Source organism: Nomascus leucogenys, chromosome 3 (genome assembly GCF_006542625.1).
Source record: "Nomascus leucogenys isolate Asia chromosome 3, Asia_NLE_v1, whole genome shotgun sequence".
In the NCBI taxonomy this organism is placed as follows: Eukaryota; Metazoa; Chordata; class Mammalia; order Primates; family Hylobatidae; genus Nomascus; species Nomascus leucogenys.
In genome coordinates, this window is record NC_044383.1 from 69,707,995 (window position 1) to 69,780,083 (window position 72,089).

At 39.2% G+C, this 72,089-nt stretch overlaps 1 protein-coding gene across 2 annotated transcripts; it reads right to left on the bottom strand.

Moving 5' to 3' along the window:
- Positions 1-4,648: 4,648 nt before the first annotated feature.
- LOC100584580 (zinc finger protein 626) lies at positions 4,649-35,533 on the bottom strand. Of its 2 annotated transcripts, XM_030809419.1 has the most exons (5): positions 35,377-35,530; positions 20,575-20,701; positions 19,980-20,075; positions 5,655-6,425; positions 4,649-5,200 (listed from the first exon to the last, which is right to left on the bottom strand). In XM_030809419.1, the coding sequence occupies exons 1-5, from the start codon at positions 35,377-35,379 to the stop codon at positions 5,079-5,081; spliced, it is 1,119 nt and encodes a 372-aa protein (XP_030665279.1). In that variant the 5' UTR covers positions 35,380-35,530; the 3' UTR covers positions 4,649-5,078. The 2 variants fall into 2 exon arrangements, with proteins under 2 accessions (XP_030665279.1, XP_003280035.1); XM_003279987.4 differs by lacking the exons at positions 4,649-5,200; positions 5,655-6,425 and adding an exon at positions 19,372-19,748 and having other exon boundaries at positions 35,377-35,533.
- Positions 35,534-72,089: the final 36,556 nt, after the last annotated feature.

Genomic DNA, 72,089 nt, shown 5'->3' on the forward strand with positions numbered 1-72,089 from the left:
TGCTTTATCATGTTAATCTAAAAGAAACTGTCTACATAACTAATTATGCGTTCAAGAAGTATTCATAGTGTTTACAGTTTAATCCTTTAAATTACAGTATACAGTAAAATCATTTACAATAGAATTATGAATTCATTGTTTTTAAAGTTTTTCAAATATGAAAACAATTGGGTATGATTTGAAGTAAGTTCAATTCTAGGACATTACCCACTGGCCTTCATGGTATTTCTGTAATGAATAGTATAAAACTGGGTCACCAGAATGGTGCAGACATGCTGATTGAAATAGAATGAGTTCAGCATTGTTGGTAGACTGTCAGTATCCCAGAGGCTGATCATTCACTACAGCTTACTAAATGTAGTTCCGTGATGCCAGAGAGCACTTTTACCCAGGTTACCTTTTTCCTTCCATTAATGTGGTCCTGTTGTGGTCTCCTGATTTTCTTAAGCTATCCCAGGTGAGAGGTGATTATTTCTTGCATGAATGAGATTCCCTTTTTTTCCCTCTACCATAGGATCCTCTTATTCGCCCTACTGGAAGCAACATGCAGAAGGTAGAAATGATGACAATATACAAATACGTTTCCTGCCATGTGGCCACCATAAGCAGCTTACAACATGGCCCACCTAGAAGTTACTTACTTTCAGGCCAGCAGGGGTGTTATTCTATGATGTGTCTCTTTCTCTTAAAAGCACCTCTGTTTAAGTTTAGCACAATCAGGATAATCTCCATTTTGGTAAACACAAAGTTAACAGATGAGTAACCTAATTTTATGAGTGATTTCCCACCACAGTCACACATTTTTTTACACTCGAGAGTATTACACAGCAGGTGTGCAACAGACTGGGAATCCAGGGTATTATCTTAGAATGTTGCCTACCCACCTGAATAAACTTTTAAAATAGTCTTTCTACTGCTTTTGTTATCTACACAAACAAAAATGTCATCTGCAAATAATAACTACTTTCCAGTTTTATTCATTACAAATATTAATGTCTTTTTTCTGGCTTAAATTATTCCTTTATGTGTCATTTTATACATTCACACACATATAGAACAATAAAAATATATCCAATGATTCAATTTTGGTTAAATTTTTATTAAAATAAGCGTTAAAAATAATTTTTTGTGTGTGTTTGAAGAGGGCTTTTATTGTTGCACTCAAGAGTGTTGTTTCTGGAGACAAAGTTGCCTGTGCTTTAATACACAGATTCTGGGGAGAATCCGAACCATAAGCCATAAAATTTTATATTAATAAATTCAATACAAAGCAGAAAGTATACATTTGCTTTAAGCATATTCAAGGTGTTTAGTTTTCCATTAGTCACCTAATTAAAAACTTATTTTGTTCCAATAATTGTGCTTTTCTTCTGAAAATATGTACAAATGCATACTCACCAAACACACTCACTTCATAATTTTCTTACACCTAAGGTTTATCTTCAGAGGAATATGTGTATATTTCACTCTATGAAAATTAAGTCTTTACGTTTGCAGGCAGAGAGACCACATGTTCAAAGAAAACTATGTAACAAATATTTATTAATAATTTTTCTTTTGAGGAGTCTCATCACTCTGTCACCCAGGCTGGAATGCAGCAGCACAATCTCAGCTCACTGCAATCTCCACCTCCCAGGTTCAAGTGATTCTCCTACCTCAGCCTCCAGGTGTGTGCCACCATGCCTGGCTAATTTTTCTGTTTTTAGTAGAGAGAGTTTCACCACGTTGGCGAGGCTGGTCTTGAACTCCTGAGCTCAGGCAACCCACCTGCCTCAGCCTCCGAAATTGCTGGGATAACAGGCATGAGACATTGCACATGGCCGTATTTTTTTTGTATGTGTGACGGAGTCTTGCTCTGTTGCCCAGGCTGGAGTGCAGTGGCATGATCCCGGCTCACTGCAACCTCTGCCTCCCGGGTTCACACCATTCTCCCGCCTCAGTCTCTGGAGTAGCTGGGACTACAGGTGTGCACCACCATGCCCAGCTAATTTTTTATATTTTTAGTAGAGACAGGGTTTCAACGTGTTAGCCAGGATGGTCTTGATCTCCTGACCTCATGATCCACCCGCCTGGGCCTCCCAAAGTGCTGGGATTACAGGTGTGAGCCACCGTCCCTGGCTTTTTTCTTTCTTTTTGAGATGGAGTGTCCGTCTGTCACCCAGGCTGGAGTGCAGTGGTGCTATCTCAGCTCAATGAAACCTCCACCTCCCAGGTTCAAGCCATTCTCCTGCCTCAGCCTGTCGAGTAGCTAGGAATACGGGTGCACCACCATGCCCAACTAATTTTTGTAGTTTTAGTAGAGAGAGAGTTTCACAATGTTGGTCAGGCTGGTCTTGAACTCCTGACCTCATGATCTGCCCGACTTGGCCTACCAAAGTGCTGGGATTACAGGCATGAGCCACTGCGTCCAGCCCATATTCTATTTATATTTCTGTATAATTTTTATTATGACCATAAAAATCACCCTGTAGTCAATTACAATTTAATTGGACATTTAAAAATAACAAAGTGCATAATTACACTGTTTGGAATAGAAAGGATAAATGCTAGAGGTGATGGATACCTTATTTACCCTAATGTAATTACTACATATTGTATGCCAGAATCAAAATATTCTCTATAAGACATATATACACATACTATATACTCACAAATAGTAATAATAAATTAAGAAAAAAGATTAAAGATGTAACTAATGGGAACAATATTCTTCATTTGCAGTTTAAAGCTACTGGCAAAGTGATTACTAGTGATGATATTCCACTATATACCAAATAGTATACTTCTTCCATCTTTTACTTACAACCATTGAGTAAGGCCGGATAGGTTAAAGTTAGTGGCATAATAATGCTTCATTAAATGCACAATAGTTTTAAGATGGTAAAAAATAAAATAAAATTAGGCCGGACATATTGGCTCACACCTATAATCCCAACACTTTGAGAGCCCGAGGTGGGTGGATTGCTTGAGCTCAGGAGTTCGAGAGTAGCCTGACCAATATGGGGAAACCCCGTGTCTATTAAAAATATAAAAATTAGCCAGGTGTGGTGTCACGCACCTGTAGTCCCCACTACTCGGGAAGCTGAGGCAGGAGAATTTCTTGAACTTGGGAGGCGGAGGTTGCAGTCATTGTGCTGAGATTGCACTGCTGCCCTCCAGCCTGGCTGACAGAGCAAGACTCCATCTCAAAAGAAAAGTTAAATAAGTAAATAAAATATAAATTAATTAAGTTCACACATAATCTAACAATTTTTAAATATATTGCATTTTATTACATAACAGTAAAATTAGTAAAATACAATAATTGATATACTTTATAATTTCTCTCAGTATAATGTAGAAAAGTATTACTCTGAACACCTACCTTAAACATTACTTAATACAGGTTAACTACAATGAGCCTCTCCACTTATATTTTCGTCATGCATCTTACATTTTAATGTCCTTACTCTTTTATAGAAAAGGTCATAAAGAATGCCCAACTAATAAAGAATCTCTAATATCTCTGATGCAGCAACAATTGGTCACATACTTTCACATGTGAATATAATAGAAATAAAGTAACAGCATAAAGTAATTTGAAAGCTGTATTACATCATTATTCACTTTTCAAAAAAATTGTTTTCAAGGAAACAAATATACTTTCAATGTAATTATAAAGCTTCAAAAAATCTTTTAAAGTTATATACAAATTTATATAATTTATCTAACAACTTTAGTTGTGAATTCATTTATATACTCAACACTTATTTAATGTAATGTCTGAAGTGTCAGTGCCTTATTCTGTAAATTCTGATATTTACATACAATTAATTTTGAATTAAATATTTTTTCATGTTTACTGCATCTGCAAAAATATATTTCAGTATAAACTCTGGTGTTTTCTAAGCTGTAGTTTTTTTTTTTTTTTAATGTTTCCAAATTCATTACATTTGCAGGATTCTTCTCCAATATAAGTTCCCTGATGTTGAGCAAAGCTTGAGCAACTGCTTCAGGATTTTCCTGTAGTACAAAATGTATGCAATAAACCTCCCGTATATTTGTAATGGTTGTCTTCAGAATAAATACTCTTCTTCACTTTAAAGGGTTATATTTTCTGAAAGATTTTTTGACAGTAATTGCACTTTTAATGCTTTTATTAACTATGAACCTTCTTACATTGAGTAAGATGTGAGTAGGCATTAATGGGTTTTCCATATTCTTTATATTTGTACAATTTTTCTCAAGGATAATAGTTTTCCTGTGAAATAAGATGTACGCATTGATTAAAAGTTTTGCCACATTCTTCATGCTTGTAGGAATTTTGCCAGTATGAATTATCTTACTATCAAATATGGCAACAATATAAAGGCTGTTTCACATTTTATATATTTCTAGGGTTTCACACTAGTATAAATTTTTTATGTATAGAAAAGTTGGAGGTGTTGCTAAAAGCACTGTCACATCTTTCAGGTTTGTAGAGCTCCTCTTCAGCATGAATTATCACCATGTCTCTTAAGAATTAAGAACTTGTGGCCAGGCATGGCAGCTCATGCCTGTAATTGCGACACTTTAGGAGACTGAGGTGGGTGGATCATGTGAGGTCAGGAGTTGGATACCAGCCTGACAAACATGGTGTAACCTTGTCTCTACTAAAAATACAAAAGTTAGTTGCGCATGGGGGTGGGCACCTGTAATCCCCCTTACTTGGGAGGTTGAGGCAGGAGAATGGATTGAACCCAGAAGGTGGAGGTTGCAGGGAGCCGAGATTGTACTATTGCACACCAGCCTCGGTGACAAGAGTTGAAACTCCATCTAAAAAAAAAAAAAGACAGAACTTGTTATATGCTTTGTCACATTCTTCACACTTCTAGGGTTTCTTTCCAGTATGAATTATGTGTAATAAAGGTTGAGAAGTTCCTTAAAAAATTTGTCACATTCTTTATATTTGTAGGGTTTATATTCCATATCAATTCTTAGTTAGAAATTGAGGGCTGGTTAAAAGATTTTCCATATTCATCACATTCACATGGTTTCTCTTCAGTATGAATTATCTTATGTGTAGTAAGGTGTGAGGATAGGTGAAAAGCTTTGCCACATTATTCACATCTGTAGGGTTTCTCTCCAGTATGAAATCTCTTATGTGTAGTAAGTTTAGAGGAGTGCTTAAAGGCTTTGCCACATTCTTCACATCTGTAGGGTTTTTTTCCAGTATGAATTTTTTTAGTGTTAGAAATGCTTATTTCGCATTTTACATTGTAGATTTTCCAGTTATTTATGTGTAAGGCATGAGGACCGCCTGAAGGCTTTGCCACATTCTTCACATTTGTAGAATTTCTCTGCAGTATGAATTATCTTATGTGTAGTAAGGATTGAGGACTGGTTGAAGGCTTTGCCACATTCTCCACATTTGTAGGGTTTCTCTCCAGTGTGAATTTTCTTATGTTGTAAGTTAGAGGTACTTAAAGCTTTGCCATTCTTCACATTTGTAGGTTTCTTCCAGTATGATTTCTTATGTGTGTAAGTCTGAGACCGCTTGAAGGCTTTGCCACATTCTTCACATTTCTAGGGTTTCTCTCCAGTATGAATTCTCTTATGTGTAGTAAGGGTAGAGGAGTACTTAAAGGCTTTGCCACATTCTTCACATTTGTATGGTTTCTCTTCAGTATGAATTCTCTTATGTGTAGTAAGGTTAGAGGAGTACTTAAAAGCTTTGCCACATTCTTCACATTTGTAGGGTTTCTCTCCAGTATGAATTATCTTATGTGTAGTAAGGGTTGAGGACCGGTTGAAGGCTTTGCCACATTCTTCACATTTGTAGGGTTTCTTTTCTGTATGAATTATCTCATGTTTACTAAGAGTTGAGGATGACATAAAGGCTTTGCCACATTTATCACACTTGTATGGTTTCTCTCCAGTATGATTCCTCTTATGTGTAGTAAGAGTGGAGGAGTGCTTAAAGGCTTTGCCACATTCTTCACATTTGTAGGGTTTCTCTCCAGTATGAATTTTCTTATGTCTAGTAAGGCTACAAGAGTGGTTAAAGGCTTTGCCACATTCTTCACATTTGTAGAGTTTCCCTCCAGTATGAATTTTCTTATGTGTAGTAAGAGTTGAGAACTGCTTAACAGCTTTGCCACATTCTATATATTTGACAGGTTTTTTCCCAGTATATCCTCTCTTTTGTCGGTTTGAATTTGAAAATTGATGTAAGACTTTCACATATTTATCACATTGACATATTTTTCTCAGGGTAGTTTTCAAACATTGGTTAAGTTCATTATAACCTTCTTTGTGCACCTTACACTCATCCACACTTTCACATCCTTTTTTTAACTGTAAATTGCCATGTTCACATTTTTCATATCTTCTCAGTACCACTTTTTGGAAAGAATCTTTTATGCTCTGCTCTGGCCAAAGGTCTTGGGCAAAATGAGAACACATTACTGAAAGAAACAATAAAAACACATTACTTCAATTGCTAGACTCAGATAAATATAAATAAATATATGTAGTTTGTATAGTTTTATACAAACTACATAATAAAGATGACACAGGAAAATACCACAAGCTGTAATTTCTTCCTGGACATATGAATTTAACAAAAACATACTGACCAAAATATGTTTGTAAAAAATTTATAAATAAGTTGTGAAGGGCCCCAGGTGAGCACAATGAAAATGGCCAAATAGAATAGAAAAGTCTGTTACACTTATACACAACACAGCTGGTTTTGCTCTCCAGTATAACATCGTGCCTTTAAAAGTAAATTGTCGACCAGTTGGGGTGACTCATGCCTGTAGTCCCAGCACGTTGGGAGGCTGACGTGGGTGGATCAGAAGGTCAACAGTTCAAGACCAGCTTGGCAAAGATGATGAAATTCAATCTGTACTAAAATTACAAAAAATTAGCTGGGTGTGGTGATGGGGCACCTGTAATCCCAACTACTCAGGAGGCTGAGGCAGAGAATTGCTTGAACCTGGGAGGTGGAGGTTACAGTGAGCTGAGATTCCCAGAATCTCTAGTTAAGACAATTGATTTCAGACTATGCCAGGACACAGCTATATTATAATGATTGTAACAGGTAGCATTTTGTTAATGTAAAAATCTCAAAGATTATAATAAATAGAAAATATTAGAGAAACATGACCCCATCAAAAAGTTATAAAATTTTCAAAAGCAACCATAAAATGTATATAAAGTAATTTAAAAAATTCCCAATAAGTTGTACAGGTCAAGCTTGGTGGCTCATTCCTGGAATCCCAACACACTAGGAGGCCAAGGTGGGAAAACAACATTAGGTCAGAGTTTGAGACCAGCCTGGCCAACATGGTGAAACCCTGTATCTACTAAAAATACAAAAACTAGCTGGGCACGGTGGCATGTGCCTGTAATCCCAGCTACTTGGGAGGCTGACACACAACACAAGAATTGCTTGAAACTGGGAGGGGATGGTTGCAGTGAGTGAATATTGTACCACTGCACTCCAGACTGGGTGACAGAGCAGGACTGTCTCAAAAATAAAATAAGCTGGGCACAATGGCTCATGCCTGTAATCCCAGCAACTTAGGAGGCCAAGGTGGCCTTCTAATTTGTGGTCAGGAGTCCAAAATTAGCCTGGCTGACATGGTAAAAACCTGTCTCTGCTAAAAATACAAAAAATTAGCCGGGAATGCTGGCAGCCACCTGTAACCCCAGCTACTTGGGAGACAGAGGCAGGAGAATTGCTTGAACTCAGGAGACAGAGGTAGCTATGAGCTGAGATGATGCCACTGCACTCCAGAGCCTGGGTGACAGAAAAAGACTCCATCTCAGAAAAACTAAATAAATAAATTAATTAATTAATTTGAATAACATTAGGTAAGTGAAACAGACAGGTACTGAAGATAAAAATGAGGATAATAGGCCGGGCGTGGTGGCTCACGCCTGTAATCCCAGCACTTTGGGAGGCCGAGGCGGGTGGATCACGAGGTCAGGAGATCGAGATGGTCCTGGCTAACATGGTGAAACCCCGTCTCTACTAAAAATACAAAAAATTAGCCGGGCGTGGTTGCAGGCACCTGTAGTCCCAGCTACTTGGGAGGCTGAGGCAGGAGAATGGCCTGAACCCAGCAAGCGGAGCTTGCAGTGAGCCGAGATCGCGCCACTGCACTGCAGCTTGGGCGACAGAGCGAGACTCCATCTCAAAAAAAAAAAAAGAAAAAAATGAGGATAATAATAAGAAATATTGAAATAGCAAAAAACAAAAATTGTGGATATAAAAAATTCAAAAAATAACTGAAAAATTTCTTAAAAGGAAAAATGATGTAAACATGAAAAAGCTGAAGAAACAAACTAGGATACATACAAAGATATTTATAACAAACACACATACAAGCAAAACTTCAAAAATCATAGATGAGAATTTTAGGAGCTGTAATGTAGGCAGATGTAATGATGAAGAATTTTTGTATTCAACTGAAGTTTATTTTTTACCACAATCAAATATATTGTTGGATCTTTTAGAGGTTTTATGTAATCCCCCAAGGTACCGCTAAGGAAATATTTGTATGGATACACAAAAGAAAATTTAAAAAATCCTGAAGGCATACCAATACAAAAATCAAAAAAACACAAAAACCACAGAAAGAGAAAAGGAGAGACAAAGATATAAGAATCAAATAAAATAATTAATAAAATAACAGTAAGTTTTTCTCTTTCAGAAAACCATTTAAATATATATATATATAATTATCTTTCCAATCAAGAGGTATACTTTCAATAAACAGGTTTATTAAAAAATTTTAAAAATCAAGAGTCAACTTGCCTTTCTACAGGAGTCAGTTGAGATCTAATGACAAAAAGACTGAAAGTGGCAAGACAGAAGTAGAAATTTCATGTAAATATTAACAAAACGAGAGGAGAAGGGGTCAAAATAATATTACACAAGCTACAAGTTAAGTTAAAAACTGTCATACTTTATAAAATGTATTTAAGTCAAAACTTCAAAAAGACAAAGAAGAACATTAGATTCATTCACTGGGAACTTATTACAAATTTGTATATACATGTGTGTATTTGTGTGTGTGTGTCTCATATTGGGGTTTCAGCTATATAAAGCAAATACTAACAAAACTGAATAAACACAAAGAGAGCAATATAATTATAGTAGGATATTTCAATACTCCACTTTCTGTAATAAAATAAGAGAGAATATTAGTAAGGAAACAGAAGACTAGAAGGCAGTAAAAAACGATTATTTCTAATGAAGGTATAGAGAACACTCCTCAACAACATCAGGATACACAGCCTTCTCAATAGCTCATACAGCATTCTCCTATATAGACCACAAGTTAGGCCAAAAACGAAGCCTTAACACATTTTTTAAAACTGAAATTTTATAGATCACTTTCTATGATAAAAATGGAATTAGAGTATAAAACAATAATATAAATAATTGATAAATTTAAAAATATTTAGAAATGATACAACACAGTATTAAGCATGCACTTGTTGAAATAACTGGGCTGAGTGCGGTGGCTCAGGCCTGTAATCCCAGCACTTTGGGAGGCCGAGGTGGGTGAATTTAACTCCATCTCAAAAACAAACAATCGAAAAAGGAGTAATATTGTGAAGATGTCTATACTGTTCAATTTAATCTATAGAATTAATGCACTATTTTTCAAATTTCTCATTGCACTTTTGAATAAAAACAGCAAATCCAAAAGTATATGGAATCTAAAGAGATAATAAAGTACTCAATAATCTTCAAGGAATAATGTTGGAGGCATTACAATTTCTGATTTCTAAACACATCAAAAAGCTACAGAATTAAAACAATTTGGTATGAGTATAAAAGTGAAAAAGCAGAACAATAAAACAGAATGCAGCACATACGTTAGCTTTCACATAATTATTGCAGCATTGTTACTGAAAGCCAATAGGTTAAAGCAATACAAATTTCTGTCACCAAATCATTCAGTAGATAGAAAAATACTGGAATCTCATTCAGTTTTCAAATAGCAGAAAATAGTCTAACTATTAAGATAAATATTGATGACATTATGCAAAATAAAATGAGCCAGCCAGAAAAAGACAGAGATTATATGCGATATGTAAAGCAGTTACACTCGTAGAAAGAGAAAACAGAGTGGTGTCTGAAAAGTGCCACGAAATTGGACGAATCGGTAGTTGTTTAATGTGAAGTGAGATTTAGTTTTGCAAGATAAAAACATTCTAGTGATGTTGCACAACAATGTCAATATAATTAATATGACCAAACTGAATATTTAGAAATATATACTTGTCACTCTAACTCTCAGGCAAAACTGCAGTGGCATTATCTCAGCTCACTGCAACCTCCACCTCCTGGGTTTAAGTGATTCTCCTGCCTCAGCCTTCTCAGTAGCTGGAATTACAGGTGAGCGCCACCACACCTGGCTAATTTTTTGTATTTTAGTAGAGACAGGGTTTCACCATGTTGGCCAGGATGGTCTCAATCTTCTGACACCATGATCCACCCACCTCGGCCTTTGAAAGTGATGGGATTACAGGCATAAGCCACCGTGCCCAGCCTAGAAAATTTTATTGTTAATTTTGTTATGTGTTTTTGACACATAACACATATGTAAAAATAAATAATACCTAAAAGAGATAGAGAGTAATTATTGTTTTTAAATTATCTTCAAATCCAAAAGTGTTTCTCTGACACAAAATTAATATAGATTCACAAATAAATAGATGTTGAAATTGGGAAAGATTTTATGACTACTCACCTAGACAGGATTAAAAAACTGTTACAGGCCAGGCGAAGTGGCTCATGCCTGTAATCCCAGCACTTCGGGAGGCCGAGGCAGGCAGACACCTGAGGTCAGGAGTTTGAGACCAACCTGACCAAAATGGTAAAACCCTGTCTCTACTAAAAGTACAAAATTAGCCAGGTGTGGTGGCACATGTCTGTAATCCCAGCTACTCAGGAGGCTGAGGTAGGAGAATGGCATGAACCCAGAAGTTGGAGGTTTCAGTGAGCTGAGATCCCACCATTGTACTGCAGCCTGCATAACAACAGTGAAATTCCCTATCAAAAAAACCAAAACCAAAAACAAAAACCTGTTACACCAAACCTACACAACAAACATACAAGTGACACAAAGCTACAGGGATAATATTGATACAGGCAAAGAAACACAGAAACAATTATATTGGCAATAGATACATGGCTTTTTCATATTTAATTTTGCTCTTCACTGTCTTAAATTGTACAGAGTTAAATATTGTTACATACAATTATAATATAAACTAAAAAATATAGTTATATACAATTATAATATAAACTAAAAAATCAACACATAATTAACTGATGTGATGTGACAGTCCCAAAAATATATAACACAAAATATTAAATTACAAAAAAATTAAAACATGGGATGTAAAACAAGTAGATCAATGTATTCATGAAAGGAATCTTAGAATATAAGGTAAAGTAATACAGAGGTTACTTGAAGATTTAAAAAAAAAAAGCTGAGACCTTCCCAAATTTTGATGTAACAACAACAAAAACTTCTAACCAGTAATACTCGATTCAAAATTATTTTACTTCAAAAAGAATATAAAAATAAAGACTTTCCAAAATAAAAGTTGAGACTGTTCATCACCATTAGCACAGTCCTACAAGATACAATATACGGGGTTGTGCGCCGTGGCTCACGCCTGTAATTCCAACACTTTGGGAGGCCAAGGCAGGTGGACTGTCTGAGGTCAGGAGTTCAAGACCAGCCTGAATAACACGGTGAAACACCATCTGTACTAAAAGTGCAAAAATTATTTGGGCATGGTGGTGCATTCCTGTTGTCCCAGCTACTGAGCAGGACAAGGCAGGAGAATTTCTTGAATCAAGGAGGCGGAGGTTGCAATGAGCCAAAATCATGCCATGGTACTCCAGCCTGTGTGACAGAGGAAGACCCCATCTCAAAAAAAAAAAAAAAAAAAAAAAGTCCAGGTGCAATGGTGCTCACTGCACTCCATCCTGGGCCATAGAGTGAGACTCAGTCTCAAAAAACAAAATCAAAATGATTATTCATAAAACCTTTAAAGTTCTTTTATAGAATATAAAAAACAATATGTAAATGTGCATAAACCAGCTGGGTGCAGTGGCTCATGCCTGTAATCCCAGTGCTTTGGAAGGCCAAGGGGGGAATCACAAGGCCAGGACTTCGAGATCAGCCTGGCCAACATGGTGAAACCCTGTCTCTACTAAAAATACAAAAAGTAGCCAGGCATAGTGGTGCACACCTGTAATCCCAGCTACACGGGAGGCTGAGGCAGGAGATCACTTTGTACCTGGGAGATGGAGGCTGCAGTGAGCCGAGATTGTGCCATTGCATTCCTGCCTGGACAACAGAGTGAGACTCTGTCTCAAAAAAAAAAAAAAAAAAAAAAAAAAAAAAAAAAAATTCTGCCTTAATTTGTTAATATACCATATAAAATAATTTTTTTTTTTTTTTTTTTTGAGACGGAGTCTCACTCTGTCGCCCAGGCTGGAGTGCAGTGGCGCAATCTCGGCTCACTGCAAGCTCCGCCTCCCAGGTTCATGCCATTCTCCTGCCTCAGCCTCTCCGAGTAGCTGGGACTATAGGCGCCCGCCACCACGCCCGGCTAATTTTTTGTATTTTTTAGTAGAGATGGGGTTTCACCGTGGTCTCGATCTCCTGACCTCGTGATCCGCCCGCCTCGGCCTCCCAAAGTGAGGGGATTACAAGCGTGAGCCACCGTGCCCGGCCAAAATAATTTTAATATCAATAAAACACTGGAAAATGTAGAGACATAGTTTTTGTATTAAATTGAAGTTGTTATAAAATTATAACATATTGTTTTAACTTTAAGATGTATGTAATCTCCAGCTTTCAAGATGATTACAAAGATAATATTTATAGAAAGTATGCAAAAGAAAATAAAAAATAATGCATGCCAGTACAAAATTAAATAAAAATTAAGAAAGTAAAACAGGAAATGAGAAAAATAAAACTACTAGAAACACATAAAACAATAATAATATAACTGGAAATAACAACTTCATTTCTTTAAGCAATCATTTTAAATATAAATTAATTAAACTACTTAATAAAATAAAATGTAATCTTAGGACTTTGGAAGGCCAACGTAGGCTGATCACTTGATCCCAGGAGTTCAAGACCAGCCTGGGCAACATGGCAAAACTCTGTCTCTACAAAAAATACAAAAGAGCTATCTGGGTGTGATGGCACACACTAGTGACCCAGCTACTTGAGAGGCTAAAATGAGAGGATAATCTGAGTTTGGGAGGTCTGGATAGCAGTGAGACATGCAAATCAGCCTGGTTGACAGAGTGAGGCCCTATTTCAAAAATAAATGAGGCCAGGCGTGGTGGCTCATTCCTGTAATCCCAGCACTTTGGGAGGCCGAAATGGGCAGATCATCTGAATTCAGGAGTTCAAGACCAGCCTGGCCAACATGGTGAAACCCTGTCTTTACTAAAAATATAAAAAAATTAGCTGGGCATGGTGGTGGGCGCCTGTAATCCCAGCTACTCTGGAGGCTGAGGCAGGAGAATTGCTTAAACCCAGGAGGCAGAGGTTGCAGTGAACTGAGATTGCACCATTGCACTCCAGCCTGGGCAACAAGAGCAAAACTGCATGTCTAAATAAATAAATAAATAAATAAATAAAATTATATAAAGAAAAAGAAATAGAAAGCCTGAGTGGTTTTTTAAAAAAGCAATCAGTATGCTGCCTATGAGAGACTCATTTTAGCATTCGGTCAAATAGGCTGAAGTAACAGAATGGAAAAAACGTATATTCCATGAAAATAGTCACCACAGTTGAGTAGGGTAGTCATAATTAGACATAATATGCTTTAAATCATGTACTACTATAAGACAAAGACTGATATTATATTATGACAAAGTGAGTGGATGTACCAGAAATCTATAACTATAATATTTATCTTTCTATATGTATATGTGTATATAACATCAGGGCTCCAAAATACATAAAGCAAATATTCACAAAAGTGAAGCAAGACATACACAGCAACATAATCATTGTAGACTTCAAGACCCCATTTGCAATAAATGGAAAATTCAGATAAAAAAAAAGAAACAGAAAACTTAGAAAACATTATAGACTATGTTAATTATTTTGCCAATAGAGGAATAATTGAGAGTATGTTATTTATAACGAAAAGGGGTTTATTTGGCTCACAGTTTGGCAGACTGTATAAGAAGTGTGTGTCAACATCTGCTTCTGGTGAGGATCTCAGGAAACTTAAAATCATGGTGAAAAATAAAGAGTAACTGGATGTATTATACGGTAAGAGACAGAGCAAGTATGAGGTGAAGGAGTCAGGTTCTTTTAAGGAACCTACTCTCATTTGAATTAATAGAGTGTAAACCTTTTGGTTACCAAGAAAATGTACCAGCCATTCATGAGAAATTTGCCCCTGTGACCCAAACATGTCCCACCAGGTCCTACATCCAACATTAAGGATTTATACTGCAGTGTGAGGTTTGGAGAACATGGATATCCAAACCATATTATAGACCAACTAGGCTTCACAGATGCATACAAAACTCTCCAGTCAAAACCAAGATAATACAAAATATTCTTATTTGCATCTGGTGTATTCTGTTAGGACACAGAGCAAGTTTTATTAAATTCAAAAATACTGATTGGGTGTCATGGCTGTTGTCTATAATCCTAACACTTTGGGAGATTAAGGTAAGAGGATCCATTGGTGCCAAAAGTTTAAGACCAGCCTGGGCAACGTAGTCAGATCCGAACACTACAAACAAACCAACCATTAAACCGACATGTAGTGCATATCTGTAGTCCTAGCTACTCAGAAAGCTGAGGTAAAAGGATCACTTGAGCCCAGGAGGCTGAGGCTACACAGAGCCAAAATTATGCCACTGCACTCCACACGAGGTGACAGTAAGATCTTATCTCAAAACAACAAAAACAATCATTTAAAAAAGACTACACACTGTGTGTTTTCTAACAAAAACTAAATGAAACTAGGAATTAAAAGCAAAAGTCAAACTGGCAAATTCAAAACAGTGTATATGAAACACACTCTTCAACATATTCTTGCTCAGGGGTCAAAAAATTTCATTTTCCACAAAATGTCAATAAAATCTAGAGTTAAAAGCTACAAAACATAAACAATGTGATACTGACACAAAGATAAACAGATGAAAGAACAGAATGGAGAGCTCAGAAATGAACCCTTCTGTGTATGATGAAATGATCTTCCACAAAGTTGCCATGAGTACAAAATGGAGAAAAATAATCTCTTCAAAAAATCATGTTGAAAAGTGAATATCAACACCGATAAAGTTGGATTATTTCCTTGAATGTTACAAAAATATATTTTTAATAAAATACTTAGACATAAAATAACTAACAAATCTTTTAGAAAAAAATACGGGTAAAAGACAAGACATTGGTTTGGCACCATTTTCTTAGGTACAAAATTAAATGCCTGAGCAACAAATGAAACAGAAAAGTTTACACTAGACTTCAAAATTTCTGCATATTAGAAAAAATTCAAGAGTAACAACATCCCTTAGAAAATGGGTAAAACATTTGCATATTACATGTGAAAGAAATTAATATTCAAAATATATAAACAACCCTTAAAACTAAACAACAAAGTTGAATAACTTGATTTAGAAATGGACAACGAAATTTTTATTAGAAAAGTACACAAATGAAAAAAAGCATTTGAAAGGACACAGAAAATTACTAGTTTATAGAGAAATGAAAAAAAAAACACAATGACAAACAAAATCACCTCATACACATTAGAATGGCCACTATAAATTTTTTTTAAAAACACCAAATCTGTTGATGATGCAATAAAAATGAAACCTAAGTTGAATGTTGGTGGATAACAAAGGTGCAGTCATTATTTTAAAAAGTTATAAATGTTTTTCATTTATAAATCTATATCCAAAATATGTAAAAAAAGCCAGGCACAGTGGCTCAAGCCTGTAATCCTAGCAATTTGGGAGGCCAAGGTGGGGGCAGATCACCTGAGGCCAGGAGTTTGAGACCAGGCTGGCCCTGTCTCTACTAAAAATACAAAAAATTAGCTGGGCATGGTGGTGGGCGCCTAAAATCCCAGTTACTTGGGAGGCTGAAGCAGGAGAATCGCTTGAACCCAGGAGGCAGAGATTGCAGTTAGATGAGATCGCACCACTGCACTCCAGCGTGGGCGACAGAGTGAGACTCCATCTCAAAAAAAAAAAAAAAAAAAAAAAAAAAGCAACACAGGACCTGGAAGACTATCTTCATGACTACTCACTTAGACAAGATAAAACTACCATCAAAAGTCAGCTAAGAATATAAGATAAGCCATAACTAAAACTGGGGTCATATTTACAGATAAACACACACACACATATGTAATCTGATTGTGATAGACACGTGCGATTTATCTCTTAAACCTCAAATGGACTTAAAGTGTACAAACAGAATTGCAAATTCTCTAAAATTTTAATACGTAAGTAAAACTAATAGGCACAATAAACTGATGTTAAGAAACCTACACTGAGGCCAGGCACAGTGGCTCAGGACTATAATTCCAGCACTTTGGAAGGCCGAGGTGGGCGGACCACGAGGTCAGGAGTTTGAGATTAGCCTGAGCAATATGGTGAAACACCATCTCGAATAATAATGCAAGAATTAGCCGGGGGTGGTGGCGTGCCTGTAGTCCCAGCTACTTGGGAGGCTGAGGCAGAAGAAGGGCTTGAACTTGGAAGGCGGAGGTTGCAGTGAGCTGAGATCGCGCCAGTGCACTTTAGCCTGGGCAACAGAGCGAAACTTCCTCTCAAAACAACAACAACAACAAACAACAACAAACAAAAAAGCTACATTGAAGAAACATGCTAATACAGAACTTCAAACAAAAAGACAAATGTTTACTCATAAAATCTGGTGTAACACATAGAAGTATCATTACGAAAATTTGTCAGGCCAGGCGCAGTGGCTCATGCCTGTAGTCTCGCACTTTGGGAGGCTGAGGTGGGCGGATCACCTGAGGTCAGGTCAACCAGTCTGTCAACGTGATGAAACCGGATCTCTACTAAAAATTACCAGGCATAGTGGCACATGCCTGTAATCCCAGCTACTTGGGAGGCTGGGGCATGAGAATTGCTTGAACCCGGAAGGTGAAGGTTGCAGTGAGCCAAGATCGCACCACTGCACTCCAGCCTGGATGAGAGAGGGTAACTCCTTCTCAAAAAAAAAAAAAAAAAAAAAAAAAAAAAAAAAAATTGTTGAAGTAACTGCAATCTTTAACTAGTATTATGTACTCATCATATACAGGTATTTTTGAATCATTGGCATGCACTGTGTAGCAGTAAAATTTTGAGAATATGCAGTATCATTACAAATAGATTCTAATGAGAAACTTTTAATAAATTAGCATTTAAAGGAAACTGGAGTTTCTTTTTATGTTTTAAATATATGCTATTCTTACACAAAACGAAACTGCTGTATTCTAACTTTAGAAGCAAAGAATAGCCTTACATTGTTAAACACAGAAAAAAATATATATATTTTGCAGAATAGGGTTAGACTCTCTGATATGTAAAACAAATAGTAGGAAATAAACTATTATTATTTATATACAAGGTGAAGAAAGTAGATGAAAATTCCATAATTTTATAACTACTTATAACTAGTAACTATTTATATTTATATTTAGTAACTGTAACTATTTAGTAACTATTTTCATAAATATGGAGTGCTTACTAATTATCTAATTTACTTTTGGCATACCATGCAAATTCTAGCATATTATCCTAAATAACTGAATCTAAAATTACAAATTTGAAATAGAATATAGAAAGAAAAAATGTATAAGGAGAGTGACATTAGTAAGATGAAAATAAAAGTGCTCTATTTTCATATCCCCTTATAGCAAAAAAAGTCAGCCATCCCTGACCAAAAATGACTTTATGAGAGAACCAGGCATTATGGTTCACACCTGTAATGACAGCTACATGGTACATTACTGTTGGAGAGAAATGCTTCAGGCCAGGATTTTGAGACCAGCCTCGGTTATGTAGCAAGAGGCCATCTCCAACATAAGTGCCTCTAAGAGAGATTTGAGATCCAGGGATGCAGCTGTGAAACACTGTTAAGGTTTAAGTTTGAGAAGTGTTCTATTCAGAAGGCAGGCCCTCATTCAGGTGGGAAATTACAGGACCCCTGTTCTTGGCTACAGACCAGGATAGGGTTCACCCAACTTGGTCCCAGTGAGAATTCTGAACTTACTCTGTAACAAGCACAAACTCCTCCCAAGCCACAGTCTGGGAGAGGTCCTGCTATTCCAGAGACCTGGAGGAAGGCATCTATTTACAGCCATGTGGGCGGGCCGGCATACCTTGGCCTTTACCATCGTCCCTGAAACAGTTCACTGACTCAGTTTCAGTTACATGAGCCACAGTTTATGGTCAGTTCTGCCTATATAGAAACCCACACAGTTACCTGAGGAAATGCTCTCTGGTACTCACTGAAAGCCACACTCATCCACATCCTGATTTAAGCCCCAGCATATGCAGACCTGACTGCAAAAACACGCCCTAGTGTCTGCCCTACAGAGCAAAGTCCTGAAGGATATGCAGTCTGTCCAAAAATAAAATGGGAATTACAACTACCCAAGTCCCTGTAACAAGTCAACTGAAGGTGAACCCTAGTGCAGACCCAGCAGCCTTGTGACCAAGCTACAACCCCTCTTCACTACAAATTCAGAGGGCATCTCATCACCCTAATGGCCCAATAAAAGAAAATCTTTACAATCTAAAATTAGTTTATGAAAACTTGAAGGTGTCTGCAACATCAAATTCAAACACCAATACGAAACTATATTGTGCCCATTTTCAATGCTTCTATTTTAATGTAGCACTGGAAGTATGGGCAGAAGAATTAGTCAAAGAAATAAATAAATCCATTGAAATTTAAAAATAAGTAAAATGCTGCTATTTGTAGATCATACAATCTTATATTTAAAAAACCATAAACAGTACATTAAAACCTCTCTAAACTAATAAATACACTCAGTAAATTAGCAAAATATAAAATTAACATACAAGTATATCTATGGTTTCATACACTTAAACTATCTGATAAAATAGAGGAAGAAAAAAAATTTTATTGACTATACCTTAAATAATAAATTTCTGAGGAAAGTATTAACCAAGGAGGTAAAAAATCTTTACAATAAAAAAGGAAAAATTAGAAAAGATACAAATAAATTTTAAAATATTTTGTCTATGAACTGAAAAAATGAGTATTACTGAAGTGCCATATTATCCAAAGTAATCTATAGATTCCATAAACTTCCTATTAAAATTGCAGTGGTACTATTTTCACAGTAATGGAAAATACAATTCAAAAATTTACATGAAACTAAAATAAACTTTGAATAGCCAAAGCAATCATGAGGAAAAATAACAAAGCGGAAGGACGTCATACTTATAATTTCAAACTATATATTTCAAGACTAGATAGTAATAAAAACAGAATGGACTGTGCAGGAAAATGAACAAAAAAAAATTCAACAGAAACTATTATTCTCAGACATTTCAGATCTGATGCAAAAAGAGAACTTTGAGAGTAATTTTAGTTTCTCAAAATCATGCAGACATTTGTGCGACCCAAAAATTATGGAAAAGCAGCCAGATTGTGCAGTCTCTTATATGTCATGAAGAGGACTTTGGCTCTCACTGTGAACTTGAAGGAAGCTCACTGAAAGAAAAGGAAAATCCTTAGAGAATTTAAAAGCATAAGGCGGAAGATGCCCCTTTGTAAGCAAAATTAAAAAAGAAAAACCAAACAAACAAACAAAAAAACAGCTGCCCAAGAACGATTTCCTTTGGAACACAGCTCCCCAAATCACACTTTAGGGACTAGCTTTCTCTTTGACCTTGGGACCCCTTATCTGTGTCATCTGTTGTATTCATTTTCACTCACACCTACCTGGGGGTTTGGCAATCATCTCATTTCTCTTCATAGTCAAAGGTTTTTTTCCTTGCTCCAGACAGGTGATCAGGTCTGGCTTAGAAACAGTAATACCTGTTTTATTAAAAATAAATAACATAAATCTTGCTTATATTCTCCAACTACAAGCTATTAATGTGCTCAGCATGGAGGATGTGATAAAATATTCTAGTAAATTAATACAAAAATACTAAGTTGTAACAAATTTCTAAATAATTAGAAAATACTTTCAATTTGTAGGGTTCTTAATTTTACTACCAGGTACTACTGAATCAAAAATTGGGGGTGGCAATTAGATTTTCAGGTGGGACAACAATATTTTATGCCACTAAATTTCTGGAATTACCACTAATTTAGAGTGAAAAATACAGCTCAACTCAGGAATATGGAAAGTTTGGATTAAGATAAAACATGTTGAAGAAATTCTTTTCTAAATGAACAAATTCTGAAGAGTTTCTGGAAAATGGGGATCTGAAACTCTTTTATGCAAAGAATAAATTACTAAAAAAATTCTACAAAAAATAAATAAATAAAATCTTTAGGGTATATTATTATGTACTCAAGTTATCCTCACCAAGGAAGACCAGGTTTCTGTAGTTCTCTAACATCACATCCCTATATAAATTCCGCTGTGCAGTGTCCAGACAATGCCACTCCTCCAGAGAGAATTCTATGGCCACATCTCTAAATTGCAATGGTCCCTGAAAAACACACACACACACATACACACATTTTTACCAAGTGGCCATGGGCGGAATTTTTAATTTGATAATTAAGGTGAAATGAGAGAGTAAAGAGAACTGGTTCTGACTTATAGGACTGACTAAAATTATCCAATAAAATGATTTCAAAACAGAAATATTCTCTAATATATTCTCGAACTCTGAGAAGAGCAGCATAAGATCCACAACATCAATTCATGTATTTTTCCAGATAATAAAGCATAAATTTAAGGGCAAGAACACGAACATGTAAATTTTTGAGTGCTATAGTTACATTATACAGAATGAGTTGTCAATATTTTTCAGATGGAAAAGACATGCTGAGTTAGAAGGCATCTCTAAAGTTTTAATAAGTACAATAAGCTGAAGACATCATTATGCAGGTTTTTTTTCCCCCCAGAAGATCTGGAATAAAGTCTGATTTATTTATTTATTTATTTATTTATTTACTTATTTATTTATTCAGAGATGGAGTTTCGCTCTTGTTGCCCAAGCTGGAGTGAAATGGTGCCATCTCAGCTCACCGCCACCTCCGCCTCCCAGTTTTAAGCAATTCTCCTGCCTCTGCCTCCCGAGTAGCTGGGATTACAGGCATGCTTCACCACACCCGGTAATTTTTTTTGTAGTTTTAGTAGAGATGGTGTTTCTCTTGAACTCCCTACCGCAGGTGATCTGCCCACTTTGGCCTCCTAAAGTGTTGGGATTACAGGTGGAGACACCACGCCTGGCCAATTTTGTGAATTTCTAACAAGCTCACCAGTAATGCCAATGTCTTTGGCCCAAGAAGGATATTTTGTCAAACATTTAGTAAGTGGAAGAGCCTGTGTTTTTCCTACTTTTTCTAGCCTGTAAACAAACATAATAGCCTTCATTTACCAAAGAAACGTGTAGAAAAAAAAATAAGGACAGTTGCCAGATTAAATGTGATGGTTTATGCACATCAGCTGCATGAAGATACTTAATAATAAAGAGGAAAAATAATTAACTCTATAGTGAAAACAATATGTTGGAGAGATCTTTAACCAATTAATTAATGGTTAATGCATTCACTGTTAACTGCACTAGGACCATGTTTTTTTTTTTTTTTTTTTTTTTTGAGACGGAGTCTGGCTCTGTCGCCCAGGCTGGAGTGCAGTGGCACAGTCTCGGCTCACTACAAGCTCCACCTCCAAGGTTCACGCCATTCTCCTGCCTCAGCCTCCCAAGTAGCTGGGACTACAGGCGCCCGCCACCATGCCCGGCTAAATTTTTTGTATTTTTAGTAGAGACAGGGTTTCACCATGTTAACCAGGATGGTTTCCATCTCCTGACCTCGTGATCCACCCACCTCGGCCTCCCAAAGTGCTGGGATTACAGGCGTGAGCCACCGCGCCTGGCCTAGGACAAATTTTTATGATGTGCTAATGCACACAGAAGAACACAGCATCACTGTTGAAATACTCCTCCCCAAAAAAGTAAATTATAGTCTGAATGTAACCATAAACATCAGTTTTAGGCCAGGCACGGTGGCTGATGCCTGTGATAGCAATTTGGGAGGCTGCAGCGGGAGGATCACAAGGTCAGGAGTTCGAGACCAGCGTGACTAACATGGTATAACCCTGTCTCTACTAAAAATACAAAAATTAGCCGGGTGGCAAGCACCTGTAATCCTGGCTACTCAGCATGCTAAGGCAGAATTGCTTGAACCTGGGAGGTGAAGGTTGCGGTGAGCCAAGATCATGCCACTGCACTCCAGCCTTGGTGACAAAGCCAGACTCCATGTCAAAAAAAAAAAAAAAAGAATCATCAGTTGTATACAAACTTTAAAATACAGACGACTGCTATGTTCTGTAACTTTTAGTAGTAATTTTAAGTAGGCTTCATTTAGCATCCTAAAGAGCAGGTATCTCCTAATAATTTTTTTCAGAACTTTCTGGGTAATAAATGTCATCCCATTTAAATAAGCATTTTCTTTCTTTATTTATTTTTTATTTTGAGACGGAGTCTCGCTCTGTCGCCCAGGCTGGAGTGCAGTGGCGCAATCTTGGTTCACTGCAAGCTCCGCCTCCCGGGTTCACGCCATTCTCCTGCCTCAGCCTCCCAAGTAGCTGGGACTACAGGCGCCTGCCACCACGCCCAGCTAATTTTTTGTATTTTAGTAGAGACAGTTTCGCCATGTTAGCCAGGATGGTCTCGATCTCCTGCGTGATCCACCTGCCTCAGCCTCCCAAAGTGCTGGGATTATAGGCGTGAGCCAGGGAACCTGGCCTAAATAAGCATTTTCTTAATCCTGTTCTGCATAGAGCTCATGGAACACACAGCTGGAGCCTCAACATTACATGTTCTACATCTTTACTAAGGACCACAGTTTTCCCCAATAGAAATCTTAGGTATCCACATCTTTCCATGTTCAACAGCCACAAAGGGAACATTTTTAATATTGCAGATCATAAATTCTTGCTGAGAATTCTGCATGGCATATAAGAAGCTATGATGCAGAGAATAAGGAGAAGGCTCTGAAATATAGGAAAGAAATATTTTTCAGAGACTCTTGACTATCCTAAGAATTTAAAGAAGTAATTAAACCAAACTCATTAGGGAGGAAAAACACAAGTAGAGAGGTAAAGGTTTGTGAGTACTAAACGCATGGCAGTCCAGGAGGCAGAGTGGACACAGCTCTTCATCTGACACGTTTACCTGAAGAAAAGCCACTTTTTTTCTTTCTCCTCCTTCTCTGGATTCCTTCTCAGATGAGATTCTCTAGACAAATTACACCTGTTATCTTGAGACTATGTCTTTAAAGGTGTCAGTACCACGTTTACCTGCTAGCATAACATCAACTGGCAGAAAAACAAAGACAGAAAAAGTCCACCCATTTCTGTCCTTTACAACAGAAGATATTCAAGAACAATGAGCTGCTCCATGAAGATAAAAATATAAATTTCTCCTTCCTGTCCTCAGATGCTCTCGCCCACCACGGACAACAGCCATTTCTGCTGCAGTAATGGAAATAAGCGCCACACTGACCTGTCCCTACCAAACTCAAACAGAACAGGCCCTGTGACCACCCTTTAGGGCAAAGGTGGAACTTAACTCTCATGAATGTATTTTGAACCCCTCATACTTGGTTCTGGTCTCATCTTAGAATCACATAAGGGACTTCATTAAAACAACATGGATGCTTCCACCCACAACAATAAACAGAAGCTGTGGGGAGGAACCAAGGAATTTCTGCAAATTGGCCATGTGATTCTAATGAGAAGCCTGGGCTGATAATCACGGAGCTAAGCATTTTCTCTCAAGCTTTAATGAGCTTATAAATCACTTGGTAATTTTGGCCCCAATTTATGTAATGTGACTCTGGAGGTTTGAAAAGGGTCCATGAATGGGTGTTTTAAACAAGTCCCCTGTCAATGCAGATGTCACTCCCCCGCCCCTTGGCGCATTAGCATTAGTTAGAGAAGCAGGTACAGCACAGGGTCTCTTACACTTAGCACTCTTGTCACAACCAAATACTTCTCGTACAAATAAGGACAACCCATCTCCATCCAAAAGTTTTATATCCTTTGCTGGTTCTTTAAAGTTTACAGAAAAAACAGAAGGCAGCAATGTCTGAATAAGTCTGGATTTAAAAAACAACATGTACACATGTACTAATGCAATGTTTATTAAACAGGTACCATGTGCTCAAGAGTATGATAAAGAGCACTGTGCTGGGCATAACACATTATGTGACTTAATTCTCATAACACCCTGGGAGCTGGTACTAAGTGTATAATAATTTTCAGGATTTAGGTAAAGGGCCCAGCATTTTTATTGCTTCTTCTGTTTCTCTGCCATCAAATTTGTTAAAAAAAACTGTAAACAATTAAAACTATAGACAGATGAAAGAAATATGGAAAGCAAGAGTTTAATGTAGTTCAGAGAAAATTTTATTCTGTTTATATTTACATTTTTGTGACTTGTGGAGCAATTACTGGATATGCAGGAATGGAAAACAAGTTCCTAAATAGAATGTCTCTGCAAACACTGGTTTTAATAGAAAATTTAAAAACTAAGACCCTACAACACATAATTTATTTTTCCCATTTATCTGCTTTTGGATTTCAGGAAATTGTAAGCACCAGCTCTAGAAAGACAACAGGATTCACCAGCCAAAACTCTGACCTCTTCTACACAGTTCTGTGAGGCAAGACTCCAGGGGTAGGGTCAGACCTAACTAAGGCCTCCAAAATGGGTGACTCTCAACAGAACTGGGTCAGGAAGTGGACCCTATGTAGATTTCTGTTCTGTATGCCACTGGGGTATTTCCAGTTTTGATTTTTCTAAGCTTACCTAAAAGAAACTTAAATCCCAGAGTCTGTGTAATTTTAGTCTTTTCTAGCCACTGCCCTGTCAACTTTATATTATATGCTAATATGCAATTTTAACAAATCCCTTAAGGTTTCCTAGGGTAAGTTTATTAGGAAACAAATATGTACACTTAACAGGATGAAAGAAATGGAAATACGGCTGGGCCTGGTGGCTCATGCCCGTAATCTCAACACTTTGGGAAGCTGAGGTAGGTGGATCACGAGGTCAGGAGTTCAAGACCAGACTAACCAAGATTTTGAAACCCTGTCTCTACCAAAATTACAAAAATTAGCTGGGTGTGGTGGCAGGCACCTGTAATCCCAGCTATTTGGGAGGCTGAGGCAGGAGAATCACTTGAACCCAAATGGCAGAGTTTGTGGTGAGTCGAGACTGCCACTGAACTCCAGCGTGGGTGACAGAGGGAGACCCCATATCAAAAAAAAAAAAAAAAGAAATTATAACAATTCTTTGGTTCATAAATATCCTTTCAAGTATAGACATCAGAAGTCACAACAATACAAAGCGGCAAATAATGCCCAATATTTTGGACATATCTATTTGTTATACCAACCATATGATGCATAATTCAAGTATTTATCCAGTTGCTAGTCTAAAGTTTCTGGGTTGTAGGAACCATGGCTGATTCATGCTTTATTTTAATGGCCATATGAAATGGAAGCAACTAGTTTATCTATTTGGGTCTCCAGATCTCCTCCTTGTTTATCATCCCAGTACCAGGAAACTGGAGAAACTCTCATTTGGGTACCAACCAGACACCTCTTGTATGAGGGGATGAGCAAACAGGATGATTCATTTCTCTTACACTAAGAAAGAAGCAGAATTAACCACTCTTGTCAGCCTGACACAATTCTGCTCTGGATATCCTCAAATCCCTCAAAGACCACTAGGTGATTGTGAGGGAATTCCCAGTGACCTGGAGCTGATGGCTCAATGATAAGCCAGGCTGGAGAGACTCAGGCTGATTCTAAATAGGAAATAGAACTGCCTTGGTGGAGCTCCAGAACCTGGATCACCTGTCCTGATTTGCTAGCTCTTGTGTAAGAGAAAGAACAAAAATACTCTACTCCAGTATCACATTTTACAGGTAAATATAGCTGTGGTCATAGCTCTCGATACTTTGTGGCCTTGTTCTCTCACTCTTAAGATGCTTTTTTTTTACACTTACACATATTCTGTCATCAGATTCTATTTCCTCCTGGAGGCTCTCACATCACTGTAGCAGGTCAATGAACAAGATGTGAAAAATCTCAGAGCCACACTCCCAAATGGGAGCTGTAAGCTGTCTAGGTTGACATCTCACAATGCAGAAAATGCCTTTTCTTAGTTTTCTGTACATTCTCTATCCAAAGTCCGGTCCTTTTTAGTAAATCCCAGGCAGAGGCCAGACGTTATCTGCAGATTCTAGGTGGGATCCACCTGGCTCTGCATCCTTTGGTGTTACAGCAAGTGGAGTACAATCAAAGAAGAGATCCCCTCATAGAGGCTGCTCTAGCACATTCTAAATGATGAGTCTACATGAAAGAAAAAAAGCTGACACAACATGAATATAAGTAGACAGTTTATTTGGGTAAAGTTTACAGATTATAACCTGGGAGCAAAGATTAAAGTTGCCTGGAATCTACACTTTGAATAGCAGCAGTTACAAGAAGATTTGTAAAGACAGTAAGAGAAACACAGAGAGTGGGCAAAGTTGTTTGTCAGAAATTTCTATTTATTTACAAAAATAACATTGATTATTGATTAGATACATATCATTATAGTTTAGGGTATGGGATATAGTGTCCAATGTGGCATTATTAGTTTAATTTATAGCTACATGTGGCAATAGTGAACAGTTTCAAAAGATGAATACAGAATTCAAAGGGAGGAGAAAGACATAATTGCACTTTTATTTTAACATCTCTGAGTTTGATAACTAAAAGGACTTGCATTTTTCAGATAAAAGTTTTTTAATTCCCAAATCTCAAGACCTGGATCAAAATATGGAGCAGCAGATTTAGGGCTTGAGTGGCTGGAGTAGCAGCACATGTTACCTGCACATTTGTGAGCTTTTTAGCAAGAGAAGGAAGAAAGAAATGGAGATTTTCTTGTCTACATGTCTACTCAATGCACACGTGTTACTCTACTTGGGTTTGCTGGCCCCATGGTCTCTGAATCAGTTTCAGGTTTGAAGATAAAAGAGTCAGAAAGAGGTAAAATGACTGACTGCTGCCCTGTGAAATTTATAGAAATCTGATCTAGACTCTCTAGAAGTGACAGTAGAGGACTATAGATAACAAATAGGCAGAAACACAATTCTGCCTGCACATTTAGGGGACGGCATGTACTTTTCTGCACAAGTGTGAGTTGACTGGAAGCCTGAGAGGGAATGTCCCCTCTAGAGTAAATTCTGGTTGGCCCTTATGTGTTTATATCATGTCTGGTAATTCTAGACTGTTTGGAAACAATAATTAAAAGAAAAATTTTCTCCAGCCCCAGAGAAACTCTACAATAATAGAACAGAAACAAAATGGTTTTATTACACAATTAAACTTGAATGTGACATGCATCAATCTGCTTAAGAGACTGCAAAGATAGAAAGACGGTCACCATAATTAGTTCACAAATAGAAGAATTTCCAGCATCATGTCATACATAGTTCGTCCTAAATTCACCTGGAGATTGGAGAGGCCATCTGTGTATGCTAATTACTTATATTCAATGACAAATAAACTTTCACCTCTTTATAACAGGAGGTAGTTTAGCAGGAGAATCACTTGAACCCGGGAAGCGGAGGTTGCAGTGAGCCCAGATAGCACCACTGCACTCCAGCCTGGGGGACAGAGTGAGACTCTGTCCCCCGCCCACCCCCACCAAAAAAAAAAAAAAAAAAAAAAAGAAAGGAAAAGAAGAGGGACACATTTTCAGAAGAATTTTATAAAGTTTCATTTCCATCTCTGCTGCTCTCTCCTCTCCTAGCCATTGAATGGGGCTCTATATTGAAATACATCCTACAACTTCCAACAACACATTTTGATGAAAAAATAGAATCTGACTGTGTTCATACACTGGAATATATTAGAACTTGCAACATAGCTAATTGAAGAGCTACTATAGTTTTTGGGTGCCACATCACCTGTCTTTATTTGTCCCATAACAGCAGCATATAAATTTAGTGAAATAAAAGATACTAAAATTGTGTTTACGCATAATTATCCTGATTGAATAAAGTAATAAACATGTCTAATATCTACTAACTGTAACAATTTGGTTGTAAATAGTCTTTGATATTAGATATAAATATCTAAGTATGAACAATTTTAATGAACTAGTCATAATGTATGTAGCATTAAAAAAAATTAAAACTATACATCAGTTAGGCTGGGCGCAGTGGCTCAAGCCTCTAATTCCAGCACTTTGGGAGGCTGAGGCAGGTGAATCACCAGGTCAGGAGTTCAAGACCAGCCTGGCCAACATGGCAAAACTCTGTCTCTACTAAAAATACAAAAATTAGCTGGCATGGTGGTGCATGCCTGTAGTCCCAGCTACTCTAGAGGCTGAGGCAGGAGAAGTGCTCGAACCTCGGAGGAGGAGGTTGCAGTGAGCCGAGATCGCACCACTGCACTCCAGCCTGGGCAACAGAGGCTGGGCACGGTGGCTCACACTGTAATCCCAGCACTTTGGAAGGCTGAGGCAGGCGGATCATGAGGTCAGGAGATCGAGACCATCCTGGCTAACACAGTGAAACCCCGTTTCTACTAAAAATACAAAAAAATTAGCCGGGCGTGGTGGCAGGAGCCTGTAGTCCCAGCTACTCGGGAGGCTGAAGCAGAAGAACGGCATGAACCCGGGAGGCGGAGCTTGCAGTGAGCTGAGATGGTGCCACTGCACTCTAGCCCGGGCGACAGAGTGAGACTCTGGGGAAAAAAAAAAAAAATCCATACTTCAGTTAAAACATTTTATATTTCAAAAGCATAAATAACAGTATTAAAATAACCATTTAAGTGATTAATTCAAAGTAAATATTGTGGCTTTGTATTCATACTATTTTAGAAAATACTGTTTATGGCTCACGCCTGTAATCCCAGCACTTTGGGAGTCTGAGGTGGGTGGATCACCTGAGGTCAGCAGTTCAAGTTCAAGCTGGCAAACATGGTAATACCCCATCTCTACTATAAATACAAAAACTCAGCCAGGCACGGTGATGCATGCCTGTAAACCCAGCTACTCAGGGGACTGAGGCAGGAGAATCACTTCAACCCAGGAGGCAGCAGTTGTAGTGAGCAGAGATCACACAACTGCACTCCAGCCTCAGCAACAGAGTGAGACTCTGTCTCAAAAACAAAAATGAAAATATGGTTCAATTTATATGAATGCAGATTATCTACAAAGATAACTTCTAATTGCTCTGAAATAATAAACAGAAACCAAGGTACAACTACAGACTCAACTGTTCAGTTTATACCCTGAAGTGTTCTTGCTTTCACAGTATAAGTACTTCAGCCTGAAAATATTGGATAGCTACCTTGGATTATCAGGTTTCTGTCAAAGAAACTGAGTATCATTTAGTCTTTATTATTCTGTATTGCTACCTTTAATCCTATCTTTGTGCTAAACTTCTGTGTGCTCTTAAAATGAGCTTGTATCTAAACAAATCTGTGTCTACTTTAAAGGAATAAAAATAAAAAATAAAAACTTTTCAGAACCAAAAACAAAGCAATAAGTCTTAAGTACTAAAAATAATCTGGAGTCAGAAAAAATGACAAAACTTTTATTTAGCTGTTGACATGATTTACATATATTTCAAACAAGCAGAGAAAAATATCTACATATATTCTAAATCCCTTAAGAAAAGAGGGAATAGCAGCCAGGCACGGTGGCTCATGCCTGCAATTCCAACACTTTGGGAAGCCGAGGCAGGCGGATCACGAGGTCAGGAGATCAAGACTATCCTGGCTAACATCGTGAAACCCCGTCTCTACTAAAAATACAAAAAAAAAGAAAAAAAAAATAGCTGGGCGTGGTGGTGGGTGCCTGTAGTCCCAGCTACTTGGGAGGCTGAGGCAGGAGAATGGCGTGAACCCAGGAGGCAGAGGTTGCAGCGAGCCGAGATTGCGCCACTGCACTCCAGCCTGGGTGGCAGAGCGAGACTTCGTCTCAAAAAAAAAAAAGAAAAGAAAAGAGGGAATAGCAAAAATTTTTTTGGAACTTTTTAAAGAGTTTGAACTCTTGGAGATCTGAAATTAGCACACTGTATGCACTTGAAATAATGTTTATGGGGGAAAAACCAGAAGAGAGAAAGATATTATATGAAATCCATAAGTGCACAAGACCAACACAACAGAATGGAGAGCCCAGAAATAATGCCACCCTCCTACACTCATCAGATTTTTGACAAAGCTGACAAGAGGAATATGGGAAGAATTCTCTCTTTAATAAATGGTGCAGGAATAACTACCTAGCATTATGTAGAAGACTGAAACTGGACCCCTTCATTACACCATATACAAAAATCAACTCAAGATAAAGACTTAAATGAAAAACTTAAAATTGTAAGAAACTCCACAAGATAACATAGAGAATAACATTCTAGATATAGACACTGGCAAAGACTTCATGATGAAGCTACCAAAAGCAATTGCAACAAAAGCAAAAATTGACAAATTGGACCTATTTAAACTAAAGAGTTTCTTCACAGCAAAGGAAACTATAAATAGAGCAAACAACCAACCTACAGAATAAAAGAAAATATTTGCAAACGTTGTCTATGACAAAGGTCTAACATACAGAATTTATTAAGAACTTAAGCAAGTTTACAAGAAAAAGGCAAACAACCTCATTAAAAAGTAGGCAAATAACATGAACAGATGCTTGTCAAAGACATACATGTGTCTAACAAGCATTATTTAAAAAAAAAAAAGGTCATTGCTAGTCATTAGAGAAATTGAAAGAAAAACCACAATGAGATACCACCTCACACCCGTCAGAATGGCTGTTTTTAATAAGTCAAAAAATAACAGATGCTAGCAAGGTTGCAGAGAAAAGGGAATGCTTATACTCTGCTGGTGGGAGTGTAAATTAGTTCAACAACAGTAAAAAGCAGTGTGGTGATTCCTCAAACTAAAGACAAAATTATCATTTGACCCAGGAATCTCATAATTGGGTATATAGCCAAAGAAATATAAATTATTATATTATAAAGACATATTCACATGCATGTTCATTGCAGCACTATTCACAACAGCAAAGACGTGGACAGGCCCTGAATGCCTATCACTGGTAGACAAGATAAAGAAAATATGGTATGGTCAGATGCGGTGTAATCCCAGCATTTTGGGAGGCCGAGGCAGCTGGATTGCCTGAGCTTAGAAGTTTGAGACCGGCCTGGTCAACATGGCAAAATCCTGTCTCCACGGAAAATACAAAATGAAAAATTGGCCAGGCATGGTAATGCATACGTGTAGTCCCAGCTACTTGGGAGGATGAGGTAGGAGAGAATTGCTTGAGCCTGAAAGATTGAAGCTAAAGTACACCAATATCATGCTATGGCACTCTAGCCTGGGCAATAAGCCTATCTCCAAAAATAAAATACAATAAAAGATTTAGTAAAAACAAAATATGGTACATAAACATCATGGAATACTCTGTGGCCATTAAAAAAAAAATGACCATGTCCTTTGCAATAACACTGATGAAGCTGGAGACAATACAATTATTCTTAGAAAACTAATGCAGAGTCCGGGCATGGTGGCTCACACCTGTAATCCCAGCACTTTGGGAGGCTGAGGTGGGATAATCACCTGAGGTCAGGAGTTTAAGACCAGCCTGACCAACATGGAGAAATCCCTCTCTACTAAAAATACAAAATTAGCTAGGTGTGGTGGCATGCGACTCTAATCCCAGCTACATAGAAAGCTGAGGCACGAGAATTGCTTGAATCCAGGAGGCGAAGGTTGCGGTGAGCCGAGGTGGCACAATTGCACTCCAGCCTGGGCAACGAGAACAAAAATCCACCTCAAAAAAAAAAAAAGAAAAAACAAACAAAAAAAGAAAACTAGGGCCGGGCGCGGTGGCTCACGCCTGTAATCCCAGCACTTTGGGAGGCTGAGGTGGGCGGATCACGAGGTCAGGAGATCGAGACCATCCTGGCTAACACAGTGAAACCCGGTCTCTACTGAAAATACAAAAAATTAGCCGGCCATGGTGGCGGACGCCTGTAGTCCCAGCTACTAGGGAGGCTGAGGCAGAATGGCGTGAACCCGGGAGGCGGAGCTTGCAGTGAGCTGAGATTGTGCCACTGCACTCCAGCCTGGGTGACAGCAAGACTCTGTCTCAAAAAAAAAAAAAAAAAAAAAAATTATTAAAAAAAAAAAAAAAAAAGAAAACTAATGCAGAAACAGAAAACCAAATGCATGTTATTATTTATAAGTAAGAGTTAAGTAATAAGAACACAAACAACAACAGACACTGAGGCTTAGTTGAGGGGGCAGTGTGGGAGCAGTAAGAGGATCAGAAAACATACCTGTTTGGTGCTATGCTTAGTACCTCAGTGACAAAACGATCTGCACTCCAAACCCCCATGACATAATTTTAGCTGTATAACAAACTCACATGTGTACACCCAACCAAAAATCAAAGCTAAAAAAAAAAAAAAATCCCAAATCAGCAAAACATTGTAGTTATGTTTACTGGTTTCATATATAAGAGGCAGCCCAGGAAAAGCCAAATGGAAGAAATGCATAGAACAAAGAAAAGAGATGGGGAAAGATGAAACACATAGATAATCCCGGAAAATATTTGTGATTAATACAATTCTCCACCTTTTGTGTGCTCCAGGTACAGTATATGGAAAGAAACGCCCTTCTCGTTATGACTTAGATGGTGCTCTCTTTTCTTACCTATCACACAGCCAGACACACACTCTGCACATTTTCTCCTTTTTCTCCTTAAGAAATTCAGCTGAATTTGTCTTCAGTGGTCAAAATAATTTTTTTTTTTTGAGATGGAGTCCGCTCGGCCACCCAGGCTGGAGTGCCTTGGCACCATCTCAGCTCACTGCAACCTCTGTCTCCAGGGTTCAAGCAATTCTCCTGCCTCAGCCTCCCAAGTAGCTGGCATTACAGGTGGCCACGACAACTACCAGCTAATTTTTGTATTTTTAGTAGACACAGGGTTATCACCATGCTGACCAGGCTGGTCTCAAACTTCTGACCTCCGGTGATCCGCCTGCCTAGGCCACCCAAACTGCTGGGATTACATGCCTGAGCCATGGCGCTCAGCCTAAAATATTTCTTAATCAAACTTTACTTAAGTTTATCTCCATCCCTCAGGCTAGTGAACTTTGAGCCACCCTCAGTCTGGGTCAACATACAACCCCATTTTATGTCCCTCCTAAGAACACGCTGATTTCAGGGTAAGACATTCTCTGATCTAAAATCTGGCTTTTTCACCCTCCATTTGCCATTCCCCTCCTGCCTTCTCTGTTTACTTCTCCCTACGAAAGAAAGCCCTTTTCTGCCTACATTTTTGCAAGCCATAAAGATTTTTTAGTTAGCTGGTACTTCTTCCTGTTGCAATAATTTTTAGGAATTCATTTTGTTTTTTTTTACATAAATCTAACATTCTTATTTTAGAAAGCGTAAAAAGTGCCTCAAAACCGTAACAACTTCATTACCAGTAAGACCCTCCCAGTTTCCTTTCATCTTAATCTTAACTGCATCTGCCTGTGGGGCCCCAGCTTTCCAGGGCTTTGTAGCTTCTTTCAGAATGAAGGCTCCTTCCATGGCTGGGGTGAGCAGTCTGAGGTATCTGTGAGGGAGGCTCCCCAGAAAAAACTAACAGGGCCTTTAATAACCTCCTACTGGCCGGGTGCGGTGGTTCACACCGATAATGCCAGCACTTTGGGAGGCCGAGGCGGGCCTGACGCAGAGAGTTCAAGACCGGCCTGACAAACATGGAGAAAACCCGTCTCTACTAACCACCAAAATTAGCCGGGCATGATGGTGCAAGCCTGTAAATCCCCAGCTACTGGTGGGGCTGAGGTAGGAGAATCGCTTGAACCCAGTAAACCGAGATCACGCCATTACATTCCAGCCTGGGCACCAAGAGCGACACTGTGTCTTAAAAAAACAACAACAACAAAAAAAACCCTGTTGCAGCCTTAATATTAGCCTTAGCTTGGTGTCACTAGGTTCAAGCTTCAATGTCCATGTCAGAGTTATTCACTTGGTTTTTGAAACTAAGTGTTAGAAAATCCAGTGAAATTACTCACAGTGTTTACATAAAGGAATTTTTAAGATGCTTACTTTTTTTTTTCTTTTTTGAGCTGGAGTCTCGCTTTGTCACGCAGGCTGGAGCGCGATGATTGGATCTCAGCTCACCGCAACTTCCGCCTCCCGGGTTCAAGCAATTCTCGTGCCTCAGCCTCCGAGGTGGCTGGTACTACAGGCACGTGCCAATACGCCCAGATAGTTTTCGTATTTTTAGTAGAGACAGGTTTCACCACGTTGGCCAGGCTGGTCTAGAACTCCTGACGACGTGATCCACCGCCTCGGCCTCCGAAGTGCTGGGATTACAGGTTTGAGCCACCGCGCCCAGCCAGGAAGGGATTTTGAACCCTAATGCAGTTCCTGTTTTTGTTTCCATCCTCTATTGGCTGGGATCAGACCGCACAATCTAAGCTGATCCCGGTAAGCTTAGACCCAAACTTTTTCCAAATAAAGTAAATGCGCGATTTGCGAGAAAAGGAAAAGGGGGTAGAAGAAGGGGTAGGGTTGATTTACAACTTTTACAACTTACGACCAGAAAGTTGAGTCATTTAAAAGGAACTTAGTTGTCCTAACACCTCTTTACCAACAAGTGATCCGCCCGCCTCGGCCTCCCAAAACGTTGGGATTACAGGCGTGAGCCACAGCGTCCGGCTCCATAAATTTTTAATAGGAGAAAAGAGAAACTGTAAACCCAAAGGAACAAAGCTGCTCTTCCCATTCATGAACCCGCACCCCGAGTCAGGATTCTCCCCTGCCCTCCCTCCCCTGGTTCCTGCACAATCTGGGAGAGAAGCCACGCTGCGGGTGCAGAGCTGCCCAGAGAGGGCTCCACGCCAGGGCAGTCACCGCGCAGTGAAGAGACAAGACGCCCGGGGGCCGGTTGTCAGCGCAGCTGCCATTTTATGGCTGAACAGGACTGAGGCCGAGCTGAGCAAGAACTGGGGGGCAGATTGTGGAGCTGACTGCGGGGAGGCCTGAGTCCCGCCACAGCCACTTTTCACCGGTTCCAACCAGTCCCTCTCCTCTCTCGGGATGTCGGACCCTCACTCTCACCATTTTTGGCTTCCAGGAGGTCCCGGTGTCATAGCTGTGGATCTCCCAATACCTGCAGGACACAGGGCCACAGAACCTGGGCCTTTAGGAGCAGTAAGAACCAGAGCTGGAACTCTGACTGCAGCGAGAGACGCAGGCCGCACCAAACCCGGAAACCGTTCTCTTCACTCCAGCTGCGTTCCTGATTGGATGGTTTCCAGCCCACCATCGCTGATTGGATAATGCTTAAGGCCCCGCCCCCTCAGGCCCTGAGTGACAGTAGATGTGATCAGACGCTGGGCTGAGTGAAGAAAGAGTGACAGCCTAAGCTGCAGCCTTTTCAGGCAGGGCTTCCTTCCTGAGCTGAGCCAGGCCCACCCCAGAGCATGGGAAAATTCTATCTTTTCTTTCTCTCTTTTTGAATGTATTCAAAAGGTGAACAGAAGTATTTTGCTCTCATATTAATAATACATAAAATTTTTGTTCAAGAGAAAATCAACTTTTACTTTAGCAATAATGTGTTATCAATACTAAAGGTAATTTTGATAAAAGCTTATAAAAAATCAAATTTGTCATTTTTGACCTCTCGAGATTTACATATATATTTTGTAATCTAATGTAATTTTTTAACTTTTTATATTTTATTTTTGTCTACATTCTTTTTATTTTTTCAATTTGAAACAACCTTTAAGTAATTTCAGACTGTTACAGGAGACAGAAAGAAATCATTTAGGGCCAGTCCGCTGGTGCACGCTTGTAATCCAAGCACTTTGGGAGACCAAAGTGGGTGGATCACTTGAGGTCAGGAGTTCAAGACCAGCCTGGCCAACATGGTGAAACCTCATCTCTAGTAAAAACACAAAAAATTAGCCAGGTGTGGTGGTACACACCTGTAGTCTCATGTGCTACGGAGGCTGAAGCAGGGGAATCACTTGAACCCAGGAAGCGGAGGTTGTGTAACGGCCTAAGGGCTTCATCTTGCCTAGACGGAGATGATTCATCAAGACAGGGGAATTTGTGGAGGAAAAGTTAAATATTAAATTTGAACTCAGTTGAACATGGACACAAACAATGGTCACCAAGTCCTGGGACAGGTTATGTGAGCCCTTTGAGGCATTCACCTGCCGACCTTCCCCTGGTCCCTGCACAATGTGGGAGAGATGCCATGCTGCAGGTGCAGACCTGCCCAAAGAGGGCTCCAGGCCAGGGCACAGTCACAGCGCAGTGAAGAGACAGGACGCCTGGGGGCCTGGCTGTCAGCGCAGCTGCCATCTTCTGGCTGAATGGGACTGAGGCCAAGCTGGGCAAAGAGAACTGGGTGCAGATTGTTTTGGAGAAATCTCTATTTTAATCTATTCCTATATGTTAGTTATTGAAAAACAATAGCTAATCGCAAAAAAAACAAGTTGACCTTTTTGTGTTCCTTGAGCCCAGTTGCAAAGAGCCCAGTTGCAACTGGGCCTCATGCCAAACAACTTGTTACAAAAAGAGCTAGGATCCCAGACTGCACCAAAGCTCCAAAGACCTCTCCTTGTCTGTGCAGGGATGGGTGGCTGACTCTGGAGCCCAGGCTGTTGCTTCCTGGTCTGCTGATGAATCCTCCATAGTCCGGTGAGTGTAAAGATATATATTTTTTCTCTTCTCCCCTTCCCATTGCAATGTTCTTATTATATCAATTTGCTTATTATATATGCATTGCCATTTACCTGGGATAACGCTTGTTTACCCTTAAAGGTATTGTGTGTGTGTCTTTTCTTATACCCTCATGTGTTTCCTGCACAAAACATTATATTTCTCAAAGGCTTCGTTTGTTCCTTTTTATTCATTTTTGTTTAATCTTGTCTGCATGCCTTATTTTGGCAAGGTGGTCTTCAAACTCTGATGTTCTTTCTTCTGCTTGGTCAATTCAGCTACAAATACTTTTGTATGCTTCAGGAGGTTCTCATGCTGTGTGTTTTAGCTCCATCAGATCATTTATGTTCCTGTCTAAACTGGTTATTCTAGTTAACAGTTCATCTAACCTTTTATCAAGGTTCTTAACTTCTTTGAATTGGTTTAGAACATGTTCCTTTAGCTCAGCAGAGTTTATTACCCATCTTCTGAAGCCTACTTTTGTCAATTCATGCATCTCATCCTCTGTCCAGTTCTGCACCCTTGCTGAAGAGACATTTTGATAACTTGGAGGAAAAGCAGCACTCTGGCCTTTCAGCGTTCTTTTGTTGATTCTTTCTTATCTTCATGAGCTTGTCTAGTTTTGATCTTTGAGGTTGCTGACAACTGAATGGTTGTTTTTTGTTTTGTTTTGGTTTGAGACAGAGACTCTGTCACCCAGGCTGGAGGGCAGTGTCACAGTCTCGGCTCAATGCAAACTTCGCATCCCAGGTTCAAGTGATTCTCGTGTCTCAGACTCTCGAGTAGCTGGGATTACAGGCATGCAACACAATGCCTGGCTAATTTTTGTATTTTTTAGTAGAGACGGGGTTTTGCCATGTTGGCCAGGCTGGTTTTGAACTCCTGACCTCAAGTGATCTGCCTGTCTCAGCCTACCAAAGTACCGAGATTACTGGTGTGAGCCACCATGCCCGGCCTTGGATGGGGTTTTTGTCGGTACTTTTTTGTTGTTGATGTTGTTGTTGTTGTTTTCTGTTTGTTTTTCTTTCAGAGGTCAGGTCCGTCTTCTGTAGGGCTGCTGCAGTTTGCTGGGGGTTCACTTCAGGTCCTTCACCTGGTTCACTCCTGTTCCTGGAGATGTCAATCAGGGAGGTTGGAGAATAGCAAAGAAGAGTGTCTGCTCCTTCCTCTGGGATCTCTGTCCTCAAGAGGCACCAACCTGATGCCAGTAGGATCGCTCCTGTATAGGGCGTCTGACAACCTCTGTTGAAGGGTCTCACCCAGTTGGGTGGCGTGGGGAGGAGAACCCATTTAATGAAGCACTTTGTTCCTTGGTGGAGGGGAGTGTTTTGCTGGGGGGAAACCCACTCATGTGGACTGCCCGCATTTTTCAGAACTAGCAGGAGGAAAGGCTAAGTGTGCTGGTCCACAGAGACTGCAACTGTAGCAGGACGAGCTGCAGACAAAACTCCTCAGACACTGAGTTAAAGAAGGAAGTGGTTTATTCGGCCGGGAGCATCCGGCAAGACTCCTGTCTCAAGAGCCGAGCTCCCCGAGTGAGCAATTCCTGTCCCTTTTAAGGGCTCACAACTCTAAGGGGGTCCGCATGAGAGGGTTGTGATGGATTGAGCAAGCAGGGGGTACATGACAGGGGCTGCATGCACCGGTGGTCAGAGTGAAACAGAACAGACTGGGAAGTTTCACAATGTCTTTTCTATACAATATCTGGAATCTATAGATAACATAACCGGTTAGGTCAGGTGTCGATCTTTAACTACCAGGCTTAGGTCAGGCGGGCCCAGGCCTGGTTTCAGGTCTGGTTCCTTGGTTTTGTGTCTGGTTCCTAGGCGCTGGGCTACCTGCCTTTTGTTTCGCTTTTCTTTTCTTTTCTGAGTATAAAACAATATGAGAGGGTCTGTCTCTCTTCTCTCACAGCCACCCCTTCCCCTAGGGGCTCGGGCCCAGGGACGTCAGAATTCTGTCCCTGAGCCCCTGACTGGAGTTGTTGGAGTTCCTGCTGGGAGGCCCAGCCCAGTGAGGAGGGATGAGTGAGGGTCAGGCCTGAAGAGACACTTTGGCCGCTGTCTGCCACAGCCAGTGTGTTGGGCTGTGGGGGACACCTCTTGAGACCAAGCTGTCCAACCTCCCTGGATCTAGCAGGGGAAAAATGCAGCCAGGAGCTCTAGAAATGGCTGCTGCCCTTCCCGTGCCCAAGGAGCTTAGCCTATTAGGCAATTGGGAGTCGCAGTGCTGGCTGCTGTCCCTCCTCCAAGGAGCTCAAAAGACTGAGACTGCAGGCAGCCACAGCCATGGTGCTGGTCGCCCCTCCCTCGGGAACTCAGCAGGCTTAAGCAGACTCTAGCTGAGGGGCTGTTAATCTGTTCAACTCCGGGGTTGGAATCTGAGGCTCCAGTGGCGTGGGTTCACGAGCGGAATCTTCTGATCTGTGGACTGCACAGTTTCATGGAAAAAGTACAGTTTCCTAGGCTGGGTAGCCTGCTCAGTCACCACCTCCCTTGGCTGGGAGATGGCTGTGGCAGGACTCAGGCCTCCCGCACTCAGCTCCAAAATCTGCTCCCAGAGTTTTTCTTGCCCAGCTCGGCCTCTGTTCCCTTCAGCCATAACATATTGGCTAGGCTGACAGCCGGGCCCCAGCCGTCCTGTCTCTTCCCTGCGCAGTGACTGCGCCTGGCCTGGAGCCCTCTCTGGGCAGCTCTGCCATCCGCAGCGCCGCGTCTGTCCCAGATTGTGCAGGGACCAGGGCAGGGTAGGCAGGGGAGATTCCTGACTGGGCTGCGGGTTCACGAATGGAAAGAGCTTTGGTCCGTGGGGTTCACAGTTTTTCTCTTCTCCTATTAAAAATGTATGGGGCCGGGCGCGGTCGCTCACGCCTGTAATCCCAGCACTTTGGGAGGCCAAGGCGGGCAGATCACTTGAGGTCAGGAGTTGAAGACCAGCCTGGCCAAAATGGGGAAACCCCATCTCTGTTAAAAATACAAAAATTATCCTGGCCAACATAGTGAAACCCTGTCTCTACTAAAAATACAAAAAAAAATTAGCAGGGCGTGGTGGCGGGCGCCTGCAGTCCCAGCTACTCGGGAGGCTGAGGCAGGAGAATGGCGTGAACCCAGGAAGCAGAGCTTGCAGTGAGCGGAGATGGTGCCATTGCACTCCAGCCTGGGGGGACAGAGCCAGACTCTGTCTCAAAAAAAAAAAAAAGAATACAAAAATTAGCTGGATGTGATGGTGAATGCCTGTAGTCCCAGCTACTCGGGGGTCAGAGGAGAGTGAATCGCTTGAATCCAGGAGGCAGAGGTGGCAGTGAGGTGAGATCGTGCCACTGCACTCCAGCCTGGGCGACAGAGCAAGGCTCTGTCAGAAAAAAAAGGAAGTCACCGCAAAAATATCAAGTAATTTAAGGAGTGATTCAAGAATTGTAGAGCACCCAGCTACAGTTTGTAGTTTGTGGTCCATGGGAGGGGCTTGAAGAAAAGACGTTTATAAGGTGCATGATGAAGAACACTAAATTCAATAATTGGTTAGATATAGTTAGGTAGTTTCTTAATTTGTACAATCAATGTGGAAATTTCCTGATTATGTAATCAGAGCTTAATTGGCATTTTATAGTTGTTTAAGCTTGAATTGTGTTTCCCCTAATGTAGTGATTTACCAAAAAATGCACTTGAGTTTATATTTTTTTCTTAGAAGTAGGAAACTGGGGAATAGAGCCTCTTCAGTCTCTCAGACTCCTAAAGTCTAATTGCCTGCCGCTTAATTATTTTCACACCCCACAGGGGACTGATTTTCTCTGGCATTTTTCACATGTGTCCCAAGCAGGGCCTCAAGTGTACCCCATGTTCCTCAATTAATCATTTTTAACACTATTAAATAAATTTGTTTTCCGTTTGTAAATATTTTCCCTGAGAAGAAAGAAAAGAATAATCCCCTGACACTTTATTGTAAAAATATTGTGCTTCTTTTTCTTCTATTTTTCCAGAGAATTCACCAGAATGTTTTTAGGTTAAGATTATCCATTGGAAACTTTATAGGGTGATGTGTCCTCAGCTATCCTTCAGTTTTTTTTCTGGGCCTGGATTTTAGTACTTTCTGGGGATAAACCAAGATACCCACCATGGCTATGTCTGCTAGAGTGTCTAGTGACTATTAGCTCTTGGGTCATTTTCTCCCATAGGACCACCTGAAGTATGGAGTGTAGCCTCTCAAGGGAGCAGGTGGCAGCCTTGGGGCTGAAAGCCATCTCCTGGTGCACTTTTTTTTTTTTTTGAAAAACTAATTCCTTGAAACATGAAGATTGTCTTCACCCAACCTAGCTTCCATTTCTTGGAGACACATTGCTGGGCAGCCAATCAGATGCTGATATTGAGGGGAAAACAGATAATTTCTGCCCCCTGGATTCTCTTGAGTGGGGCAGAAAAATAGTGAAGAAAAAATAGTGAAAAGTTTGGGGAAAAAAAAAAAAACTCCAACAGACAAAAAAAACTGACCCCAGTGTGATGGCATAAAAACTTATGAAGTAAAATGCACCTGGGGCACTCACTAGGGCATAGCGCACTATCTCCTGGGAGGGTGGTTATTGAGCATTTAAGTGAACAGGATGGGATAGGTAATTGGATGTGTACCTTGAAAAGATTTGTTCACTTATTTGGACCTCAGGTTTTTATTTATTTATTTATTTATTTATGAGACAGTCTCCCTCTGTTGCACAGGCTGTAATTCAATGGCTCGATCTCAGATCACTGCAACCTCCACCTCCTGGGTTCAAGTGATTCTCATGCCTCAGCCTCCCAAGTAGCTAGGTCTACAGGTGTGCACCACTGCACCTGGCTAGTTTTTGTATTTTTAGTAGAGATGGACCAGGCTGATCCCAAACTTATGGTCTTAAGTGATCCACCTGCCTTGGCCACCCAAAGTGCTGGGATTACAGGCGTTAGCCACTGCACCCAGCTGCATCAGTTTTTTTATTGTAATTTGCATTTTATTCATAGGGCTTAAAAGGTAAGAAAATATTTACAAAGGACAGAAAAGAGATGAGTTTCAAAAATTGGTATTTAATAATATATTCCATTTGTTAATAATTCTCATTTACCTTTTTCTTTCCCAGAGTAAGCTTAGGAATTTTTTCAGATGTGTTTTTTATGGCTGAGTTATTTCAAACAAAATTCCAAGCCTTAGCTTTAAGAATGCTAGCTACCAGCTAAGAGTGGTGTCTCATGCCTGTAATCCCAGCACTTTGGGAGGATGAGGCGAGCATATCACGAGGTCAGCAGTTCAAGACTAGCCTGTCCAAGATGGTGAAACACCGTCTCTACTAAAAATACAAAAATTAGCCAGGCGTGGTGGCGGGCGCCTGTAATCCCAGCTACCCTGGAGCTTGAGGCAGATAATTGCTTGAACCTGGGAGGCAGAGGTTGCAGTGAGCCGAGATCATGCCACTGCACTCCAGCCTGGGTGACAGAGTGAGACTCCATCCTCCATCTCAAAAAAAAAAAAAAATTAGAGAAAATCTTTCTTTCATTTTGACTGTGGACAATGAATATATTTCCACAGGAAAACGTGGTAGATAATTTATGGGTTACATAGATTCGTCAAAACACCAGTTCCTCTTTTTGCAGGGTAAATTTGTGACAGTGAATATCTCGGTTCTATATCATGTTGCCTTGATGTCTTAGTTTAATGCTAAATTATATGTACCTTCTACAAGTGTCCCCATATGACTAATTTTTTACTACATTATTTTTAATAGAAATAATAAAATAATACATGTATTTTCTGAAAGAAGTAGACATATTTGCTTTTCTTATGGAGATACAAAATGCAGGCACCTTAGCCATTTTCAGTGGTTCACACCTGCAATCCCAGCACTTTGGGAGGCCGAGGCAGGTTGATCACTTGAGGTCAGGAGTTCGAGACCAGACTGCCCAACATGGCGAAACCCCATCTCTACTAGAAATACAAAAATTAGCTGGGTGCTGTGGCACATGCCTGTAGTCCCAGCTACTTGGGAGGCTGAGGCAGGAGAATGGCTAGAACCTGGGAGGCACAGGTTGCAGTGAGCTGAGATTGTGCCATTGCACTCCAGCCTGGGTGACAGAGCAAGACTCCATCTCAAAAAAAAAAAAAAAAAAAAGTAAGCACCTTAAAATTTCCTTCCCTTATGTAAACACTTTGAGTAATTTCACCGGATTTTTCAAGCAGTTAGTTTCAAAATCAAGGGAATAACTCTGACATGGAAATTAAAGCTTTAACCTAGTGACTTGAACCTAAGGCTAATATTAAGCCTGTGACAGAAGGTTATTAAAGGCAGAGTTAGATTTTTTTTTTTTTTTTTGAGACAGAGTCTCACACTGTCGCCTGGGCTAGAGTGCAGTGCTAGGATCTCGGCTCACTGCAACCTCTGCCTCCTGGGTTCAAGAGATGATCCTGCTCCAGCCTTTTGACTAGCTGGGATTACAGGTGCCCGGCACCACACCTGGCTAATTTTTTAGTATTTTTAGTAGAGACAGGGTTTCACTGTGTTGGCTAGGCTGGTCTCCAATGCCTGACCACGTGATCCACCCGGCTCAGCCTCCCAAAATGTTGGGATTACAGGCATGAGCCACTGCGTCTGGCCAAAATCCCAGTTGCTTTTTTCTGGAAAGACTCCCCTGCAGATGTTTCAGCCTGCTCACCCCAGCCATTGAAGGAGCCGTTATTCTGAGGGAAGCTACAGAGCCGTGGAAAGCTGGGGTCGCACAGGCAGATGCAGTTGATTCTAAGATGAAGGGAAACTGGGAGGGTCTTACTGATCATGAAGTTGTTATTGTTTTGAGGCACTTTCCAGATTTTGTAAAATAAAAACGTTAGATTTATGTAAAAAAAGAATTCCAAAAAATTATTGCAACAGGAGAAAGCAACAACCAACTATAAGATCTTTATGGGTTGCAAAAATGTAGGCATAAAAGGGCTTTCTTCCCTAGGGAGGAGCAAACAAGTTTAGAAAGGAGGTGGGAGGGGAATGGCAAATGGAGGATGAAAAAGTCAGATTTTGGATCAGAGAATGTCTTACCCTGAAATCAGCCTGTTCTTAGGAGGGACGTAAAATAAGGTTGTATGTTGACTCAGGCTGAGGGTAGCTCAAAGTTCAGGAGCCTGAGGGAGTGAGATAATCCTAAATAAAGTTGATTAAAAAATATTTTATGGCCGGGCGCGGTGGCTCAAGCTTGTAATCCCAGCACTTTGGGAGGCCGAGGCGGGCAGATCACAAGGTCAGAAGATCGAGACCATCCTGGCTAACACGGTGAAACCCCGTCTCTACTAAAAATACAAAAAAAAAAAAATTAGCCGGGCATGGTGGTGGACGCCTGTAGTCCCAGCTACTCGGGAGGCTGAGGCAGGAGAATGGCGTGAACCCGGGAGGCGGAGCTTGCAGTGAGCCGAGATTGCGCCACTGCACTCCAGCCTGGGGGACAGAGCAAGACTCCGTCTCAAAAAAAAAAAAAAAAAAAAAAAAATTTTATTTTAAGTCGGGCACAGTAGTTCACACCTGTAATCCCAACACTTTGGGAGGCCGAGGCAGGAGGATCACCTGAGGTCAGGAGTTTGAGACCAGCCTGGTCAACATGGTGAAACCCTGTGTCTACTAAAAATACAAAAATTAGTCAGGCATCCTGGTGGGCACCTGTAATCCCAGCTACTCGGGAGGCTGAGGCAGGAGAATTGCTTCAACCCAGGAGAAGGATGTTGCAATGAGCCAAGACCATGCCACTGCACTCCAGCCTGGGTGACAGAACGAGACTCCATCTCAAAAAATATATATATTTTGACCAGTGAAGACAAATTCAACTGATTTTCTTAATGAGAAAAAGGAGAAACTGTGCAGAGTGTGTGTCTGGCTGTGTGATATGTAAGAAAAAGTCATAACAGGAAGAGTGTTTATTTCCATAAACTTCGTGGAGCACACACAGGACGGAGAATTTTATTAATCACAAATATTTTCCAGGATTATCTATGTGTTTCATCTTTCCCCATTTCTCTTCTTTGTTCTGCACGTTTCTTCCATTTGGCTTTTCATGGGCTGCCTCTTATATATGAAACCGGTAAACATAACTACAAAGTTTTGCTGAGTTCTGTAAGTAGCTGTACCAAATTATTAGGGATGTTTTGGGGGTCCTCAGTTTTCAAGCAGTAGCTCAGAAGCATAGATGGGCCTATGAGGTTTTTGATTGGCCTCTGCCGTGAGGACAATGTTGTGGGACCCAGCCCTGGATCAGGGTCTGTGTTGACTCTGGGTGGTGTCAGAATTCAATTATTAGGCAATAAGTTGGTGTTGGAGAATTGTTTGATGTTCAGCAAACTCTACAGATTTGGTGCCAGAAAAAAGATATCACTGGGGCCTGACCTGGAACAAAGCTCTGGGTATTTGAAAATGGGAAGCTCTGCTCTCCTGTACACGGGCTGTCACACTGCCTGTTGTCCTGTGATTTAAGGTCTTCTTCCAGGGTGACAGAAGACTGAAAACTTAGAGCAAAGAGCTCTGATGACAGACCCCCTTTTCTTGCAGCTGCCTCCACAGGATTCCCACCCACTCTCAAACACACACACTAGACATTGACATGTCCACACTCCTCCCAGAACTAGGCACCATCCTCAGAAACTTCCCCACGGCGTTTTTGATCAAAGTGTTTCTTTCCAAAAAGCCACAAGTGTCTGCAAGTCTCCTTGCATATCCCCAACCCTGGACACTGAATCTGCAGCAGCAACCTGTTTTTTCCACCAGCCTAGGGTTCTGGACCTCCTGTTCATAATCTCATCTGCCTGCATGCACACAGAAATGAATCAGAATACAGCCCCACCTGGGCCACTATCTGTAGCAAAAAATTATTCCTGTCACCTACATTGCACTCTCTCCCACCCAGGGATTTTTTTTTCTTTTAGCTTTTATTTTTTGTTTGCAGTACACATGTGGGCTTGTTATACAGCTAAAATTATGTCACGGGGCTTTGGTGTGCAGATTATTTTGTCACTGAGGTACTAAGCATAGCACCAAACAGGTATATTTTCTGATCCTCTGAGTCCTCCCACCCTCCACCCTCAACTAGGCCCCAGTGTCTGTTTTTCTCTTCTTCGTGTTCATATGTTCTTATTACTTAGCTCTTACTTATAAATAATAACATGCATTTGGTTTTCTGTTTCTGCAGTAGTTTTCTTTTTTTGTTGTTTTTTGTTTTGTTTTGTTTGTTTTTGAGGAGGAGTTTTGCTCTTTTTGCCCAGGCTGGAGTGCAATGGTATGATCTCGGTTCACCGCAACCTTCGTTTTCTGGGTTCAGGCTATTCCACTGCCTCAGCCTCCCAAGTAGCTGGGATTACAGGCGGGCGACACCAGGTGTGGCTAATTTTGTATTTTTTAGTAGAGATGGGGTTTCTCCATGTTGATCAGGCTGGTCTCAAACTCCCGACCTCAGGTGATCCACCCACCTCGGCCTCCCAAATTGCTGGGATTACAGGTGTGAACCACAGTGCCCAGCCTCTGCATTAGTTTTCCAAGCATAATGGTCTCCAGCTTCATCAATGTTATTGCAAAGGACATGATCATTTTTTTTAATGGCCACAGAGTATTCCATGATGTTTATATACCATATTTTGTTTTTACTAAACCTTTTATTTTATTTTATTTTTGGAGACAGGCTTATTGCCCAGGCTAGAGTGCTATGGCATGATATTTACTTACTTCAGTCTCAACCTCCCAGGCTCAAGCAATTCTGTCACCCTCATCCTTCTAAGTAACTGGGACCACATGTGTGCGTTACCACACCTGGCCAATTTTTCATTTTGTATTTTCCGTGGAGACAGGATTTTGCCATGTTGCCCAGGCTGGTCTCAAACTTCTAAGCTCAGGCAATCAAGCTGCCTTGGCCTCCCAAAGGGCTGGGATTACAAGCATGAGCAACCACATCTGACCATACCATATTTTCTTTATCCAGTCTACCAGTGATAGGCATTTAGGGCCTGTCCATGTCTCTGCTATTGTGAGTAGTTCTGCAGTGAACATGCATGTGGATGTGTCTTGATAATATAATAATTTATATTTCTTTGGGTATATACCCAATTATGAGGTTCCTGGGTCAAATGATAATTCTGGTTTTAGTTCTGTGAGGAATCACCACACTGCTTTTTATAGTTGTCGAACTAATTTACACCCCCACCAGCAGAGTATAAGCATTCCCTTTTCTCTGCAAATTTGCCAGCATCTGTTACTTTTTGACTTTTAAAAAATAGCCATCCTGATGGCTATGAAGTGTTCTGACAAGTGTGATGTGGCATCTCCTTGTGGTTTCTCTTTTAATTTCTCTAATGATTAGCGAAGAGCATTTTTTTTCATTTGCTTGTTAGCCACATGTATGTCTTCTTTTGAACAGCATCTGTTCATATTTTTTCCCTCTTTTTAATGAGATGGTTTGGTTTTTTCTTGTTGACTTGTTTAAGTTCTTAATAAATTTTGATTATTAGACCTTTGTCAGAGGCAAAGTTTGCAAATATTTTCTTTTATTCTCTAGGTTGTCTGTTTACTCTGTTGATAGTTTCCTTTGCTGTGAAGAAGCTCTTTAGTTTAAATAGGTTCCATTTGTCAACTTTTGCTTTTGCGGCATTTGCTTTTGGTAGCTTCATCATGAAGTCTTTGGCAGTTTCTATGTCTAGAATGGTATTTCTTAGGTTATCTTGCTGGGTTTCTTATAATTTTAAGTTTTTCTTTTCAGTCTTTAGTTTATCTTGAGTTGATTTTTGTATATGGTATAATGAAGGGACCTAGTTTCAGTCTTCTACATAGTGCTAGCTAGTTATTCCAGCACCATTTATTAAAGAGAGAATTCTTCTCACATTCTTCTTATCAGTTTTGTCAAAAATCTGATGGGTGTAGGAGGGTGACATTATTTCTGGACTCTCTATTCTGTTGCGTTGGTCTTGGGCACTCATGGATTTTTTATAACATCTTTCTCTCTTCTGCTTTTTCTCCCATAAACATTCTTTCAAGTGCATACAGTGTGCAAAATTCAGATGTTCAAGAGTTCAAAAACTCTTTAAAAAGTTCCAAAAAATATTTTGCTATTCCCTCTTTTCTTAAGGGAATTAGATTATTTGTAGATGTTTTTCTCTGCTTTTTTGAAATACATGTAAACCATATTAACAGCTGAATAAAGCTTTTGTCATTTTCTCTGACTCCAGATTATCTTTATCTAGTACTTCAGATTTATTGCTTTGTTTTTGCTTCTCGAAAATTTATTTTTTTTTTCATTTTTAGTCTTGTAAAGTAGACACAGATTTGTTTGGATAAGAGCTAATTTTAAAAGCACACAGAAGCTTAGCACAAAAATAGGAATAAATTTAACAATACAGAATGATAAAGACTAAAAGACACTAAGTATCTTTGACAGAAACCTGATGATCCAAAGCAATTATGCAGTATTTGCAGGCTGAAGTACTTATACTGCAAAAGCAAGAACAGTTCATTGTATAAACTGAACAGTGGAGTCTGTAGTTGTATCTTGCTTTCTATTTATTACTTCAGAACAATTAGCATAGTTATGTGTAGTGTTTGTAGACAACCTGCATTCATATAAATTAAACAGTACTTTCTTTCTTTTGTGATAGAGTCTCACTATGCCACCTAGGCTGGGGTGCAGTGGTGTGATCTCATTTCAGTGCAACCACTGCCTCCCAGGTTCAAGCAATTCTCCTGCCTTAGCCTCCCAAGTAGCTGGGATTACAGGTGCAAGCCATCATGCTAGGCTAAGTTTTTGTATTTTTAGTAGAGATGGGGTCTCACCATGTTAGCCAGCTTGATCTTGAACTCCTGACCACAGATGACCCACCCACCTCACTCTTATAAAATGTTGGAATTACAGGTATGAGACATAAACAACATTTTCTACAATCATATGAAGATAAAGCTGCAATACTTACTTTGAATGAATAATTTAAATGGTTATTTTAATATTGTTATTTATATTTTTGAAATATAAAGTGTTTTAACTGAAGTATATTTGTAATTTTTAAAAATGCTACATACATTATGACTAGTTCATTAAAATTATTCACACTTAGATATCAAATATCCAAAGATAATTTACTGTAAAATTGTTACAGTAAGTAGATATTCGTCTGAAATGTTTATTACTTTATTCAATAGGGATAATTATGAGTAAACACAATTTAAGTATCTTTTATTTCACTAAATTGGTATGCTGCTCTTACAGGGCAAATAAAGACAGGTGATATGGCCCCTGAGAAATTGCTAGAGTCTGTGGCAGGGGAGGGCACCTGAGAACAGGAAAGGAGAAACTTATATTTTTATCTTCATGGAGCAGCTCATTTTTCCTGAATCTTTTCTGTTTTAAAGGACAGAAATTAGTGGACATTTTCTGTCTTTGTTTTTCTTCCAGTTGATGTTATGATAGCAGGTAAACATGTGGTACTGACATCTTTAAAGGCATATTCTCAAGATGCAGGTGTAATTTGTCCAGAGAATCTCATCTGAGAATAAATTCTAGAGAAGGACGAGAAAGAAAAAAAGTGGCTTTTCTTCAGGTAAACGTGTCAGATGAAGAGCTGTGTCCACTCTGCCTCCTGGACTGCCATGCGTTTAGTACTCACAAACCTTTACTTCTCTACTTGTGTTTTTCCTCCCTAATGAGTTTGATTTAACTACTTCTTTAAATTCTTATGATAGTCAAGGGTTTCTGAAAAATATTTCTTTCCTATATTCCAGAGCCTTCTCTACATTCTCTTCATCATAGCTTCTTATATGACATGCAGAATTCTCAGCAAGAATTTATGATCCACAATGTGGGATACTGTAAATTTATCTTCAAAGTTTTAGCTTGTTAACTTCCTTTAAAATCCAAAAAGCGAAGATCATTAAGTACAATGAGTTCTGAGGTCCTCTTCAAAGAATCAATATGTCAGTCTGTTCTGGTTTCCTGTTGTTTATTCTCCATTTTGAAGTTTAACTTCCTCAATCTTTATGTTCTTTGCTCCTAGTTTAGTAAACAACCCCCTTCTAACTCACATATTTAGAGTTTTTAGTCATCCCTCATCACCTGCTGTATCCTGAGTCACCTCTAGTTACCTGCTCTGAGTCACCCCTGTCACCTGCTGTATGCTGAGTCACCCCAGTCACTTGCCTTGTAACTGTCCTTTCTGCCAAAATTACTCACCATGCCACTCTGGCTTGTACCCTTGGTCCCTTTAAAATAGCCTATCAAAATCAGCTTAAACCGTGCGGTCCAACCCTACCCAATAGGGGAAAGACACAGCACTAGAGACTAGCAGCCTTAGGGGTAAGACCCCCTTCTCCTCCCTTGTCCTAAGATACTCTCACCATTGTTCCATCCACGAGATGCTGCCTTCTATAGAAGTAAATTTGCCTTGCTGGGACATTCTCTGTTTGAGTGCTTGTTTTCTGTTTTACTCTGAGCAATTGTTTCCAACATGCATATCAAAAATGTTCCCTTTGTGGCTGTTGAACATGGAAAGATGTAGATACTCAAGGTTCCTATTAGGGAAAACTGTGGTCCTTAGTAAAGATGGAGAACATGTAATGTTGAGGCTCCATCTGTGTGTTCCATTAGCTCTATGCAGAACAGGATTAAGAAAATGCTTATTTAAATGAGATGGCATTTATTACCCAGAAAGTTCTGAAAAAAATTATTAGGAGATACCTGTTTTCTAGGGTGCTAAATGAAGCCTACTTAAAATTACTACTAAAAATTACAGAACATAGCAGTAATCTGTACTTTGAAGTTGGCATAACACATGTTTCTTCATGGTTAAATTCAGATTTTATTTACTTTTTTGGGAGGAATATTTCAAAAGTGATGCTGTGTTCTTGTGTGTGTGGTCTTCCTCGGTGAGTATAACTTGAATACATAATTCATAATATACCCTAAATGTTTTATTTCTCTTTTTTTTCTAGAATATTTTTTACTAATTTATTCTTTGCATAGAAGAGTTTCAGATGCCTTTCTCCAGAAAATCTTCAGAATTTGTTCATTTAGAAAAGAATTTCTTCAATAATTTTTATCTTAATCCAAACTTTTGACATTCCTAAGATGAGCTGTATTCTTAACCCTGAATTAGTGGTTATTCCAGCAATTTAGTGGCATAAAATACTGATGCCCCCACCTGAAAATCTCATTGCCATCACCAATTTTTGATTCAGTAGTACCAGGTAGTAAAATTTAAAAACCTACAAGGAGGTTTGGGTGCGGTGGCTCATTCCTGTAATCCCAGCACTTTGGGAGGTTTAGGCTTGTGGAATGCCTAAGGTCAGGAGTTCGAGACTAGCCTGACCAACATGGAGAAAATCTGCCTCTACTAAAAATACAAAATTAGCTGGGTATGGTGGCACATGCCTGTAATTCCAGCTACTCCAGAGGGTGAGGCAGTAGAATCTCTTGAACCCAGGAGGCAGAGGTTGCAGTGAGCTGAGATCACGCCATTAAACTCCTGCCTGGGCAACAAGAGTGAAACTGCATCTCAAAAAAAAAAAAAAAAGGAAACCTACAAGTTGAAAGTATTTTCTATATATTTAGAAATTTCTGTTATAACTTAGTATTTTGGTACTAATTTACTAGTGTTGCAGGAAGTCAGGGACCCCGAATGGAGGGACTGGCTGAAGCCATGGCAGAAGAACATAAATTGTGAAGATTTCGTGGACATTTATTAGTTCCCCAAATTAATAGTTTTATAATTTCTTATGCTTGTCTTTACTGCAATCTCTGAACATAAATTGTGAAGATTTCATGGACACATCACTTCCCCAGTCAATACCCTTGTGATTTCCTATGCCTGTCTTTACTTTAATCTCTTAATCCCATCATCTTCATAAGCTGACGAAGATGTATGTCACCTCAGGACCCTGTGTTGATTGCGTTAACTGCACAAATTGTTTGTGGAGCATGTGTGTTTGAACAATATGAAATCTGGGCACCTTGAAAAAAGAACAGGATAACAGCAATGTTCAGAGAACAAGAGAGATAACCTTAAACTCTGACCGCCGGTGAGCTGGGTGGAAGAGAGCCATATTTCTCTTCTTTCAAAAGCAAATGGGAGAAATATCACTGAATTCTTTTTCTCAGCAAGGAACATCCCTGGGAAAGAGAATGCTTCCCTGAGGGTAGGCCTCTAAAATGGCCACTTTGGGGGGCGGCTGTCTTTTATGGTCGAGCTGTAGGGATGAAATAAGCCCCAGTCTCCCATAGCACTCCCAGACTTATTAGGATGAGGAAATTCCCACCTAATAAATTTTTGGTCAGACCGGTTGTCTGCTCTCAAACCCTGTCTCCTGATAAGATGTTATCAATGACGATGCGTGCCCGAAACTTCATTAGCAATTGTAATTTCACTCCGGTCCTGTGGTCCTGTGATCTCACCCTGCCTCCATTTGCCTTGTGATATCTTATTACCTTGTGAAGCATGTGATCTCTGTGACCCACACCCTATTCGTACACTCCCTCCCCTTTTGAAAATCACTAATAAAAACTTGCTGGTTTTATGGCTCAGGGGGCATCCTGGAACCTGCCAATATGTGATGTCTCCCCCCGACACCAAGCTTTAAAATTTCTCTCTTTAATACTCTGTCCCTTTATTTCTCAGACCGGCCGACACTTAGGGAAAATAGAAAAGAACCTACGTGAAATATTGGGGGTGAATTTCACCAAATATCTGGCTGAATTTCCCCCGATAACTGGAATATCTATCTATCTATCTATCTATCTATCTATCTATCTATCTACATATATATATATATATATATATATATTTTTTTTTTTTTTTTTTTTTTTTTTTTTTTTTTGAGACAGAGTCTCGCTCTGTTGCTCAGGCTGGAGTGCAGTGGTTCAGTCTTGGCTCACTGCAAGCTCCACCTCCCGGGTTCACACCATTCTCCTGCCTCAGCCTCCCAAGTAGCTGGGACTACAGGCACCCGCCACCATGCCTGGCTAATTTTTTGTATTTTTAGTAGAGATGGGGTTTCACTGCATTAGCCAGGATGGTCTGGATCTCCTGACCTCGTGATCCACCCACCTCGGCCTCTCAAAGTGCTGGGATTACAGTCATGAGCCACTGCGCCTGGCCTAATTTACTAGAATATTTTATCACATCCTCTCTACTGAACACATTACTAGCTTGTAATTGGAGAATATGAGCAAGATTCATGTTATTTATTTTTAATAAAACATGTATTGGTGTCTCTGAACCAGACCTGATCACCTGTCTGGAGCAGGAAAAAAAACCTTCGACTATGAAGAGACATGAGATGATTGCCAAACCGCCAGGTAGGTGGGAGTGAAAATGAATACAACAGATGACACAGATTATAGGTCCCAAAGTCAAAGAGAAAGCCAGTCCTTAGAATGTGATTTGGGAAGCTGTGTTCCAAAGGAAATAGTTCCTGGGCAGCTGTTCTATTGTTTGTTTGTTTGTTTTTTAAATTTTGTTCTCACAAAGGGGCATCTTCTGTCTTATGCTTTTAAATTCTCTAAAAATTCCACTTTTCTTTCTGTGAGCTCCCTTCAAGTTCACAGTGAGAGCCAAAGTCCTCTTCAGGGCATATAAGAGACTGCACAATCTGGCTACTTTTCTGTCGTATTGGGGACACACAAATATCTGCATGATTTCGAGAAACTAAAAGTTTTTTAAGCTTTTTTTTTTTGCAACAGATTTGAAATGTGTGAGAGTAGTAGTTTCTGCTGAATATTTTTGTTCATTTTTCTGCCCAGCCCATTCTGTTTTTATTATTATATAGCCTTGAAATATAGTTTGAAATTATGATATTTTTCTGCTTTGTTCTTTTTTCTCAAGATTGCTTTGGCTATTCAAAGTTTATTTTAGTTTCATGTAAATTTTAGAATTGTATTTTCCATTACTGTGAAAAAAATACCACTGCAATTTTGATAGGAAATTTATTGAATCTATAGATCACTTTGGATAATATGGCACTTCAGTAATATTTATTCTTTCAATCTATAGACATAAAATATTTTAAAATGTATTTAGATCTTCTCTAATTTTTTCATTTTTTTTATTGTGAAGATTTTTACCTCCTTGGTTAATTTTTTTCTCACAAATTTATTATTTAATGCTGTAGTAAATAAGATTTGTTTCATCTTCTACTTTATCTGATAGTTTGTTTCAAGTTTCTGAAACGATACATATACTTGCATGTTAATTTTATATTTTGCTAATTTACTGAGTGTATTTATTAGTTTAGATAGCTTTTAATGTACTGTGATGGTTTTTTTAAAATATAAGATTGTATGATCTACAAACAGCAACTTTTTACTTGTTTTTCTTTAATTTCAATAGATTTTTTTTGTTTCTTTGAGTAATTCTTCTGCCACATACTTCCAGTTCTACATTAAAATAGAAGTATTGACAATGGACACAATATAGTTTTGTATTGGTGTCTGAATTTGATGGAGAAAACACCTCTTCAAGTTTTCATAAACTGATTTTAGAAGGTAAAGATCTTTTTTTGGGCCCTTGGGGGTTATGAGATGCCCTCTGAATTTGTAGTGAAGAGGGGTTGTAGCTTGGTCACAAGGCTGCTGGGTCTGCACTAGGGTCCACCTTTAGTTGGCTTGTTACAGGGGCTTGGGTAGTCATAATTCTCATTTTGTTTTGGACATCCTGCAAATTTTTCAGGACTTTGCTCCATAGGGCAGACACTAGGGCATGTTTCTGCATTAGGGTCTGCATATGGTGGGCCTTATATCAGGACATGGATGAGTATGGCTTTCACTGAGTACCAGAGATCATTTCCTCATGTAACTGTTTGGGTTTCTATGTAGGCAAAACTGGCCATGAACTGTGGCTCAGATACTGAAACTGAGCCATTGAATGACTTCAGGGACCACAGCAAAGGCCAAGGTCTACAAGTCTGCCTGCATGGCTGTAAATGGTACCTTCCTCCAGGTCTCTGAAATGGCAGGACTTCTCCCAGACAGTGGCTAGGAGGAGTTTGGGATGGTTACAGAGTAAGTTCAGAATTCTCAGTGGGATCAAGTTGGGTGAACCCTATCTTGGTCTGTAGCCAAAAACAGGGGTCCTGTAGTTTCTCACCTGAATGACATCCTGCCTTCTGAATAGAACACTTCTCAATCTTAAGCTTCAGTTTCACAACTCCCTCCCGGGATCTAAAATCTCTCTTCGAGGCACTTATTTTGGAGATGGCGTCTTGCTACTTATCCCAGGCTGGTCTTGAAATCCTGGCCTGAAACAGTTCTCCAACCTTAATGTACCATGTAGCTGTCATTACAGGTGTGAGCCATAATGCCTGGTTTCTCAAAAAGGCATTTTTGTCAGGGATGGCTGACTTTTTTGCTGTGAGGGGATATGAAAATAGGGCACTTTTAATCTTTTCATCTTACTGATGTCACTCTCCCTATACATTTTTACTTTCTATTTTCTCTTTCAGATTTGTCTGTAATTTTAGATTCAGATATTTAGGACAATATGCTAGAATTTGATGGTATTCCTGAAGTAAATTAGATAATTAGTAAGCACTCCATATTTACTCAGTTATTTGTAAATTTAAGTTTGCCACAGACAAAAAGGAATTATAGTATTTTCATCTACTTTCTTCAGCTTATATCTACATAATAAAATAGTTTATTTCCTAATATTTGTTTCACATATCAGAGGGTCTTACTTTATTCTGCAAAATATATATGTATATATTTTCCATATTTAACAATGTAAGGCTATTTTTTGCTTCTAAAGTTAGATTACAGCAGTTTCATTTTGTGTAAGAATAGCATATATTTAAAACATAAAAAATAACGTTGGTTTATTTTAAATGCTTATTTATTAAAAGTTTCTCATTGTGTTACCCAGACTGGTCTCAGGCTTTTGGCCCCAATGGATCCTCTTATCTTGATCTCCCAAAGTGTTAGGATTATAGGCAACAGCCACTGCACTCAGTCAGTATTTTTAAATTTAAGAAAACTTGGTGTGTGTCCTAACGGAATACACCAGATGCAAATAAGAATATTGTACATTATCTTGGTTTTGACTGGAAAGTTTTGTATGTGTCTGTGAAGCCTAGTTGGTCTATTATATGGTTTGGATGTTCACGTTGTCCAAACCTCATGCTGCAATACAAATCCTCAGTGTTGGATGAAGGACCTGGTGGGACATGTTTGGGTCATGGGGGTAAATTTCTCATGAATAGCTTGGTACATCCTCTTGCTAACCAAAAAGTTTACACTCTATTAATTCAAATGAGAGCTGGTTCATTACATGAACCTGGCTCCTTCACCTCACACTTGCTCAGTCTCTTATCATATAATATGTCCAGTTACTGTTTACATTCCACCATGATTGTAAGTTTCCTGAGACCCACAGCAAAAGCAGATGCTGGCACACACTTCTTATACAGTCTGCCAAACTGTGAGCCAAATAAACCTTTTTTCTTTATAAATTATGCACTCTCAAGAATTTCTCTATATGCAAAATAATTAATATAGTCTATAATGTTGCCTAGGTTTTCTGTTTCTTATTTTTTATCTGAATTTTCTATTTATTATTGCAAATGGGTTCTTGATTTCTACAATTATTATGTTACTATTTATGTCTTGCTTCACTTTTGTCAATATTTGCTTTATTTATTTTGGAGCCCTGATGTTATATACACATATTCATATAGATAAATAAATATTATAATTAAAGATTCCTGGTAAATCAGCTCACTTTGCCATAATATATTATCAATTTTTGTCTCAGGGTAGTACTTGACTTAAAGCATAATATGTCTAATATAATTATGACCACTTCACTCACTTGTGGTTACTATTTTCATGGAATATACATTTTTTTTCATTCGGTTACTTTCAGCCTATTTGACTGAATGCTAAAATGAGTCTCTTGTAGACAGCATACTGTATGCTTTTTAGAAAAACCACTCATACCGGACATGGTGGTCCACACCTGTAATCCCAGCACTTTGGGAGACCAAGGTGGGTGGGTCAACTGAGGTCAGTAGTTTGAGACCAGCCTGTCCAACATGGAGAAACCCCATGTCTACTACAAATACAAAAATTAGCCAGGCATGGTGGCATGCACTTGTGATCCTAGCTACTCGGGAGGCAGAGGTGGGAGAATCGCTTGAACCCAGGAGGCAGAGGTTGCAGTTAGCCAAGATTGCACCATCGCACTCCAGCCTGGGCAACAGGAGCAAAATTCAGTCTCAAGAAAAAAAAAAAAAACACACAGGCATTCTATATCGTTTTCTTTATATTATTTATTTATTTACTTATTTATTTATTTATTTATTTATTTTAAGATGGAGTTTCTATCTTGTTGCCAAGGCTGGAGTGCAATGGTGCAATCTCAGCTCACTGCAATCTCCACCTCCTGGGTTCAAGTTATTCTCCTGCCTCAGCCTCCCAAGTAGTTGAAATGACAGGCACCCATAACCACACCCAGCTAATTTTTGTAGTTTTTGTTGGGGTGATCAGACCCAACACCAGGTTGTGGGGGCTAGGAAGTCTGGCAGAATCAAAGGAATGGGACAAGACAAGTTAAGAGTACATAGGGTGGGTCCAGGAGGCCAAAGCCAATTTGGAGGCTGTGAAGGCCCTGAGTTCTGGAAGTCCACACTATTTATTGGTAATCGAACAATGAAGCAGGTGGTGAGGACGTGTGGATATGAGGGTAGACAGGTGAGGACATGAGGATAGAAAGGTAGTGGTGTATCAAGTGTAGCTGTGACAGTTTAGCATATGCTGTGCTACTTAAGATAAGGGAGAACAGGTTCTTCTAATTCAAGATCCAATCAATTCATGATCTTGGGAGAGCAAGGAGCAAGGGGCCGGCGAGTCTGGACACATTCCAGAGGTTACCAGGGGTTTTATGCCCTGAGCCCTGGGTTCTCTCCAAGCCACAAGGGGTTTTATGCTCTGGGCTTAGATTGTAGTGTGGCAGGGCAGCCTTCCACCATTTGGCACAGAGCTTGGTGTTCCAAAGGTCATGAGGGGTTTTAGACCCTGGACCCAGGACATGTTCCAAGACTCTTCTACATTATGTCAGACAAGCAAGCCCTGCCTCAGCTCTTCTGCCAACAGTTTTAGTAGAGACGGGGTTTTACCATGATGGCTAGGCTTGTCTTGAACTCCTGACTTCAGGTAATCTGTCAACCAGGCTGATTTGCATGGTTCACTGCTGCCTGAACCTCCCAAACTCAGATGATCTTCTCGTTTTAGCCTCTCAAGTAGCTGGGTTACAAGTATGTGCCATCACACCCAGATAGCTTTTTTGTATTTTTAGTAGAGACAGAGTTTTCCCATGTTGCCCAGGCTGGTCTTGAACTCCTGGGATCAAGTGATCAGCCTACCTTGGTCTTCTAAAGTTCTAAGATTACATTTTATTTTATTAAGTAGTTTAATTAATTTATATTTAAAATGATTGCTTAAAGAAATGAAGTTGTTATTACCAGTTATTTTTATGGTTTTATGTGTTTCCAGTAGTTATATTTTTCTCATTTCCTATTTTGCTTTCTTAATTTTTATTTAATTTTGTACTCACATGCTTTATTTTTTATTTTCTTTTGCATACTTTCTATAAATATTTTCTTTCTAATCACCTGAAAGCTGGAGATTGCATGCACCTTAAAGTTAAAACAATATGTTTTAATCTCATAAAAACTTCAACTGAATACAAAAACTATGCCTCTATATTTTCCAGTTATTGATATTTAAATTATTTTATATGGTGTATCTATTAACAGATGTATGCAGATTTACACATTGTTTTTATATTCTATAAAAGAACTTTAAAGGTTTTATGTACCATCATTTTTGGTTTTTTTGGTTGTTTGTTTTGATTTGTTTTTGAGACTGAGTCTCGCTCTATTGCCCAGGATGGAGTGCAATGGTGCAATCTTGGCTCACTGCAACCTCTGCCTCCCGGGTTCAAGGGATTCTCCTGCCTCAGCCTCCCAAGTAGCTGAGGTTACAGGTGCCTGCCATCAGGCCAGCCTGGCTAGTTTTTTCTATTTGTAGTATAGATGGGGTTTCACCATGTTGGCCAGGCTGGTCTTGAACTCCTGACCTCAGGTGATTCTCCCACCTCAGCCTCTTAAAGTGCTGAAATTACAGACGTGAGCCACCATTCCCAGCGTGTACCATCATTTTGATAGTAAAGAATTCTATATGTGTCCATATATTTACATTTACTGGATAGCTTTATATTTACATATGTTTTTATGATGCTGTCCAGCATCATTTTATGTTTCAACATAATGGACACATTTTAACGTTTCTCTATTTTTATATGTTGGGTCTCATTATGTTGCTCAGGCTGGTCTTGAACTTCTGTTCTCAAGTGATGTGATTGCTTTGGCCTCCCAAAGCTGTAGAATTACAGGCATGGAGCACTGTGCCTGAGCCCCGTGCAGTATTTTTTTTTCCTTTTTTTTTTTGAGACCAAGTCTCCCTCTGTCACCCAGGCCTGGAGTGCAGTGGCATGATCTTGGCTCACTGCAACCTCCGCCTCCCAGGTGCAAGCAAATCTCCTGCCTCAGATTCCATCCCGTGTAGCTGGGGTTACAGGTGCATGCCACCGTGCCCAGCTAATTTTTTTTATTCTTATTATTTTTAGTAGACATGGGGTTTCAACATGTTGGCCAGGCTTATCTCGAACTTCTGACCTTTGATGATCCAACTGCCTTGGCCTCCCAAAGTGCTGGGATTACAGGCTTGAGCCATCTTGCCTGGCACTTTTTTTTTTTTTTTTTTTTTTTTAAGATGGAGTCTTGCTCTGTCGCCCAGGCTGGAGTGCAATGGCATGATTTTGGCTCACTGCAACTTCCGCCTCCTGGGTTCAAGTGATTCTCCTGCCTCAGCCTCCTGAGTAGTTGGGACTACAGGTGTGCACCACCACGCTCAGCTAATTTTTGCATTTTTAGTAGGGACGCAGTTTCACCATATTGTTCAGGCTGGTTTTGAATTCCTGATCTCAGGCAATTCACCCACCTCTGCCTCTGAAACTGCTGGGATTACCGGCGTGAGCCAGTGTGCCCAGCCCCATGTAGTGTATTTTGTAGAACTGTGTTAGTGGTGATGAACAGTCTCACCTTTTATTTTGGAAAGTCTTTATTTTTGTTTTCTTATTGAAGTAGTGTAATTTTGAATTGAGTTTTACTGGTTAGAAATTTTTTTTTGTTACATTAAAATTTGGGAACTTCTCAGCTTTTTATTTTTTAATCTTCAAGTAACATCTGTATTACTTTTTCTCTATATTCTAAGATTCCTTTCGTGAATACACTGATCTACTTGATGGTATCCAATAAGTTTTACATTCCATGTGTTAATTTTGTTTTGCGATTTTATATTATTGTGTTATATATTTTTGGGTATGCCACATCACAGCAGTTAGTTGTGTTTTGATTTTTTAGTTTATATTATAATTGTATATGACAATATTTAACTCTGTACAATTTAAGACAGTGTGGAGCAAAATTAAATGTGAATAAGCCATATGTCTATTACCAGTATAATTATTTCTATGTTTGTTGGCTTGTATAAATATTATCCTGGTATTTTTGTGTCACTTATATATTTGTTGTGTGTTTCTTGTAATAGGTTTTTTGGAATTTTTTTTGTTGTTTGTTTGTTTGAGAGAGAGTTTTGCTCTTGTTGCCCAGGCTGGAATATAATGGTGGGATCTTAGCTCACTGCAACCTCTGCCTCCTGGGTTCTAGCAATTCTCCTGCCTCAGCCTCCCAAGTAGCTGGATTACAGGCATGTGCCACCATGCTAGGCTAATTTTGTATTTTTAGTAGAGACGGGTTTAAACATTGGTCAGGCTGGTCTCGAACACCCGACCTCAGGTGATCCGCCCGCCTCAGCCTCCCTAAGTGCTGGGATTATAGGCATGAGCTACTGCACCAAGCCTATAGCAGTTTTTTAATCCTGTCTAGATGAGTAGTCATAAAAAATCTCCTAATTTCAACATCTATTTATTTGTGAATCTACATTATTTTTGTGTGAAAGAAACACTTTTGGATTTGAAGATAATTTAAAAACTATAATAACTCTGTATCTCTTTTAGGTATTATTTTTACTTATGTGTTTTGTGTCAAAAACACATAACAAAATTTACAATAAAATATTTCTAGGCCGGGTGCAGTGGCTCACTGAGTGATATTCCAGTATTTTTGTACCTACTGAATGATTTGGTGACAGAAATTTGCATTGCTTTTACCTGTTGGCTTTCAGTCACAATGCTGCAATAGTTATGTGAAAGTTAATATATGTACTGCATTCTGTTTTATTTTTCTAATTTTTCATCTTTATACTCATACCAATTATTTTAATTCTGTAGCTTTTTGATGTGTTTTGAAATCAGAAATGGTAATGCCTCCAACAGTGTTCCTTTTTGGTATATTGTTGGGTACTTTCTTGTCTCTTTAGATTCCATATACTTTTGGATTTGCTGTTTTTATTTCTTCAAAAATGCAATGAGAAATTTGAAAAACATTGAGTTAAGTCTGTAGATTAAATTGAGCAGTACAGACATCTTCACAATATTAATTATTTCTTTTTTGGTTGTTTTGTTTTTGAGATGGAGTTAAATTCACCCACCTCGGCCTCCCAAAGTGCTGGGATTACAGGCATGAGCCACCGCACCCAGCCCAGTCATTTCAACAAGTGCATGCTCAAGAGTGTGTTGTATAATTTCTATATATTTGTAAATTTATCAAATATTTATATTATTGTTTTATATTCTAATTTCATTTTCTGTCATAGAAAGTAATCTATCAAATCTACATTTTAAAAAATGTGTTAAGGCCGGGCGCAGTGGCTCATACCTGTAATCCCAGCACTCGGGAGGCCAAGGCAGGCGGATCACCTGAGGTAAGGAGTTCAAGACCAGACTGACCAACATGGAGAAACCGTGTCTCTACTAAAAATACAAAATTAGCTGGGCGTGGTGGTGCATGCCTCTAATCCCAGCTACTCAGGAGGCTCAGGCAGGAGAATCACTTGAACCTGGGAGGCGGAGTTTGCAGTGAGCTGAGACTGCACCATCGTATACCATACTGGGTAACAAGAGTGAAATACTCCATCTCAAATATATATATATTTATACATATATATATATTCCAAAAACAAAATCTTAACGTGTATATATATATGTGTATATACACACACACATATATATATATATATATATACGTTAAGATTTTGTTTTTGGACTAACAGGTGGTCTCTATAGGAGAATGTTGTTTGAGCTATTGAGAAGGCTGTGTATTTTGATGTTGTTGAGGAGTGTTCTCTATACATTCATTAGAAATAAGTGTTTTTTACTGCCTTCTAGTCCTCTGTTTCTTACTAATATTCTGTCTTGTTTCATTATTATTACAGAAAGTGGGGTATTGGAATATCCTACTATAATTATTTTGCTCTCTCTGTGTTTATTCAATTTTGTTAGTGTTTGCTTTATATATTTGGAACCCTAATTTGAGACACACACACAAATACACACATGTATAAATAAATTTGTCATAGGTTCTCAGTGAATTAATCTATATATTGTTTAATGTCCTTCTTTGTCTTTTTGAAGTTTGAACTTAAAGTACATTCTATAAAATATGACAGTTTTTGACTTAACATGTAGCTTGTGTAATATTATTTTGACTTCTTCTGCTCTCATTTGGTTAATATTTACATGACATTTCTACTTTCATTATTCCACTTTCAGTCCTTTTTGTCATTAGATCTCAACTGAGTCCTGTAGAAAGGCAAGTTGAACCTTGATTTTAAACATTTTTTAATAAACCTGTTTATTGAAAGTGTGTCTCTTGATTGGAAAGATAATTATATATATATATATTTAAATAGTTTTCTGAAAGAGAAAAACTTACTAATGTTATATTATTAATTATTTTACTTGATTCTTGTATCTTTTTCTCTCATTTTCTCTTTCTGTCTTTTTTTGTGTTTTGTTTTATTTCTGTATTGATATGCTGTCAGTTTTTTTCTTACTTTCTTTTGTGTATCTATATAAATATTTTCTTGGATACCTTGGGGGATTACATAAAACCTCTGAAAGATCCAACAATATATTTGAATATGGTAAAAAACTAACTTCAATTGCATACAAAAATTCTTCATCATTACATCTGCCTTCAACTTTGTTATTGATTTTGCTAATTTTATTTTTTATGTTTTATGTTCATTAACAGATGTTTATTATAATGTCTATACTTTTACCTTTTAAATTTTAGAGAATAATTAAAAATGTTTTCTGTATCATTATGATAATGTTAAGTAATAAATTTCATTTTTGTGTATGTGCATGTTGCATTATGTTATTTTCAGTGAAAGAAGCTCCTTTCAGCATCTTTGGTATGTAGAGCATATGCAATGTCAATATACTTTCTCAGGATTTGGTTATTTTGGAAGGACGTCTTTGTATTTGGTACAATTTTGCTGATGGTACTATTCCCACTTGACAGCTTTTTAAAAACTATTATAACTTTAACAATATCACACAGTTTCCTTCCAACTTGCAAATTTTTTTTGATAAATTCACTGGTTATCTCATGAGACTATGCTTATAAATGAAACATTTTTATATTGTAGTGCCCACAATTATTTTCTCATATGCGATTTTGAAATTTTGCTTATACTTGTGTCTGTTATCAGTATCTTTGTGTGTACCTAAATTTGTTATTTCAGCTTTTTCATATTTACATCATATTTTCTTTTAAGAAATTTTTCAGTTTTTTTGGTAATTTTATATCCACAATTTTCGGTTTTTGGTATTTTAATATTTTCTCTTTATTTTTCTGATCTTCAGTAGTTGTCTGTGTTTCTATTTTTTTCTTTTTTCTTTTTTTTTTTGAGATGGAGTCTCGCTCTGTCGCCCAGGCTGGAGTGCAGTGGCGCAATCTCGGCTCACTGCAAGCTCCACCTCCCGGATTCACGCCATTCTCCTGCCTCAGCCTCTCCGAGTAGCTGGGACTACAGACGCCCGCCACCACGCCAGGGTAATTTTTTGTATTTTTAGTAGAGACGGGGTTTCACCGTGGTCTCAATCTCCTGACCTCGTGATCCGCCCGCCTCGGCCTCCCAAAGTGCTGGGATTACAAGCGTGAGCCACCGCGCCTGGCCTCTATTTTTTTCTGATACGGAGTCTTTTTCTGTCGCTGAGGCTGGAGTGCAATGGCATGATATCGGCTCACTGCAAACTCTGCCTCCCAGGTTCAAGCGATTCTCCTGCCTCAGCCTCCCAAGTAGCTGGGATTACAGCTGCCTGCCATCATGCCCAACTAATTTTTTGTATTTTTAGTAGAGACGGGGTTTCTCCATGTTGGCCAGGCTGCTCTTGAACTCCTGACCTCAAATGATCCATCCACTTTGGCCTCCTAAAGTGCTGGGGTTACAGGCATGAGCCACAAAGCCCAGCCTTTTTCATTTTATTTTTGAGACAGTGTTGCTCAGGCTGCAGTACAGTGGTACAGTCTCCACTCACTGCAACATTCCTCTCCCAGGTTCAAGCAGTTCTCCTGTGTCAGCCTCCCAAGTAGCTGTGATTACAGGCAAATGCCACCATGCCCAGCTAATCTTTGTATTTTTAGTAGATACAGGGTTTCATCATGTTGGCCAGGGTGGTCTCAAACTCCTGACCTTGTGTGATTTTCCCACCTTGATCTCCCAGTGTGTTGGGATTCCAGAAATGAGCCACTAACCCTGGCCTGTTCAATCTATTTTGAATTTTTAAAATTACTTTCTATACTTTCTATGGTTGCTTTTGAAAATTTTATGTTTTTGATGGGGCATGTTGCTCTAATATTTGGTGTACATTATAATCTTTGATTAAGATTTGGACATTAACAAAAAGCTACCTGTTACAATCTTTATAATATAGCTTTGTGCTTGCATAGTCTGAAGTCAATTGTCTTGGCTAAAGATTCTGGGAATTCCTCAAACGTGTTTTTGGGATGTATCTTGTCTAAAATTTTGTTTTTATTGTTTAGATAAATCAGCTTGTTCATATTTCTTCTTAATAATCAGTAATCACTTGCCACACCCATTCCGTGTTTGGGTACTGCAGTTTCTCTGCTTCTCTATAATTTACCTTTAGACTCAGCAGACTCAAACTGTCATTCCAACATGTATCACCATTTCTTTCAGCATTTTATGTCACATTAACTAACGTCTAAGAAAGCCCCTAGAAGCCAGAAATAAAGATATATGTGCCAATATTTTTCTAGTTTTTTTTGTTTTGTTTTTAAAAAGGAGGAGTTGACAATTTACATTTGTGTGTGTATGTGTGAGACAGGGTCTCACTCTATTACCTAGGCTGGAGTGCAGTGACATGATCTTGGCTCACTACAATCTCAGCCACCACAGTTCAAGCAGTTCTCCTGCCTCAGCCTCCCAAGTAGCTAGGATTACAGATATCTGTTACCACGCCTGGCTAATTTTTTGTATTTTTAGTAGAGATGGGGTTTCACCATGTTAGTCAGGCTGGTCTCAACCTCCTGATCTCAGATAATCCTCCCGCCTTGCCCTCCCAAAGTGCTGAGATTACAGGCATGAGCCATCATGCCTGGTCAGCAATTTACTTTTTTTGGGGGGATGAAGTCTCTCTCTTTCGCCCAAGCTGAAGTGCAGTGGCACGATCTCTGCTCACTGCAACCTTCGCCTTCCAGGTTCAAGCAATTCTCATGCCTCAGCCTCCCGAGTAGCTGTGATTACAGGCACCCACCACCACGACTGGCTAATTTTTTGTATTTTTAGTAGAGATGGGGTTTCACCATCTCAGCCGGGCTGGTCTTGAACTCCTGACCTCAAGTCATCCACCCACATCAGCCTCCCAAAGTGCTGGGATTACAGGTATAAGCCAGCACATCCATTCGGCAATTTACTTTTGAAGACACAGTCTTACATAGAGAGCAGGAAGAGCTGTGTTGGGTATAAGTAACAGACCTCTTCTGTGCGGCTCTTTGCATTGTGCTCACTTGGGGCCCTTCACACACTTAACTCATTTATACATTTTTTACAAAAGTTTTTTGGTCAGTATATTTTTGTTACATTTAAATGTCCAGGAAGAAATTACAGCTTATGGTATTTTGCTATGTCATCTTGCTTATGTAGTTTGTATAATTTTATAGGTTAGATTTGTAAAGTATATTTATCTGAGTCTAGCAATTGAAGTAATGTGTTCTTATTGTTTCTTTCAGTTATGTGTTCTCTTTTTGCCCAAGACCTTTAGCCAGAGCAGAGCGTAAAAGATTCTTTCCAAAAACTGATACTGAGAAGTTATGAAAAATGTGGACATGACAATTTATAGTTAAAAAAAGAATGTGAAAGTGTGGATGAGTGTAAGGTGCACAAAGGAAGTTATAATGGACTTAACCAATGTTTCACAAATACCAAGAAAAAAATATTTTAATGTGATAAATATATGAAAGTCTTTCATAAATTTTCAAATTCAAACAGACATAAGAGAAGACATACTGGAAAAAAGACCTTTCGAATGTATAGAATGTGGCAAAGCTTTTAACAAGTTTTCAACCCTTACTACACATAAGAAAATTCATACTAGAGAGAAACCCTGCAAATGTGAAGAATGTGGCAAAGCCTTCAACTGGTCCTCACACCTTACTTCACATAAGATAATTCACACTGGAAAGAAACTCTACAAATGTGAAGAATGGGGCAAAGCCTTCAACTGGTCCTCATACCTTACTACATATAAAATAACTCATACTAGAGAGAAACCCTACAAATGTGAAGAATGTGGCAAAGCCTTTAAGTGCTCCTCGAACCTCACTACACATAAGATGATTCATACCGGAGAGCATCTCTACAAGTGTGAAGAATGTGGCAAAGTGTTTAATCATCCTGCACGCTTCTTTGTTGTTTTGAAGATTTGACTTAAAGTACATTTTATAAAATATGTATAAATATAAATATGACTTAAGATGTAGCTTGTGTAATATTATTCTGAGCTCTTCTGCTCTCATTTGGTTAATATTTACGTGAATTTTCTACTTCCATCTTACCACTTTCAGTCTGTTTTTCTCATTAGATCTCAACTGACTCTTGTAGAAAGGCAAGTTGAATCTTGATTTTAAAATTTTTTAATAAACCTTTATATTGAAAGTATGTTGATTGGAAAGATAATTAGATAATATTAAAATAGTTTTTTGAAAGAGAAAAATTTACTAATGTTATTTTATTAATTGTTTTATTTGATTTTTGTATCTTTGTCTCTCGTTTTCTCTTTCTGTCTTTTTTGTGTTTTTTTTATTTTTGTTTTTATATTGACATGCTGTAGGGAGACCCCCTGAAACTATAGCTACGGAATGAAAGATGAAATGTTCCTGATAATTGTAAATACAAAATTACGTGCAGGATTGTGTAAAGACAATGCCAGGTTGGGCTGCCAGAATGAGCCAACAGCGCGTGATGTGCTTCCCCCTGCAGAGAACCTATAAACAGATGTGCAGTCAGGGAGGTTTCACATCACTAAGATTCCTATCCCAGAAGAGCAGATGTTCATAGCTCTGGGAATGGAATGCGACCCTTGTGGAGAGCCTACAAATGGACGCATGAGGGGTGCCTGTCCATATGGATAAGATAGAGCTATAAACGCCCTTATCTTGCCATGGCTCTTCTAGGTCTCTTTAGGGTTAAGACATACTCCCTTCTGAGAATTTGTGGTCTAATCGGTTGTCTAGTTTCACATCCTCCTTCTATTGATTGTTTGCAACCAGCTTTTGCTGTAATTGTTACTACTGATTAATATCTTGCTAATCATAGGTTATGGATAGACAGTGTTTCCGTTTTAAGGCTCTGTTAATTGCTGATGCACACCCTATATTGTAAATTCTTATCTCTGTATACTGTACTTCTGCATACTGATGTTATGTTAAAGAATTACATTCATTCCCATGTGACCATCTCACCTCATAATCAAACGACCCTAAATCCCTCACTAACCTATCCCCACCCTCACTAAACTTGATAATAAATGCTGGTATATCCAGTGCATTGGCAGCATTGAGACTAGAAGGCAGTGACCCTCCTGGACTCAGCTTTCACCATCTGTAGGGACCAGCCCCACAGGGTTGGTGGGTCTCTCCCCGTGTGTGGAGATGAGAGAGTGTAGAAATAAAGACACCAGACAAAGAGGTAAAAGAAAAGGCAGCTGGGCCCAGGGGACCACTACCACCAAGTTGTGGAGACTGGTAGTTGCCCCGAATGCCAGGCTGCAATGATATTTATTGGATACAAGACAAAGGGGAAGGATAAGGAGAGTGAGCCATCTCCAATCATAGGTAAGGCCACGTGGGTCACGTGTCCACTGGACAGGGGGCCCTTCCCTGCCTGGCAGCTGAGGCAGAGAGAGAGAGGGGACAAAGAAAGAAACAACTTACACCATTATTTCTGCTTATTAGAGACTTTTAGTACTTTCACTAATTTGCTACTGCAATCTAGAAGGCAGAGCCAGGTGTACAGGATGGAACATGAAGGCAGACTAGGAGCGTGACCACTGAAGCACAGCATCACAGGGAGACGGTTAGGCCTCCGGATAACTGCGGGAGGTCTGACTGATGTCAGGCCCTCCACAAGAGGTGGAGGAGTAGAGTCTTCTCTAAACTCCCCAGGGAAAGGGAGACTCCCTTTCCCGGTCTGCTAAGTAGCCAGTGTTTTTTCTTGACACTGAGGCTACTGCTAGACCACGGTCCGCCTGGCAACAGGCATCTTCCCAGACGCTGGCATTACTGCTAGACCAAGGAGCCCTCTGGTGGCCCTGTCCGGGGAATAACAGAAGGCTCGCACTCTTGTCTTCTGGTCACTCCTCACTATGTCCCCTCAGCTCCTATCTCTGTATGGCCTGGTTTTTCCTAGGTTATGATTATAGAGCGAGGATTATTATAATATTGGAATAAAGAATAAGTACTACTAATGATTAATTATATTCATATATAATCATATCTAAGATCTATATCTGGCATAACTATTCTTGTTTTATATTTTATTATACTGGAACAGCTCGTGTCCTTGGTCTCTTGCCTCGGCACCTGGGTGGCTTGCCGCCCACACTATCTTGTGTGTGTCTTTTATTTCTTGACCTGCCGATCCACCTGGGAACAAAGAAAGAGCCCCATTGCATTGCAGGCTGCTGGCCAGATTCCGCAATAACATGCTTTCTGTTTTAGTCTTATTTCTTTTTTATGTATCTATACAGATATTTTCTAAGTGATACTTTGAAGGATTACATAAAACCTCTAAAAGATCCAACAATATATTTGTTTGTGATAAATAATCAACTTCATTTGCATACAAAAATTCTTCATCATTACATCAGCCTTCAACTTTGTTAGGGATTTTGCTAATTATATTTTTTATGTTGTATATTCATTAACAGATGTTTATAGTAATTCCTATATTTTTATCTTTTAAATTTTAGAAAATAATTAACAATGTTTTCTGGACCATTATGATGTTAAGTAAGAAATTTTATTTTTGTGTATGTGCATATTTTTTCCAGAAAATTATGTATTTTCATATGATTAAGTGTTGTTTTCTTGCATTATATTATTTTCAGTGGAAGAAACTCCTTTCAGCACCTTTGATATGTAGGACATATGCAATGCCAATATACTTTCTCAGGATTTGGTTACTTTGGAAAGACTTCTTTTTATTTGAGAGTACAATTTTCCTGACATTCTTATTCCCACTTGACAGTTTTTTTTAAATTATAACTTTAACAATATCACATAGCTTCCTTCTGACCTGCAAAATTTTTTAATAAATTCATTGATTATCTCATGAAACCATGCTTATAAATAACACATCATTTTTATCTTGCACCTCCCAAAATTCTCTTCTTCTTATCTGTGATTTTTGAAATTTTACTTATATATTTGTTATGAATATCTTTGGTGTATCCTAGTTTGTTTGTTTAGCTTCTTCATCTTTACATCATGTTTTCTTTTAAGAAATTTTCAGTTATTTTTTGTATTATTTATATTCACAATTTTTGTTTTTTGCTTTCTTTTTTTTTTTTTGATTCAGAATTTTGCTCCTGTTGCCCAGGCTGGAGTGCAATGGCATGATCTCGGCTCACTGCAACCTCCGCCTCCTGGGTTCAAGCAATTCTCTTGCCTCAGCCTCCCGAGTAGCTGGGATTACAGGTGCCCACCACCACACCCAGCTGGTTTTTGTATTTTTAGTAGAGACAGGGTTTCACCGTGTTGGCCAGGCTGGTCTTGAACTCCAGACCTCAGGTAATCCACCCGCCTTGGGCTTCCAAAGTGCTGGGATTACAGGCATGAGCCACTGCGCCTGGCCTTTTTTTTCCTTTTTAATATTTCTTGTTGTTATCCTCATTTTTCTAATCTTCAGGAGTTGTCAGTGTTCCTATTTCACTTACTGAATATTATTCAATATATTTTATTTTATTTATTTATTATTCTTTTTCTTTTCTGACACAGAGTCTCTTTCTGTCGTCCAGGCTGGAGTGCAGTGGCACAATTTTGGCTCACGGCAACCTCCGCCTCCTGGGTTCAAGCAACTCTCTCCCTCAGTCTCTCCAGTAGCTGGGACTACAGGCACCCGCCACCATGACTGGCTAATTTTTTGTATTTTCAGTAGAGATGGGGTTTCACTATGTTGGCTGGTCTTGAACTCCTGACCTCGTGATCCACCGATGTCAGCCTATCAAAGAGCTAGGATTACTGGCATGAGCCACCAAGCCCTGCCAGCTTTTTACTTTTAAAACACAATGTTATACTGGAGAGCAGGAGGACCTGTGTTGGGTATAAGAAACAGACTTTACTTTTTCTTCTATGTGGCTGTTTGCATTGTGCTCACCTGGGGCCCTTCATACACTTAACTTATTAATAAATTTGTTACAAGTGTATTTTGGTCAGTGTGTTTTTGTTACATTTATATGTCCAGGAAGAAATTACAGCTTGTGGTATTTTCTTATGTCATCTTGCTTATGTAGTTTGTGTAATTTTATAGGTTAGATTTGTAAAGTATATTTATCTGAGTCTAGCAATTGAAGTAATGTGTTTTTATTGTTTCTTTTGGTTACGTGTTCTCACTTTGCCCAAGACCTTTGGCCAGAGCAGAGAGTAAAAGAATCTTTCCAAAAAGTGATACTGAGAAGGTATGAGAATCTGAGAAGACATGACAATTTACAGTAAAAAAAAAGGCCGTGAAAATATGGATGAGTGTAAGGTGCACAAAGAAGGTTGTAACTGACTTCACCAATGTTTCACAAATACCCAGAGCAAAATATTTCAATGTGATAAATATATGAAAGCCTTTCATAAATTTTCAAATTCAAACAGCCATAAAAGAAGACATGCTGGAAAAAACCTTTCAAATGTATAGAATGTGGCAAAGCTTTTAACCAGTCCTCAACCCTTATTACATATAAGGAAATTTATACTAGAGAGAAACCCTACAAATGTGAAGAATGTGGCAAAGCCTTTATGTACTCCTCTACCCTTACTACAGATAAGGTAAGAGAAATCCTACAGATGTAGAGAATGTGGCAAAGCTTTTAACCATCCCACAACCCTTTTTTCACATAGAAAAATTCATACTGGAGAGAAATCACACAAGTGTGATAAATGTGGCAAAGCCTTTATTTAATCATCAACCTTAGTAAACATGAAATAATTCATACAGGAGAGAAACCCTGCAAATGTGAAGAATGTGGCAAAGCCTTCAGCTGGTCCTCACACCTTACTATACATAAGAGAATTTCTACTGGAGAGAAACCGTACAAATGTGAAGAATGTGGCAAAGCTGTTAACTGGTCCTCAGACCTTAATAAACATAAGATAATTCATATTGGACAGAAACCAAGAATGTGACAAAGCTTTTTAAGGAAGTTCTCAACCCTCATTACACATAATTTATACTGGACAGAAACCTTCAAGTGTGAAAAATGTGGCAAAGCCTATAACAAGTTCTCATTTTTTGGGGGGGGGGGACAGAGTTTCAGTCTTGTCACCCAGGCTGGAGTGCAATGGCACGATCTCAGCTCACTGCAACCTCTGCCTCCTGGGTTCAAGCCATTCTCCTGCC

Bases quoted from the DNA above. Each gene is read 5' to 3' on its own strand.
- LOC100584580 (XM_030809419.1), bottom strand. The intron at 20,076-20,574 runs GTGAGGATAACT...TTAATAAAACAG, and splicing joins CAGAAACCTGGTCTTCCTTG to GTATTACTGTTTCTAAGCCA. The intron at 6,426-19,979 runs GTAGGTGTGAGT...TGTTTCTTTCAG, and splicing joins GATGATTGCCAAACCCCCAG to TAATGTGTTCTCATTTTGCC.